This window comes from Pan paniscus, chromosome 2 (assembly GCF_029289425.2).
Source record: "Pan paniscus chromosome 2, NHGRI_mPanPan1-v2.0_pri, whole genome shotgun sequence".
In the NCBI taxonomy this organism is placed as follows: Eukaryota; Metazoa; Chordata; class Mammalia; order Primates; family Hominidae; genus Pan; species Pan paniscus.
Genome location: NC_085926.1, coordinates 13,687,331 through 13,759,419, shown reverse-complemented (window position 1 = coordinate 13,759,419; position 72,089 = coordinate 13,687,331).

The window sequence follows — 72,089 nt, the reverse complement described above, 5'->3', positions numbered from 1 at the left end:
CTCCTGGGTGCCAGGCACCGGCTCGGGGCTGAGGTTACAGCCGTGAGTATACCACGCAACAATCCCCTCCCAGTTGAGCTGACAGTCAAACAGCAACAACCACAACTGTGAGGAAGGTATCTGGTGTGGGGAAGCACAATAAAGACTAACAAGAAACCGTGACACTGGGAAGGGAGACGGGACGTGCTGCGTGGGCCAGGTGTGGAAATTTTAGACACAGTGATCACAGAAGATCTCCCTGAGAAATGAAAGGTCTCTGGAACCGAGGCAGTGAGCCAACCGGACATCTGGGGGAAGAGATTTCTGGGAGAGGAAACAGCCAGTGCAAATGCCTGGAGCGGGAGAGTGCCAGGCAAAGCTGAGAGCGTGTGGCCAGAGTGCAGTGACTGCAGGAGGGTGAAGGGGATGGAGTGAGAGAGGTTGCAGGACCCAGATCACAGGGGCCTTATAGGACACTAGGGACTCGGGCGGGTGCTTGAAAAATATTTGTCAAAGGAATGAACTGGGGGAGCTGAGGGAACCCGAGAGGCAGTCTAACTCCATTCAGGGATCAGAAAAGGCTTTCGAATACTCCTTCCTTTTCCTTTCATTATAAACGCTCATTCCCTGACCACTTGCTCTGTGTGGGGGGGGGAGGTCAGCTGATGCACATCAGCCCCCAAGCCCACGGGGAAGCCACCGCTCTCCCCAAATCACAGTGAGGAAAGAGCCTGAGAGGGGCCCGGCATGGTTGAGGAAGCCTCACAGCCTTGGGAGGCAGAACAGCTCAGGAATGAAGACTGTAGACCTAAACCTGCCCGTCAGGTTCAAATCTCACACTGGTTGTGCACCCGAAGCAGCAGATGGGTGATTACACCACACTGCACCTGTTTCCTCACCTATACAAAGCAGGTGGCACGGAGTCTACCTCAGTAGGTCGCTGTAAGAGAGACCCCGCCCAATATCTAGCACACAGCAAAGCTAAAAAGTGGTCATTAGCGCTGTCTTCAGCTCTGCTCCTCTCCACCGTGTGACCTTGAGCAAGTCCTTCCATGTTTCCAAGCCTCAGTTTCCTGATGCTTGCAAGGTGTTCGTGAGATACCAGTGGGGGAAAGCAGGTTTGTGTGAAGTGGTGAGTATGTGATGGGTGCTATTGGTGTTGGTTATTGCCGGGATGAGGGCACTAGAGTCAGGCCCTGCAAGAATGCCCCATGATTCCCTTGAGTATGATAGAGCTAAAAAGGGCAAAAGTAAAATGCACAGAATGCAGACGTCATAGTAAAGCCAAGTGAAAAGCGTTAACACTTTAAGGCCTACCTGAGAGAACTGATTGGCATCAACAGTGGGATAGCTTCTCTAAAGAAGTGAGTAGTTCAGATCGTATTAACCAAGACCTATACCCAGCATAAGGGAGGTGATTGTTCAGTTATATTCCGTACAAGGCAGAGTCCTCTGGAAAGAACTGGGTCCTACACTTGAGGAGAAGCAGGAATATTCTAGGTACATTTAGGAGAGAGGAGGAGATGGGCTGGAGACTGCAGCCTGGGAGGAGCCAGAACCAAAAGGAAACTCACAGGGAGGCAGACTCTAGCTCCCTGCAAGAAAGAGCATCTTCACTGCCAGAGCTGTGTGGGACTGAATGGGAAGCCATGGTATTAGGGGGTGGGGTGCAAGCAGGACAGCCTGCAGAGAGGTGCTGGGGAGCAGATTGCAGCCCAGGGTTGGGGTTTGAGCCCTTGATCCATGACGTCCTTACCCAATGATGTCCCTCTACTCACCTCCCCATGAGATCTCTGTTGTTGTGAGAATTCAGCAAGTAAAAGCAGCTAAGGTGTTGAGAATAGCGCCTGCCACCGTTATTTGGGATGGCGGGGTGGGGGGCCTAGGCTGCAGGCTCCTGTGTTCTAGAGCCTCGGGAGGAAGTAGAGATGTCACGCCACACAGGCATGAAGCTGTCTGCTGGGAACTGGCTTCTCTCCACCCCCAGCCACTGAGAGATTCCCCTGAGAGTCGCCACTGCCCTGGAGATGGTGAATGGGTCTTTGTGTCACCACCCTGCCTGTTGCTGCAGGCCCCCCTGCTCCCTCCCTGGCTCCTTCCCGACCCCGTGGCAGGAAGCATGCCTGCTTCATCCCCAAGATTCAGGGCACCTGTGGCAACTCAGTCAGGCTGTCTGCCCCACACATCCAGCCCCACAAGTGGCCTGGCTTCCCGGGCAGCAGATGGACAGAGATCAGGAGGGGGCAGGAACCCTGAGTCCCCAGAGACCCCACCCCATCTCCCCATCCCCCTGGCACAGCCAGGCTCAAGCCTGGGACAGGTGAGGTCTGCTGGGCTGCTGTCCAGCACCCACCAGAGAATGCTCCATCCTCTGCTCCACACAGACCCCTTCCCAGTCGGGCTGGTCCCCACTACTGGGCTGATCTGGAGGGCAGCTTGGGACCCCTAGAGCAGAGATTTCAGAGGGGCCTCTGGGGTGCTTACAACAAGCTCACAGATGGGGCATTCACAATGCAGATTCCCGGGCCCTATTCCAGACCTACCGATTCCAAATCTCTGGAGACAAAGTTCATGAATCTGTATTTTAAACAAGTGACCCCGTGCATCCTCCAGTTTGAAGAGCATTGCCTAAAATAAGGCAATGCTTCTAACACTGTAGAATATTTGGCAGTTTGAGAACTTTGCAATAATCTGATTCCCCAATCTTTAGAATTGGGGAATATTCGATTTGGGAGGGAAGGGAGAATGTTTGGAATCCTTAGAACTTCCAAGTGTTTTGATTTTTAAAGAATCATTCAAACTTTCAAATGAGCAGACACTTCTGAGTGAATTTCTCCTGAGTCAGACACCCTTACACATCCTGCAAAACTTCTGCCCACTCCACATAGACCCTACTCTTTTTCTTTCATTTTTCAATTCAATCAGATACCATTTATCTTCCTTTTTAATGTTTTGGAATAATTTTAGACTCACAAGGTTTTCCTGTATAGTCTTGACTCAGTTTCCCCCATGTTTGTATCTTGCACAATAAAGTACAATGATTGAAACCAGGAAATTGTCATGAATAAAATCCTGTTAACCAACATAAAAACCTTATTAGAATTTTGCCAATTTTCCCGAAATGTCCTTCTTCTGGTCCCAAATCAGATCCAGATCCCATATTGCCTTTAGTTGTCATGTCCCTGCCAACTTGGGACCGTTCCTCAGTCGTGATTGGTCACTTATGTTTTACTTTATGTTTTTAAAGAACACAGCTCAGTTATTTTGTAGAGTTTGGATTCGGTTTGGATCTGTCTGATGTTTACTCATGATCAGAACGAAGTTATATATTTTTGGCAAGAATGTCACAGAAGTGACATGGGGTGCTTCCCAAGGCCTTGCACGGGGTCTACACAATGGTGTGTCTTACTACTGCCCACCTCTCCTGTCACCTATGTCTTTGCCTAAACCAACCCTCTTCTTTTAAACTTGCTGCCTGATTTAATGTAACCATAAGCAAGTAACATGTTTGACACGCTACAGCTACTAAAATAGAAAATATTTTTTTCCCTGTGCCACCTAAAATCGTCTCGCTGAACTCCAAGGCTACAGATATCACTTTTGACAAACACTGCTTTATATTATTTAACAAGTTTGTCCAGCCCTCGGCCCATAGGCCACATGCAGCCCAGGACAACTTTGAATGTGGCCCAACACAAATTCGTAAACTTTCTTGAAACATTATGAGATTTTTTTGTCTGTGATTTTTTTAAAGTAAGTTAGCTACTATTAGTCTTAGTGTATTTTATATGTGGCCCAAGACAATTCTTTTTCCAATGTGGCCCAGTGAAGCCAAAAGATTGAACACCCCTGTTATTTAGGATTTTTTTGAGTGCAAAGCGCTGCTTTGGTTTATTGGTGATTATTACTGCTGTTGTTTTCAAAGAGTCATCAGAACCATCAGAACTCTTCACTGGATGGCTCGATCTTTCTTCAATGTGGTATGCTGACCACGATTAGGAGATAAGGTCTGAGTCTTCTATCTCAGTTTCCCAGCCTGTCTGCGCAGCCTCCACAATTGCCTGAAGGGAGGTAGCTTGCTAACAATGCAGATTTCTTGGCACCAAGAAATCCTGGCCTATTTAGTAGCTTTGGGGTGAGGACTTGGGCGCTACCATTTTAGCAATTCTGCAAGGTTGGGGTCCCCACCCATGTGGAGATACCTTTGTCCCTTCAGCAGCTTGTAGATGTGTCTTAGCCCACTCAGGCTGCTATAACAAAATACCATAAGACCAGGCATGGTGGCTGACGCCTGTAATCCCTGCATTTTGGGAGGCCAAGGCAGGTGGACCACTTGAGCTCAGGGGTTACAGATCAGTCTAGGCAACATGGAGAAACGCTGTCTCCACCAAAAAAATACAAAACTTAGCCGGACACAGTGGTGTGCGCCTATAGTCCCAGCTACTCAGGAGGCTGAGCTGGTAGGATCGCTTGTACTTGGGAGATCGAGGCTGCAGTGAGCCGAGAGTGCATAACTGCACTCCAGCCTGGGTGACACAGCAAGACCCTGTGGGAAAAAAAAAATACCATAGACCCAGTGGCTTATAAATAACAGAAATTTATTTCTCATAGTTCTAGAGGATGGAGGTCCAAGATGAAGGAGCCTGCAGATTGGGTGTCTGGTGAAGGCCCACTTTGTGGTTCACAGATGGCTTCCTTCACTGTGTCCTCACGTGGCATAAGGGGCCAGGGAGCTCTCTCAGTCCTCTTTCATAAGGCACTAATTCCATTCATAAGAACTCTGCCCCATAACCTAATCACCTCCCAAAGGCCCCACCTCCTAATGCCATCACCTTGTGGGGTGAGGATTTCAACATATGAATTTCGGCGGGGGGTCACAAATACTCAGGCCATAGCACTAGGCATTTATCACACGTCAGCCGATCAATACATTTCCATATAGGAAAAGTCAAGAAATCTGATAACCTGTGGGGTCTGCCTCCCAAGAGGGGGCCATGAAATGAGAGCTCATGTAGAGGTTCGTGGAACCCATCACGTCTGCCCAGGCCACAGCATCTGACCCTGCCACATCCAAGCCATGTCTGCTCTACCTCCCAACCTCACATGGATACCACTCATTGGAAAAACTCTTCCCTGGACCAAACAGGAAGGGATCCATGAAAATATTGCTCCCAGCCTTTGTTGTGTGCCAAGCTGAATGACAGGTGATCCAACACGACCACACTCTGTCCAGTCGGCATCCCACATACCTGTTTTAACTACATTTAACCTCTGAATGAAGACCATAACACTGCACTTGTGTCTAAGGCAATGCAACTACCCCTCAACCAACTGGAAGCAACTACCTTCTCCCCCAAGAGGAGACACATGTTACACATGTCACTTCCCCTCTGCTAGTGGAGGCACATGCCCCCTTTGATGTCTATAACTTTAATGCAAAGATACAGGTTCATTACTATTCATCTACTTTGTATTTCAACAGTATGGAAATAGGAGAGGAAGGAAAGAGAAAGATGGTGGATGAATCTATACTGGTATATGCATAGAAAAGCAAGAAACACACTACACACACAAATTCTGCAGTCTCTATTTCTGCAACTAGTCACGTGGCTGTATTTGTAACTTCCATCTTCCCTTCCCTATTCCATATCCCCTTTGCCCTCATCTCAGCTTAGTTCCTAGGCTGATGGCTGCATTCCTGGAAGGATGATGTTATTTATAGTTCTGCCTATACCACGATGCTATAGTTTTCTAGTAACAACAGGATTCAGGAGTATCAAGAGGTGCCCCAGAGAACACTTGTACCAGATATACTCCCCTCTGCCTGCCCTCTGTTTCTGATTATCCATATCAGTTGCCCCAGTCATTATAAAAACACCTTTCTAAGCCCATTGGTTCAGTGGTATGAAGGGCTAGGTGGCAGTTTTGACTTCCAATCAATGGACCGATTTTTTTATGTCTCCCAGTGGGAGCATTTGTTCCTTGAGAATCAAAATCTCTAAACCAGTATAGCATAAAGTCGTGGAGATAGGAAGCAAGCAATTGGTGAACGGGATGTTAGAGGTCATGGTAAGAAGATCCACTCCCAGTTCTAGCCCTTGATGTTCAGATCTGTGAATCCTGGTTGTGGGAGAAACCACACAGATATATTTGTCACTGTGTTAGAGCACATGCCACATCCTGTAGGACATTCCTCCAGCCCCACAAATTGTTGTCATGCAGTTGGGAGTCTTAAAGCAACCATTCCACAGTTCTATCAGGCCAGCTGCCTCAGGGAGATGGGGAGATGAAAAGACCAGTTAATTCCACAAGACAAGCCTGTTGTTGCACTTAATGCACTGTAAAATGAGTTCTCCTGGCCATATGCAGTGCTGTGTAGAATACTGTGGACAATTGGTTGAGCATTCTGTAGACCACAGATGATGGGTTTGGAAGAAGCAGTGCAGACGGAAGGCAAATACATATCCAGAAAAAGTGACAATTCCAGTGATGACAAATCATTGTCCTTCCATGATGGAAGTGGTCCAATGTCATCCACCTGCCACTAGGTGTCTGGCTGGTGTTATGCCAATAAGGGCATGGAGGAGCTCAGTGTTGGTGTCTGCTGCTGGCGGGATGGAATATCAGCAGTGCCTGCACATAGATCACCCTTAATGAGTGGAAATCCATGTTTTTCTGAGCTCAAGCAGAACCTCAATTTCTGCCACCATGGCCACTTTGTTCATAAAGCCATTAGTCAATGACAGATGTGACTGGGGAAAGAGGCTGACTGACATCCTCAAAACAGGTCATCTTGCCACCGGATTGCTGGGAGGTTCCTCTGCTGGGCTTGCCCTTTGGTGGGCACAATGATGAGACACCAGTGTCCTGAGAGTGTGTGCTCATTTGCAAAGGTCTAGCCACATACTTCATCCCAGGCTTCCTTGTCACTCATTTTCCAATAGTGTTCCTTCCGTCCTGCCATGTTCCTGATCATCCAGCCAAATAATTAGCCCGTTGCCCATGGACCTATGTAGATCCATACCCTTATCTCTCCCTGAAGGCAAAAAGACCATCCAGATACACTGTTCAAGTTCTTTCCACAAAGAGAATTTCTATTCACCGCTGTCCTCAGGGCCACCCTGAGTGGAGCTATAGTGCTGTCGCTGTCTATGGAGTGGTGTCAACACATGATGCAGAGTCATCTCTAAGCTGGGCTGAATGTTTTCTTCCGCCACCAAGTAGTCATAGCAATCTCCCCACAAAACACAGGTATGAGGAGAGGAGAAGCAGGTGACACAGGAGTCTGAGTTGCTTGTTTCTACGACTCACTTTTGTCTTCAGCACTTGTTCCAGCCCAGTGTTATATGTGCCATTTCCACCTGCAAATGGGATGCTTCTGAGTTCACCCAGCCCTATGCCTGGTGAGCCAGACAGCACTCAAGCCATGACAGGCATCTTGGCGGTATGGTAACTTTGTGGCCCATGATCAAGCATTCAGTCTCTCCCAGCTCTACCAGTAACAAACCAGAAACTCTTTCTCCAAAGGAAAATAATTCTCCGCAGACGATCATATGGCTCTGCTCCAATACCCCAAGGATCCTCCCTGCAATTCGCCTATAGAAGCTGCCAAAGGCTCCATGTAGCTTCACTATCTGCCGCTGCCACTCCAAACACCATTGGGTCTGCTGGGTGATATGGCCCAAGTGACAAGGCCTTTTGTACAGCAACCTGGACTTATTGCAGAGCCTTTTCTTGTTTGGGGTCACGTTCAAAACTGGCAGCAATCTGGGTGAGAGCCACACACTCAACATTGTCCTCAACAATCCAAAGCCCCAATAGGTATGGCTTCTTCCTTGGTGGCAAGAGGAGCAAGGTGCAGCCATCTAGCCATCTTCACCCAGGAAGGGATACCCTGACAGGCCCCAACTTACAGGACCCCTAGAAGTTTCGCCAAGGTAGCAGGTTCCTGAATTTTTCTGGGGCTTCTTTCCTATCTCCTCACAACATGGATCCGAGCAAGGTGTCTAAGATGTTCATGGTTCTCATTTCCCGGGACCAAATGGCATGTCATCAATGAAGCAGACCAGCGTGGTGGCCTGCAGGATGGCTGAGTGCTCTGGATTTCAAGGGAGGGCTGGTGAATTGTTAGAACACTGAGGGAAAGAAGGGCAGGAGTGCTGCTGCCCCTCCAGATGGCAGCCAGAGGCTTCCAGGGCCCCTTGAATGAGGAAATCAAAGAAAGCAGGTGCCACCAGCTGCAAGGGGCTATACCGATTTGCTCTAGGTTAAAAACAAGCAAAAAAGCATGGGGCAGCTGCCACGATTGAGCCACCATCTCATTAAGTTTATAACAATCCGGCCAAGCGCAGTGGCTCATGCCTGTAATCCCAACACTTTGGGAGGCCAAGACGGGTGGATCGCTTCAGTCTAGGAGTTCCAGACAGCCTGGGCAACATGGCAAAACTCCAACACTACAAAAATACAAAAATTAGCCAGTCATGGTGGTGCATGCCTGTGGTACCAGCTATTTGGGAGGCTGAGGTAGAAGGATCACTTGAGCCTAGGAGGTATAGGTCACCGTGAGCCCAGATCGCACCCTTGCTAAACACTTACAGGCACCTCACTGGTTGGGCCATCCCACACCCACTGGTGGTCAGCCCCAGCCAGGCAATAGGACAGGCACTCAGCCACGGGTCCCTCAACCCAAGTAGGAACCATAAAACTGCACAACTGCAAATACACCTACCCACTCATCCCACACACATGTTCATCTCTCTCTTTCTCTTTCTCTCTCTCTTTCTCTCTCTCTCTCTCTCACACACACACACATACACACACACACACCCTATCTGGGCTCAGACCAAATATAGATACTCATACCCACCCAGTCATACACAAATAGCCCTCACACCTTCACCCCTGCGCACTCACAGCTCTCTCCCTCACTGCCACTGACTCAGCACCTTCCTGTGGTGCTAAGCACCCAGCGTGCACACATCCCACCCCACACACAATCTCCCCACCTCTTCCAGTAGCTGCCCAGTTGAGCCACACACTCACAGTGCAGCACTGCCACACACTCACAGCCCAGCACTGCCACACACCCAAACCAAATGCACCGACAACCCCACAGCACAGACGCACACCATCACGCTGTGGTGCATGCGCACCCACAGTCGGCCCCCACTAAAGATCAACCCCAGCCCTCCTCCAAGACACACTCAGATGCGCAGGCACACACTGCCCTGACACACACACTGAGCACACTCAGACGCACACCCACCTGCTCAGATATGTCCCATCTAAATTCACTCACACATCCAGTTCCGCTCAGCCACTACACTGTGCAGCCACTACACTGCACACACACACGTGCACACACGTGTGCACACACACGCTCTCCCAGCCACAGCAGCACAGGGCCTCCATTGCCTCCAATGGACTCTCACCTTTCCCAGATGATCTGCAGGCCCCAGAGCAGCTGGACATCCTCTCCCGATGGCAGGCAAACTCCAGTGCCAGGTGCCTGGACAGGTGGCCATGAGGGGCAGTGACCTCCTAGTGCCCCCAGCAACCCCTGCTGCTTGTGTCCCAGGCCCTGCTCAACCCTCTCCCAATTTTTGGAACCACATAAAATATTAAGATAAAAATAATTCCCAGGAGGCAGATCCTTTGGTAATTATGTGCAGGTGTGAAATCACTCCTGGCTCCCTGGCTGCCCCCCACCCTACCTCCCATGTATGGGGGTGATCATTCCAAAGCCAGCCACCCATTAATCCCTGTAACGGGCCAGGCCTCCCCGCCTGCCCACCCGCCTGGCAGCCCACACTCAAAACCCAGCTCCCCAGGAAAACAGGGGAGCGCGCCCAGCAATCCCATGGGGCCAGGCCTGGCGCCATTTGCAAGGGTCTCATGCTCACCCTGCGAGGGAAGCTCTGTGATTCATACCCACCTCCCAGAGCAGAAAACTGAGGCTGTGAGCAGGGCTATGACATGCCCAAAGTCAAAGGTAATCTGGGGGCACCCCACCCCCTGGTCCTGCAGAATGCTGCTTCTTCCCCCTCTGCATCTCCCAGCAGAAAGAGCAGAGACAGGCAGGGAGTCACCGGAGGAGGAACCAGGCTGGAGATAGGCTTCAAGGAGCAGCTGGAGAATTCATCATGGTCCCCAGTCCCTGTAGGGCTGTTTTACATCTCTGTCTCCAAGGACAGAGCCCTGGCCTGGAAAGGGGCGGGGTCACAGGAAGACAAACTCAACTTGCCCTGTGGAGAGCAGCTATCCCCATCCTGAGCCGCTGTGAAGAAGCAACTGCCTCGTGCTGGGAGGTGTGCAAGCTGGGGCTGGCCAGCCATCCTCTAGGGGTCTATCTTAGCTGGATTGGTGGCTGGCTGACCTTCCAGCACCCCTGCAGCAGGGATACCCAGGGTCCCTTGTTCTCCTCATCACTCCAGGTGGCCCCATTCTGAGTACCCTGGGAGCAGCAGCCACCATGCCCGCCATGACCACAGAGTCTATGGAAGGCCACATCCACTCGGGAGCAGCCAGGCCCCTGACAAGCCCTCCTGCCAGCTTTCACCACTACCCAGGGCCCCCAGCTCCCAGCCTCATCGGCCTCCTTGCTGCCCCAAACACCCCTACACCTTTGCCTGGCTCTTCTCCCCCTGGGCTGCCCTGCCCTGCCCTGCAGACACCCATGCAGCCTTCTCACCAGTGGGAACGCCTCTGCCCCTGGGAATCAGTCCTTCTTCCATCAACCCCAGCAGTGGCCACCCCTGCCCTGGAAGCCAACAGTGCCCCTCTGACACCCTCCCATCATCCACCTCACTTCACTGGAGCTATCTGACATCCCTCTCAAGGACCCGGACCGTGCCACATCCACTTGTGTGTCCCCAAGCCCCTCTGGCCCCCGCCCCCACCCTGAGGCATGGAGACTTCCTGCCCAAGCCAGTCTCAGCTCCTGCATTCGCACCACCTCCATAGGAATGGTGAAGACAGTGGGCTCACTCTGGAGGCGATTCCTTTCATCCGCTGTCCAGCTCTGGTGCTGGTCAGGAAAGGGCTGTGCCCGGCTCCCCTGCCCGCCGGAGCTCCCAAGACAGCCTCATGGAGGACCCCCCCATTTGAACCTTTAGGCAGAAAACAAGACCCTCATAGGACAGACAGAGAAACTGAGGCTTCAGCCGCCCATAGGCAGAGGCAGTGTCTGGACCAGAGATCAGGTCTCATCTCCCTGTAGTACTCTGGCCACCCACCGTGGGCTCACCCCTCCCTTCCTCCCCGCCTTCCCTCAAGGTTAAGCACTTGAGCACAATGCGGGCACAGGGCACCCCTTCATTCATTCATAATCTCTACATGTGTGGGGTACAGCAGCCACAAAACGGGCACAAACCCCTGCCCTCACAGAGCTGGTGTTTTCCTGGGGAGGGTGGATAATAAACAGATGAACAAATAAACCCGCGATGTGGCAGACGGGTGAGGGCCAGGAAGAAAACCAGGTCAGGTGATGGTGCCCCAGTGTGCGAGGCACCTGTGTAATTCTACACTTTCTCATAGCTGCTTGGACAAAAGCAAGAAGAAACGGATGGAACTAATATTAACAATATAGGTGATTTAACCTACTAGGTCCAAATATTATCATGTCAACATGCCATCAATGCAAAAAATGATTAATAAGTTATTTTGTTGTTTTCATGCCATGTCTGTGAAATCAGTGCGTACTGGACATTATGCACACCTGGACTGTCACTGCGCACATTTCAAATACTCAAGACTACACATTGCTTGTGGCTCCTGTATTGGACAGTGCACGTCTAGGGGACTGGGGAGCAGCTAGGGGTGTTTCTCATACAAGGGTGGTCGGAGAAGGCCTCTCGGAGGAAGTGATTTCTGATCAGGGCCCTGGAAACAAAGGAATAAACCAAGCAGCTGAATGGGGAAGACTTACCCCAGGCAGAAGAAACAGCAGGGGCAAAGGCCCTGAGGCAGGCTCAGGGTAGCAGCTGGAGCAGAGTGAGCAGGAGGGAGACTGGAGGAGACCTGGCTCAGTCAGGGCTGTGGCCTCTGTGAGAATTCCACTTTTCCTCTCAGTAGGCAGGAGCTATGCAGGGTGTTAGGCAGACAGCTTGGCCCCAGCCTGGCTCAGGTTTGAAGAAAGCACAGGGCATCACTGCACAAGCTTTAGCCCCAGATGGCCAGGTGTGAAGTACACTGCACAGTGCCAGGCACGTGGTGAGCATCCTCTAAAAGCAAAAGTTAGCCCACGCTCCATGAGTCTGATTCTTCAGGTAACACACATCCCAGGTGCCAAGGCTCTGGGCTTCTCTACTTCTTGAAAAAAGGGGTTGGGGGGATCTCTTGGCCTCCCACCCTCCAAGCTTTTCTGACTTTGGCCTATTTCCACATTCCTGGAATTGCTGCAGGTGATAAATGGCTCTGCAGCCAGGCTGTCCTCAGGCATTCTGACATGCAGCCTCCACTTCCTCTGCCCTATGGTGGGAGGGGGCTGGGCAGGGCCTCTGACCCCACCAGGAAGCTGCAGCACCCTATCCTGGCCTCAGGGCTCCCCACCCCCACCCCATCGTGCAGGGACAACCCAGCCTCTGATTCCTGACTCCTGAGCATAGGGCCATGGGCAAGGCCTTCTCCCCTCTGGTCTGCATATTCTCTGCTCTGTACAGAACCCACGGCCTCATTCATCCAATAAACAGTGAGTGCCTCTTCCTAGCCCATACTGCTGTAGCTATGGGGATTAAAGAATGGACGAGACAGACAGAGGCACCTGCCCTGTGGAATGGGCCTTCCAGGTTGTAGAGGTCACTTAGTGACCCCCTAGTCCTCATTTCATGGGATACTCAGAACCCCTGGTCTCTCTGACCGCATGTCAGGGAAGACCCTCTTCTTGCCCACCCTGCAACCCAGAATGGCATCTTCTCAGGGCTTCCCCACTCTGGAGGGAAAACCCCATACGAGAGTTTTAGGCTAGAAGCAAGAAGGACTCACTGATCACCTGGGGAACAAACCCTGAAATAGGAAAGGAAAATGCATTTTAAAAATATGCATTACTAGAAAAAAAGAAAAGAAAAGGTGTACTGGCCAGATCCCATCTCTTAATAGCAGCTAACTCTTGGGGAAGGCTGCAGGATTCTGAGTCTTTGCTGGTCTTTTACTGTCCTATTTTCCAGGTTTTCTGCTATGCATATATATCTACTGTATACTCAAGGGTTTAACCAAGAAAGACAATAAAATGTGATAAAACAATCCCAGTTTTAAAAACTAGCACCCCTTGAACCTCCTGGCATAAGTGTGTCTGGCTGGCAGGACCAGAAACTCACGAGACGGTGCCACTGCTCAGACTGACCCTAACCCAGGGAGCTGGGAGATTGGGATTGGACGCCAGAGCAGGGCCTGTGGAAAGGGAGAAAAGGCAGGACAGCCCTGTGAGGGAGGCAAGGGCACAGCCAGCCGTGAAGGGTGAGGTCAGCGGAGGGCATGGGGGTCAGGAGCCCCAGGCCCTGCACTGGTCCTGTAGGCACTGGGAAGTCACTGAAGGCATGTGAGCAGGAGAGGGTGGTGGTCTAGAAGGAACAGCAAGGCCTCTCCCAAATTCCTGTTCCATTCTCCTTTATGGCATTGCAGCCACACTTCTACTTTAGAAGTCCTCAGCCTTCTCTGAAAGGGGCTCTCGGGCCCAACAGCCCAGGTTCAAATCCTAAGTTTACACTTCCTAGCTGCGTGTTGTGTCCTCAGCCTGTGAAAATACCAACCTTGTGGTTGGCTGAGAGCCTTAGGTGAGTTAAAACATGAAAAGCACTGGAAACAGGGCCTGGCATACAGTAAGTGCTTAATAAATGCTGGTCACTGTTATTCCCTCCCCATAGCATCAGCATGTTTTAATCTCTTGTATCACTTTGAAAGTTTCCCTAAGGCAAAGACCGGCTCAGACTGGGTCTGTCACCAGGTAGGTGCCGAGAATTATTTGTCAGACAAAGGAGTAAGCAGCCATCTTGCCTTCCCTCGAGAGACAGAGTCCAAGGCCCCCTCCTCTCTTTATCTGAGGTGCCTTGCACAGGCCAAGCCTATGGCTGCTGGGAACCAATACCTGGGGGTCCCGTGAAGATAGGGCCATGACTCCACTCAGCTCTTTCTCTATCTCTCGTCTCCTCCGGAACTCTGTGAGGGAGGCGACTCTTATCTCCACCTTACAGAAGAGGAAACTGAGGCTTGAAGGGGTGAAGGGCCTGCTCCAGACGAAGCCCACCAACCCAGTCCTTCTGTCAAGGGTCCCCTGCAGTGCCTTGTGCAGGCCTGGCACCTACTGGGCACTGTAATACATCTTCCCAGGCAAAGGAGACTCGGTTGGAGAGGGCGGAGCCCGGGTGGGGGTAGGGGTGGAGAAAAGAGAAGCCCTCTGGTTTTCCAGGTAATGAAGCCGGCCAGGAACACCAGGTGAGGAGCAGCGGAGATAGCAGGGGCGCCTCTGGCCTTTCATCTGGAGCCCACGGCCCGGCCTTCCTCCCCAACTCCTCAGTGGGGGGCCCCATGAGCACTCACCTGGAGCTATAAACGGGCTGGTTCTGAGGCCCACCTGTGCCTGGCAGGTTTGCCAAGACCAGAGAGCAGGAGGGTCCCAAGAAGGAAGCGTCGCTCACCTCCAGCTCCCCATGCCAAACTTCTGAAGCCCTAAAAAGCTCCCAGACCTTCCCTCTGCCAAACCTCACCTGCCTGCCTGTCAGCCACCCCCTCCCCCAGCCCAGCTGGGGTTGGAAGCCTGGAAGCCTGGCTGGGTATCTGTTAACCAGAGACCAGACCCCTCCAAGCCTCAGTTTCCACCTTGGGAAAGGGCAGGGAGAGCATTCCAGGGTATGTCAAGGAGACAACTCCAGTCTGGGGGTGTTAATGCCAAGGGTCCACCCTGAGGTCTGGCCAGGCCTTCCCAGCTGTGGAGAGGAAGCTGGCATCCTCACGCCCAGGGCTGTCAGCTGCTCTGCGGTTCTGAGCTGGAGTGGAGTGCAGCAGGCAGGCTGGCTGGGTGGTCCCTAGGGAGGCAGCCGGGAAACCAGGCCGTGACAGCAGGCTCAGCCTTGACCTGGGGCTGTGTGGATGCTGTCGGCTCCATCCCAAGACAATGACAGGAGGCTGGGAGCTCTGTTTATTGAGCACCTGTTGTATGCCAGAAGCATTGAGGTCGTCATTTTGCTGAGACACCGAGGCTTAGAGAGGCCAGGCCCCAGGCAGGGGTCAGGAAGCTGGGAATTCTAACCCAGATCTGAAGCTCTGGATCCCAGCAGCAACTGGGAATCAGTTTTCCGCAGGTGGGGCCCACCCAGAGAGGGCATCAATGCAGCTTTCCTTGTACCTTTTTTCACCGTGCACCAGAGAGCTGAGATTCAGAAGATGGATTTTCTAGAAAAACAGGTATGGAGTGGAATGATGGGTGCGTACCCTGCCCTAGCATAGGGGAGCGATGAGCCTCACCTCACGATAATAGTTGGCCCATGTGAGTATTTTCTTTCCTTTCCTTTCTTTTCTTTTCTTTTTTTCTTTTTCTTTTTCTTTTTTTTTTTTTTTTTTTTTTTGTCTTCAAAGTGACTTGCAGAACCCAGGCTAATTAATTTTCCCCAGAGCAGTGAGGGCCATCACCTGTCTCCTACCCCAGTGTCCCACCCCAGCCCCCAGGCACATCTGAGGGAAGGAGATGGCAGAGAGGATAATTCAGCTGGCAGAAGCCTGCGGGAGGAATGAGGGTGGGACTGGCCCCAGGAGGCAGCCCGAGGTGCAGGGGGAGAAGCGGGATTAGAGGAAGCAGGAGGGCTGGGCGCAGGCAGGCCTCCACCCGCCCATCGGCAGCAGGCACCTGGCCCACCTTTGCAGAGTCGCCTCCACCACTGGAACATCCATTGTGCCAGCACCACCTCTGGACTGTGCTCTGCTCAGGGGAGAGACCATCCTGGCCTCTGCCCTAGGTCTGGCAGCTGAAAACATTTGCTCATTCATTCACTCACTTACCTTGCTCATTTAGCTAACCAACAAAAATGGTTAGCCCCTGGTCTGAGCCCTCCAGGCCTTGCATTAGGAACAGGGGGTACAAACAACAATGAAACCCAGTCTCTAGCTCTGGGGAGGGCCCAGTCTATAGCAGGATAGACCATCAGTCAACGGGAATGAGCAGTGGGGCAGAAGGAAGCACAAATGAGAGATGGAGCAGAGGCCCGGAGGCTTGGAGCCTCAGAGGAGTTTCACAGAAGAGGCAACACCTGGGCTTTGAGGGGTAAGTAGGAGTTTGCCAGGAAGATATGAGCAGATAGGGAGGGCATTTAGGTAGAGAAGACAGCAAGTACAAAAACATGGAGTTAGATAGGGTCTGAGGTGTCTGGGAAGCAAGAGGAGTGGAGGGAGTGAAGATGGGGACGGGTTGTCCATGGTGGGGCATGCAACTCTTGGGGCCTCAAGCAGTGCTTCCCAGCTTTCACCCCATCCTACCATGGTGTGCAGAGAGATGGTGGCATGCATTGGCTCGTCTCATCATTGGTGGGAAATAGAAGGCACTGAGGCCACTCGGCCCCCTCCAGCTACCTGGAGTCAACTCAGTACAGATGCTCCATGGTTTACAATAAACCCAGCACAAATCAAAAATACACCTCACCTACCAAACATGGTAGCTTAGCGAGCCTCCCTTACACACATTCAGAACACTTACGTTAGCTACAGTTGGCACAAGTGTCTAATGCAAAGCATATTTCATCATAGGGTGTGGAATATCTCATGTGATGTACTGAATACCGTACTGAAAGTAAAAAGCAGAATGGTCATGTGGTTATTCAAAGTATGCTTTCTACTGAATGCATGTCCAGTAGCACCATTGGAAAGTTGAAAAGTCCTAAGTTCAACCATCATAAGTTGAGGACTGTCTGTACACTAAAAGCTGTTTGTCACTCACTAGTTAGGAAGTTTTGTCTAAAACATTAGTGTTGACTGAATAAGAAGTTCCAAGATAAGGCCCCTGGGCTTGTTCAGGGGTTCAGTATTGTCCCTGAGGACATAAGTCTTTCTAATTCCACACTCTGCTACTCTTTGCATGCCATGATATCACAAGACCTCATGGTCACAAGATAGCTGCTACAGCTCCAAACATCATTGCATGATAGCAGCTCAAAGCAAAAAGTGAGGAGAGAAAAAAGGGCTTTCTCCACACATGTCCCTTTCTAAGAAAATCATTCCCAGGAGCCCTTGGAGGTCTTTCCCTTAAGCCCTATTGGCCAAAGTGGAGTTTCGTGACCATCCCTGGACCCATCCCTGGCAAAGGAGAGTGGGCCTGCCAAAATCAGCCAAATCCAATGAGAATGTATTCTCAGAATTAGCCACCAAACAGTCACAGCAACAAAATCTGGATTCTTTTATTTAATTTATTTATTTATTTTATTTTATTTTATTTTTGAGATGGAGTTTCATTCTTGTTGCCCATGCTGGAGTGCAATGGCATGATCTTTGTTCACTTCAGCTTTCGACTTTCACCTCCCAGGTTCAAGAAATTCTCCTAACTCAGCCTCCCAAGTAGCTGGGATTACAGGTGCCTGCCACCACGCCCAGCTACTTTTGTATTTTTAGTAGAGATGGTGTTTCACCACCATGTTGGCCAGGCTGGTCTTGAACTCCTGACCTCAGGTGATCTGCCTGTCTCAGCCTCCCAAAGTGCTGGGATTACAGGCGTGAGCCACTGCACCTGGCCAATCTGTATTCTTTAAACCAGCAAAAACAAAATCGTTTCTGATAAACCCTTACATTTTAAAATACACATTTTTAAAACCTCTTTTCTCACATTCTGCTCCCTGATCCTGCTATATTTTTCTTATCTGCTCTTAACTCCACATAATCTTATTTTTTTTTTGTTTGCTTTATCTTCTATCTCCCAACTGGAGTATCAATTTCATGCGATGGGGAATCTGTCTGTTCAGATTCACTACTCTATACCTGGCCTCTAGAGCAGGGTCTGGCACACAGTAGGTGCTCAGTAAATATTTGTTGAATGAAGAAATGAATAAACTAGCAGGTGAGGGCAGGAAATAATGGGGTAGAATCTGGAACAATCAGTGGGTCCAAGGCACCAAGGACCTGAGTGTCCAACGAGAGATGGGAGCGACTTAGGGTTTGATTGAGCAGGGGCTAGACAAGCAAGGTTAACTGCGAATTTGGGGACTATTTCCTCTTGGCAGAAAGTGTCAGGGCTGGACTGGAGGGGCACAGCTGGGGCCAGGAGGAATTGTTGCAATAGTGCAGATCGGAGTGGTTATCACCTGAAACAGGCAGGTAGTAAGCAGAGTGATTTTCCATTCCCTTCCATGTTCCAGCCTCTCAGATGTTGGCTCCAACACTTCTACCCAGAATGTCCTTCTCAGACTCCACACCTAAGCCCTCTTCACCGTCAGGGCCCTGCTCAGTTCCTCATCCTCCAGGAAGCCCTCTATACTGCCTTGAAACAGCACAGGGCCTGTGTTGAGCCTTGCATCCGAGCCCTAGTCTATGACTTCTGTTATATATTCACTGGGCTTTTGGGACACACAGCAGGTGTCCGGGCAATGCTGGAGGGAGACAGCTAGAGACCGTTAGAGATCACTTCAGGCTTCTGGATGATGACACTGGCCTTTCGGGGGATGAGGGAGCTTAGAAGCAATGTGAGGCAACCCATGGAGGCTGCTAAAGCAGGCAGGGCTAGGAGGGCCTGATGCCCAGCATCCTGGAGTGCAAGGAAGGGCGGGGGATGGAGGGCCTGGCTGAGGACGGCAGAAGAGACAAGAGGAGAACTGTCTGCTGAGTGCCTGCCTGGTGTGAATGCACCATCTTACCTGACATTAAAAAGCCCCACTTTACAGAGCAGAAAACCGAGGCTCAGGGAGCAGTCTGACCATGGCTACGCAGAGTCCACCGTGGTTCCTGCCGCTGTCAGACTCTTTTCTAGACTAGAGCTTTTCAAAGGCAGTTGTATCACCCCAGGGGCATGTGGACATTTATGGGGTGTCTATGTCGACCAGTGGTTGGCAGGTGGAGCTACTCCCAGTTTGCAGAGAGCATCCTGGGATGCTGGACATTGGACCTATGATGACCAGTGTCCAGAGTTTCACTCAATTTTCCATTTAAACAGAGTAGCTTTATTATTTGCAAGGTTTTTTAACGCACATGAACTTACCAGGTATGATACCAGGTATCCAAGGATAGCTATGCTTTCTATTCCTAGGACTTTTCCAAGAATGCTTCACTCTTTCAGAAAATCACCTGCAGCCCCCAGTAACCTATGAACCACCCCTGTGTCTGTCTGTGTTTGCCGTTGTTGTATTGGTGGTGAACTCTATGCATATGTATAAATGTATATTTTTAGCCCTTTATTTCAAAGGGTCCCATTATTCAGTTAGAGTGTCTTATTTCTCTTAAATCTACGTGTATTCATTATTAAACAGGCGCAATCATTTGACAACGTTATCCTCCCTTTTGGAGTAGTCTTAATCAAGCATTTATGTAACGAAATACACGTTATTTTCTCACAGGTTATTTTTCTTATTATTTCACTTTAATACGACAACTGGGGAATTATGTTGCTTTGTTTAAATTATGGGTTGCAAGTAGATAATATTATGCATGAATTTGATTTCTGGAGAGAAAAGGAACCATTACAATATACTTGTTTGAAAGGGGAGACAGCAGTTTGAGCTCTAAGCCATGGGAGCCTAGCCCAGAAGGTAGCTCAAAATGACACTGTCTAGGGAACAGATGGGGCAGAGGTGAGGATAGGAGAAGATGAAGGGAGCTCCTAAAGCAAACCACAACTTACCAAATTGCCTGGATTGAGCTGAGATGACTATATATATAAAAAGATCTACAAGGTTACAGATGATGATAATTTCCTCCTGGGACACAGTGAAGAAAGGCGTGGGAAGGACATTGAGTCAGCCCTTGGCCACAGGGTAGCAGTGTTAGCACAAGACAGCTTGGTTGCAGCTCAGACCCTGTGGAGGATGTGGAGGGAAGCAAGCCACCGGGTTTCTAGGCAGGCACAGAGCCAGGCATTTGTATGTATAAGCCAGTCAAAGGCAAGTATCTTGTGATCTCCCCACTGACTGCACTGTGTTTTACATATGTGCATAAGTTCTTTTAAAAATTCAATTAGAAATATATGTAAATTTGTCTGTCATACAGACTTGGAATAACTATTGTGTAGGACCCTTTTAGTTGCATGTGACAGAAAACCTAACCTAACCTAGAAGGGATTTTTAACAATTTTTAATTATTTTATTTTGTTATTCTTTTGCTCACATAATTTAAAAGGTATAGATCTGCCTTCAGGGTCAAATGATGTCACTGGCACGGATGTCTCTTACTCCTTCTATGGGTTCTACACCTTCTGTACTGGCTTCATTCTCAGGCAGGCTCCTCTTTTGGGGCGAAGGGAGGACTATAGAGGTGTCAACACTATACCTTCCCAGCTCAAAGTCCCTGGGGGCAAAGACAGCACAAAGACCTGGAATTGTTGTAATTTCTGATTGGCTCGACCTCAGGTATGTGATAATCCTTGAACCAGTCACTGTGGCTGAGGAAGTGATGCACAGATTGTATGGGGCCAGAGCCACTGAGCCAGGGTGGAACCCACCCGGAGCCTGGGGACTAGCCATTGTATGTAGAGGAGTGAATTCACAAAAGAATATGGGGCATGTGCCAGAGACGGAGTAATGGGTGCTGCAGAGACAAACACTATGGAGAAAGCCTAGATGATGAGGGTGATGATGACTCAAACCTCACATTTACTGAGAACTCAGTTCATAACGCCTGCACTCTTTGGGGCATTTTCCCACTATTAATCTCATTTAGTCCACTCATTTAGTCCCCATTTTACAGATGGGAGAAACTGAGGCGTGGATACTATGGGTAACTTTCCCAATATTACACAGCTGTATAAGTGGTTCAAAGTCAACCCTCCCTCCACCAGATCATGTGGCCACTCTAAGGAGATGGGGTCTTTATTGAAGTTTATTATATAGTCAGGGAGAGAAATTCAGACATGAATGTCTGGTACACTATGGCAGAGGAACAGGCAAACCACCAACCGAGTGGCAAATGGCCTGGGGCACTGAAGGGTGTTTGGAAGAGGAAGGAGAGGCTTCCTAAAGGAGGTGATATTTGAGCCCATTTTCTCATCCATAAAACATTCAAGCTGGGCTAAACTTACTTATTTGGTAAGACTTCCAAATGCTGGACATCTCATAGTCTCCTTTGTCTACTGCCAAAGGTGGAACTGGGTCCAGTTTCCAAGTTTCCTGCCACTGCCTGTAAACCTCAAGTGTCAGGGAGCTGGGTGCTACCCAAGGCAGCCCTGCTTGGCCACAGGTGGCGAACAGTGGCACCATGGTTGGAGCCAGGCCCACTTACGTTTGAATCTTGGATCCTCCATAAATTATCCGGTGAGGGTTGGACAAGATCTCTTAGGAGCCTCTCAGGTCTGCCTTTATATCATTACCAACCGTTTTCTGTGCCGGAAAGCTGTGACACTTTCAGAGTCTATTTCAGGCAAAGTGGGCATGTTGACCCTACACAACCTGGCCCCAGACTTCTGTGATTTGAGTTCTCACATCTGCTTTATAGTGTTTTCTGGAATCTTTCTACACCATCTCTGCCCTCAGCTACTGTGTGTCTAACTCAATTCATCTATTTGCCCCAAAACATTTCCCTGGGCCAGGCCCTGGGGGTACCAGGAAAAATGGGCCACATCACCTGCCCACAGGAGCTCACCATCTTCAGAGGGCTCATCAGGTAAACACACAGCCACAAGACAACAGAATGCCAGCCAGCACAGGCACCTCCTGGCAGCAGGCAGCATCTGATAGTGTATTTTGTTAATTCTGCCATGCACCTGTTTTTCTCTAACATCTCTGAGAAGGAACCTCAGCAGCTCACCATCCTCATCACCAGGTATATGTGGAATGTGGCTGTCAACTGCCTCTGGAAATAGAGTATAAAGGCAACATTAGTGAAGCAAATGTTTACCATAGGAGGAATCATCATATTTTCTTGAAGAGTGACCACCAAGTACTTTACCAGGCCCCAGCGGGGAAGATCTCCAGAAATAGACAAAGCTCTGTCACCTTCTGTTACTGAACCATGTGAGTTGGTTGACCACCACACACCAAGCAAGAAAACACCAGCATAGGAACATGCAGAATGGGTGTCAGAAGTTTTTAGAAATGCTGCAGCATCAATGACCTTGATGACACAGACAATACTATATAGAAAACCAGACATCAACAACTGAGTCAAAAATTATTCAAAACACTCAGACTCTGAGTGTAAAAAAGCTTTAGGACTAACCTAACCAATGTATTACTCTCTTTCTTTTTATGCACCAGAGGGATGAATGAAAAAAACCTATGTCTAGAAGAGCTCTTAAATGAAATAAGAATTCCAAGTGAATTTTTAAGATAAGCATTACGCCAATGCTTTCAAAAGAAATCATTGCATCAAAGTTTAAGTGGCAGAATGTTTTTTCCTCAGATGTGTATATAATAAAGGTGCATCTTACAATCAGTGATGTTTTAGACTCAATGGAATACACCAGACTTTTTTTAACTTTTATTTTAGGTTAAGGGGTACATGTGCAGGTTTGTTACATAGGTGTTGTGTGTTGTGGGGGTTTTGGGTACAAATTATTTCATCACCCAGGTAATAAGCATAGTACTCCATAGATAGGTTTTTTTTTATCCTCTCCCTCCTCCCGCCTTCCACCTTCATATAGGCCCCAGTATCTATTGTTCCCTTCTTTTTGTCTATCTGTACTCAACGTTTAGCTCGCACTTATAAGTGAGAACAATTGGTATTTGGTTTTCTGTTTTGTGTTAGTTTGTTTAGGATGATGGCCTCCAGCTCCATCCATATTGCTGCAAAGGACATAATCTCATTCCTTTTTATGACTGTGCGCTATTCCATGGTGTATATGAACCACAATTTCTTTATCTGTTGATGGGCATTTAGGCTGATTCCATGTCTTTACTCTTGTGAATAGTGCTGCAATGAACACACAAGTACATGTGTCTTTATGGTAGAATGATTTCTATTCTTTTGGGCATATACCCAGTGAATGGTAATTCTGTTTTGAGTTCTTTAAGAAATCATCACACCACTTTCCACAACGGCTGAACTAATTTACATTTCCACCAGCAATATATAAACATTCTCTTTTCTCTGCAACCTCACCAGCATCTGTTATTTTTTTACTTTTTAGTGATAGTCATTCTGACTGGTATGAGATGGAATCTTATTGTGATTATGATTTGCATTTCTCTGATGATTAGTGATGTTTAGCATTTTTTTCATACGTTTGTTGGTCACGTGTATACCTTCTTTTGAAAAGTGTCTGTTCATGTCCTTTGCCCACTTTTTAATGGGGTTGTTCATTATTTTCTTGTTAATTTGTTTAAGTTTCTTATAGATTCTGGGTATTAGACCTTTGTTGGATACATAATTTGCAAATATTTCCTCCTATTCTGTAAGTTGTCTATTTACTCTGTTGATAATTACTTTTGCTGTGCAGAAGCTCTTTAGTTTAATTAGGTCCCAATTGTCCATTTTGGTTTTTGTCGCAAGTGCTTTTGGCATCTTTGTCATGAAATCTTTGCTACCGCCTATGTCTGGAGTAGTATTTCCTAGGTTATCTTCCAGGGTTTTTATGGTTTTCAGTTTTACGTTTAGTCTTTAATCCATCTGAGTTGATTTTTGTATATGGTATAACGAAGAGGTCCAGTTTCAATCTTCTGCATGTGGCTAACCAGTTCTCCCAGCACAATTTATTGAATAGGGAGTCCTTTCCCCCATTGTTTGGTTTTGTCACCTTTGTAGAAGATAAAGTGGTTGTAGGTGTGCAGCATTATTTCTGGGCTCTGTATTCTGTTCCATGGTACACCAGATTTTGAAGCAGGTTTTTCAGCAAGAGAAATGTGGCGAGACTTTTCAGATGGAGGAGACAGCATCATGAAGAGGGATGGACAAGAAAGGACTTGAGAGCAGCCTGGGCAACATAGCGAGATCCCCATTGCTACAAAAATAAACATTAAAAAATTAGCCAGGCATGGTGTTGCACACCTGTAGTCCTAGCTACTTGAGAGGCTAATGTGGGAGAATTGCTTGAGCAGCCCAGCAGTTCAAGAGTGCAGTGAGCTGTCATCACCTCACTGTACTCCAGCCTAGGTGACAGAGCAAGACCTTGTCTCAAAAAACAAAAAGTAATTTCAAGTGATTTATTAGAATGGTTGAGAAGTGAAAGGAGCTAAGACCTGGAAATTCAGGGGAAATCCGGACACAGCCCCTCTCTTTCTTTCTCCCTGGGGCTTTCTCTGTTTCATATTCTCTATTCCTGGCTGGGAAGTCATATAGTACAGCCATTGAGAGCCAGGGTTCTAGAATCTGCCCCTGCTCTGCTGCTTACTAGATGGTGACTTTAAACCTGCCCTTTTATTCCTCCAAGCTTCAGTTTCCTCATCACATAAACAGGGATAATATAATAGAATAGTAAGGATGTGGGCAGGATGAGATAAGCCCTTGGAGTAAAAGGCTTGGAACAGGACTGGGTCAGAGTAAGTGCCCATTAAATGGTAATTCTAGAATGCAATGTGGATTGTGTATCTGGATTGAGTTATGCAAGGCAATAGCCCTACCTACTTCCTCAATTCAGGCCTTAATTCCAAATTCAGGGTGCTCTAGGTCTTGGCTTGGTGAGTGGAGGATTATGTCTTCTGTCTTCTCACTCAGACTCACCCATGCCTGTGGACTGTGGCCCCCGAAATCTCTGTACCAGAAAATAGGTTTGTTCAGTGGCTTTGAGGAGTAGTCTCTTCCTGCTTGAGTGCAAACACAAAATGAATCCTCCATTGCATGGTGCCATGACAATTCCTGTCTAACTCCATTAACTGCCCCCGTCAACTTTTACTAGGAGAAATTCAGGGCCAATTCTGCTCTTCCTGTTCTGCCCTCTGTAGACTCTGCTTCCACCCATGATGAGGATAAGCTTCTGCACCTCTTGAATTACATCCAAGCCCATGATCAATAAAAGAACCAATAGAGATGAAGGTTTTAATAGCATAGACCATGCTATTGCATGGCTTACTGTGTTTAAGTTCAGTGTGATGCCATCAGGAAACAAATAATATTTTACTTAAATTGACATCAGTTTTGTTCTTTCCCTTTGTCCTATTCTCAAATACACAGAATCCGATTAATCTTAATCCTGGATTCTTCGGAACTCAAAGAGTCTATAGATAAATTACTAAACATAACGTAAAAGCTTAGCAAGGTTACTAACTATAAGAGCAATATGAAAAAGGCAATTGTATTTTATATACCAACAAAAAACATTTCAAAACATTACCTTTTTCAAAAAAATAACAGATACTGGCAAGGTTTCAGAGAAAAGGGAACACTGATACACTGCTGGTGGGAATATAAATTAGTTCAGCCATTGTAGAAAACAGTTGGTGATTTCTCAAAGAACTTAAAACAGAACTACCATTCAACCCAGCAATCCTGTTAATGGGTATATACCCAAAGGAATATAAATTATTCTACCATAAAGACACATACACGCATATGTTTATCGCAGCACTATTCACAATAGCAAAGATGTGGAATCAACCTAAATGCCCATCAATGGTAGACTGGATAAAGAAAATGTGTTATATATACACCATGGAATACTATGCAGCCATGACAAAGAATGAGATCATGTCCTTTGCAGGGACATGGATGGAGTTGGAGGCCATTACCACAATTGAACTAAGGTAAGAACAGAAAACCAAATACCAAATGTTCTTACTTATAAGTAGGAGCTAAACATTGAGTACACATGGACAGAAATAAGGGAGCAATAACAGTGGGGCTTACTTGAGGGTGGAAGGTGGGAGGAAGGAGAGAATTGAAAAACTACCTATGGGCTACTATGCCTATTACCTGGTGACGAAATAATATGTACACCAAAACCCTGTGACACGTAACTGTATGACACTATATGACAAACCTGCACATGCACCCCTGAAGCTAAATGGCTTTTTAAAAGTTGCCTTTTAAGACACATTTGTAAATGTGTAGAAAAAATACAAACTCCCGAGGAATAAATCTAAGAAAAAATTTCTATGTGCAACACTTGTATGCAGAAAATTAAAAGGTTGCTAAAAGATATTAAAGATGACCTAAATAAATGGAGAGATATTTCCCTATTTATGACCATAAATAGGGATATATAATATTGCAAAGATGTCAATTTAACCACAAACTGTCTATAGATCCAATACAATTCCAATTAAATCCCAACAGATTTATTTGGGGACCTTAGCAAGCTGATTCAAAATATTATTTGGCCCACAAAAAAACAGAGCTAATAAACAAGTTAAACAAAATTGTAAGAAACAAGATCAATATACTAAATGCTATATATTTTATATAGCATTTACATATATAAAAATACACATATATGTACACACATATACATATACATATGACAAGAAGAAACAGGACGGGACATACCTGAAGAAGATTAAAGGCTTGCCTTATCAGATATCAGAATGCGTTCTAAAACTCTTGTAATTAAAATAGCGATGCCTGAGTTTTTGTTAAAATCCGGCAATGGTATTATCACACTACTGCACATATTTTCATTTCTGATGGGCCTTCTTGAAAATACCATTGATGACATTCCACAAATGTTTGTGTGCATCTCTATTCCAGTGACCCACAGAGTAATCAATCATCCTGTCAGTGGTGCAGTATATTAAAGACCCCTCCCCCAGACCTTTAATGGGCTAAACGCACCCAGTACTGAAGGAAATACAGACAGGAGTTGGCAAATAGCTGTTTCCCAAAGTGTGGTTTGCGGGCCTCCTGCCTAAGAATCACTAGGAGACTTGGGATAAGCTGCAGATTTCAGGGCCCCACTCCAAACCTCCTGTATCTGAAATTCTGAAGGTGGAAATTACAAATCCCAACATAGTGGGCTCACTGTGTGATTCTTCTGAAAGGCACAAAGAACAACTGCTATGAAGGTTATACCCATGAGCCACTGGACAGCCAAGTTCACCCTGAATGTCCCAGAGCTAGAACTCCTCTTCAGATCATCCAGGAAGTATGTAGCTTGCCTTGATTTCTTTGAGGTGCAAAGAGGTTGCATGTATATTTCTCCAGCATGTTGAAGACCTAAAGCATTGAGTAGCCTTCGAAAATATTAGAAAAGACAAATTGCTTCAGATGTAACAGCTGTTGGACAAGACATTTGAATGAAAGGGTGGACAGGACTTTTTTGGAATCGTGGATCAACGCCTAAAGAATAATATTATTGTCTTCCTACGAGCTACATGAAAAGGATCTTTTAAACCTCGTGTTTCCCACATCCCAGATTCCCCGGGCCAAAATTTTGATGGGCTCTGATGATGTCACAGAAATTTTTTGCATCATCCAAGCCTGCCCACTACTCCAGAGAAAGCCAGGATGCCAAAGCCCTGATTTGGGGCTGATTTTTAAAGGTCCTTTTCACTGAGTGTTTCATATTGTAAGTACTCTAAGTGTAAATACACTTAGAACAAGATTTCAAGGGCAAAGTATTCTTTTACAATGTTGTTTCAATCATATTTGCTGTGAAAGCCTAAGAAATGTTTTCAGTCAAACTGTCAGGATCACCACAGATGTAATGAGTGCTTTGCATAAAGTCATTTTAAAAATCACTCGGAAGGTGGGGCATGGTGGCTGACGCCTGTAATCCCAGCACTTTGGGAGGCCAAGGCAGGCAGATCACCTGAGGTCAGGAATTCAAGACCAGCCTGACCAACATGGCAAAACCTCATCTCTACTAAAAATACAAAAATTAGCCGGGCATGGTAGTAGGTGCTTGTAATCCCAGCTACTTGGGAGGCTGAGGCAGGAGAATCGCTTGAACCCAGGAGGCAAATGTTGCAGTGAGCCAAGATCATGCCACTGTACTCCAGCCTGGGTGACAAGAGCAAAACTCTGTCTCAAAAAAAAAAAAAAATCACGTGGAAAAACTTCAAACCACTCTGGAGTATGCTTAGACTGTTCTCATGATACCAAGTGCCAGGCTCCCATTTTCTTCAGTGTGTTCCTATTTTATTATTGACAGCTCCCATCAAGGGACCTGCAGGATGCCCTTTCGCCCAATTAAAAATTATTTATAATGGACTAATGAGGGAGGAACAGGCTTACCAAGGCCAGGCTCCTTCACTGAGGGACTCTAGGCAGTTAAAGACCTAAATACTGGGGAGGGGGGAGGGATAGCATTAGGAGATATACCTAATGTAAATGATGAGTTAATGGGTGCAGCACACCAACATGGCACATGTATACATATGTAACAAACCTGCACATTGTGCACATGTACCCTAGAACTTAAAGTATAATAATAAAAAAACCTTCAAAAAAAGAGAAAGTAAACAAAGAGCATATTGTTTTATAATTTATCCACCTAAAATTTGAAGGAGCCATGTTATATTTCCTAATCAACAAAATAAAATTTCTGAAAAATAAAAATAATTTTAAAAACCCTAAATACTTTAGAGTTGCTATATCTATCCATGATTTTGCTAGTATCAAATTATGCTAAGGCCATTTTAAGTTTGCTGAAAAGTTAAAAATGTGTTTGCATTGAACAATAGTGTCTGTGTTTCAATATATGGCTGTCTTATTTTCAGCCTTTGATTCTGTGTATGTAGTCATTCTTTTATTGCAAACAAAGAGGAGGCAATTAATGGGTTTTGACACCTGCGCACAACACATGACACTGTTACAGTCATGCGAAGGTGGAGGAAGGATTCAATTTTGCTTTGAGGGTTCTCTACCTGTTTAGCAAATGGCTTACATGCTGTTTTGCTCTGAACTGGTGGCAAAGGGCTTTTTCTTCTGTGACATCTAAGCTCTTACCTTTTCTGAATTTAAATTCCTGGAAGAAATATTTTACATGTAATACAACAATAATAACTACTAACGATGATGATGATGATAGCAATAACCGTGCCTCCTTACATATCAAGCCCTTTCCGACACAGACCTCTGCCAGAAGAATCAGACCTCATTTTCTAGAAAAGTATGTGCTCTTACTATTCCCATCTTACAGGTGAAAAAACTGAAGCTGAGGCCAGGTGCAGCGGCTCATGCCTGTAATCCCAGTACTTTGGGAGGCCAAGGCAGGTGGAATGATTCAGCTAAGGAGTTCAAGACCAGCTGACCAACATGGTGAAACCTTGTCTCTACTAAAAATACAAAAATAAGACAGGCATGGTGTCTTGAGCCTGTACCCCCAGCTACTTAGGGGGCTGAGGCAGGAGGATTGCTTGAGCCCAGGAGGCGGAGGTTGCAGTGAGCCAAGATCTAGGCACTGTACTCCAGCCTGGGTGACAGAGTGAGACCCTGTTTCAAAAAAAAAAAAGAAAAGAAAAGAAGCTCAGAGCAAGAAATAAAATATCCAAGATCATACTGCTAATAAAATTTGAACTTTAGCCTTGTCCAACCCTGACCACTGGTCCATAACCCCTCATAGAGAGAGATTCCTAGTCTCTCAAAAATCATAAAGCAGGTAATATGAATTATGTAATACAACCATTTCCAAATCAGCCATGCTGTAGAGTTCCTGGGAGAACTTGTTATAAATAAAGATTTCTGAGCCCTAACTCCTGTGATTCCAATGGGCTGGGACAGGACCTGGGATTCGTTTTGTTTTTGTTTAACAGCCCTCTAGGTGATTCTCATGTAGCCTGCCCACAGATTAGTCAGGGGGAAAATGTTTTGAGACAGTCTCTCTATGTTGCCCAGGCTGGCCTCAAACTCCTAGCCTCAAGGGATCCTCCCGCCTCAGCCTCAGAGGCCTCCTCCTGGGACTACAGGTATGCACCACTGCACCCAGCTCCAGGGCCAGCAATTTGGACAAAGGGTAAATAACTTATGGCCCTCACAAGAAACATACTTGGCCAAAAGCCACTCAGGTTTGCAGCTCTGGCTTCCAGAGCCCCCACCTCCTCCTCAGACCAGCAAAGCCCTTTCACTCCCATTAGGTCATCCACATCTCCCAGCCCAGCCACTGTGCACTGCTCTCCCATTGTGCAGATGGGGAAGTTGGTCTGGTCACACACAACCTAGTCCACCCACTCTTGTCACATGCTGACTGAAAAGAGGGCTTTCACTCCAGGTGCACATCAGCATTAACAAGGAATTCAGGGGACTGTTGACAAGCTTTCTTTCCTGAATTCTCAGTCTTTCCCTTTCTGACTGCCGCTATTTTTTTCAGCCTTATTTCCAGGACGAAATATTTTCCCAATAGCAACACCTAACAAGATTCCAGGCCCTGTTTCAAGCACCTATATAAATGATCTCATTTAATCCTCACCACAGCCCTCTGAAGTTGAGGCTATTACCATGCCCACTGAGAAAGCCGTGGCTCAGAGAGGTTAAGCAACATGCCCAAAGACACACAGCTAATAAGTGAAGAAGGCAACAAAGCAATCTGTTTCCAAAGCCTCTGCTCCTAAACACCATGGTTCACGCGCATTCACTCCTGCCCTCACTCCTTGCTTCACCTTTCCACAGCATATTGAGCTCCAAAATGGGATATGCAGGCCCAGAGGCTGGGCATGATCCATGGTGGAAAGGAAGAATACATAAGGACATCTTTCTCTTTATCCATCTCTTTAATATTATGTTTTATGCAATTGTTTGTATAGCTATTAGCACCTATTTTTACAAATATAGATAAATGTTTATTCAGTGTTTTAATATACTATTTGATAAAATAAATATAAACTGTATACATATCAATAAAAACTAGCACATAATTTATAAATGAATAGATGGCAGAACATGGGGATCTATATCAAGTTGGATTTTTTTTTTTGCTGATAAGGGTGTGCTATCAAAATAGTCTGGACCCCACTGGCTAAAAGAGCCTCTGTTTTTGGCAAAATGGGGATGATGGTAATAATGCCTCTCTCATGGGGTTACTTTGAGATGAAGTGAGAGGATTCAGGTGGGCCCACAGCACAGTGCCTGGCCGTGGGACACTCTCCATTGAGAGTATGCTGGTTCCTAGAGATACAGAGGACACTCAGCCTTGGATCTGCCCCAGAGGAGGCCACAGCAACAGGCTCAGGAACAGATAATGGCTGAGGGGAGAGCAGGCAAGTGTTCCCCATGGGAGATTCCAGGGAGGCTTCCTGGAGGAGAGTGCCTCTGCATGGAGGCTCGGTGGTGACCAGAACTTTCGGTGAAGAAGGGGAGCACGTGCTGCGAGTGAAGTGAGTTGTGTCATTTATTAAGCACCTACTACGTGACAGGCACTGTTTTCACCACTGGGGGTACTGCAGTGAACCAGCCAGAGAAAAACCTCTGACCTCATGGAGCTGACAGCCTTGTGGGGAAGAAAGTTATGAGTAAAATATATGGTGAGTTAGGGGTGAGAACTACGAAGAAAAATGAAGTAGAACAGGGAAATAGGAAGTGCTGGAGGCCCGAGTGAATGCCCCTGAGAAAGGAGCATCGAACCAGGACCTGAAGGAGGTGAGGGAGCAAGCATCTGGAGGAGAGGCACCACCGGAGGAGGGAGCAGCCCGTGCAAAGGCCCTGAGGTGAGGATGAGAGGGCACGTGCTCAGGAAATAGTGAGGACGCCATGGGCCTGAGGCAGAGTGAGCCAGGGGAAGTAGATAGAGAGGGTCAGGCCAGATGATGTGGGCCTGCAGCCTGAGGGAGGGTTTTGTCTCTGCCTCCGAGGAAGGTGGGAGCCATGGAGGGTGTGGAGCAGAGGAGGAAGGTGCCGTGACTTCCAGTTTCGCTGCATGCATTCTGGCTGCATCAGGAAAAGGGATCATAGGAGGGTGGTGGGAGCACAGGAGGGTGAATTGAGAGGCTGTGGCAACGATCCAGGCAGGGGCTGGGGGCTTGGACCAGAAGATAACCAGGAGTGGGGCAGGGAAGTCCCTCATCCCACCTCTTAGGGAGGCTTCTCCAGACTTGTCCCCACCCCCACCCCTCCCTGCACCCCGGCCCAGGCAGTGTTCACTCAGAAAGCCCTGCCAGCCACCCCCAGGAAAGGCCCAGGCTAGCGGAAAGAGACGTTCAGAGACCGCCAACCCTACAATTACCCGTAAGATGGATTCTTCTCCCTGACAGGGCGCGGGAGCGACCGAGCCTGTTATTACAAAGCCTAATTACAGCGTCTCGGGCTGCAGTGCTCATTGCAAGAGAAATACCAGCGGCCTGCAAAGCGGGGCAAATTGTTCCCTCCTCCCTCTTTTTTTTTGTCAGAGTATTCACTCGGCAGAAATAATTACACATCTTCTCCCCCAAGGGGCTCGGAGACAGGCTTTGCTCTTCTCCCAGGGCTGGAAATTCAGCTCCCTGAATCTGGAATTACCAGCAGGCAGCTTGGATGCTCACATAGAGGGTGGGTGGCCCTAGGCGAGGCTGTTCTCTCTGGGCCTCTATTTCCTGGGTCCCAAGGTCTGGGTCTTAGTCTCAGAGCTACCTCTGCCTGCCAGGAGCCTCCAGCTTATTTACTGTCCAGAGCGCCTGTTCATGCCTGAGCACACGACTTCATGTCTGGGAGCCTCAGTTTCCTCATGGGTTAGATGGTTAGATGGCACCCAGCATAAGGAGTGGCAGACAAATGAGCACAGGCAGGTAAAGCCTTGGCCATGTGCTGCTGCAGAGTGGGCGCTGATACCTGGTGCTTCATAGGTCAGAGCCTCTTTTGAGAGGTGAAGGAGGTTCTGTGTGTTGAGCACCTACTACATGCCTCACACCCAATGTCCAGCAAGTATTTGTTGCATGACGCAATGACAGTTCACGACCAACCTAGAAAAGGGAGAGTTATTGTTCCTATTGTACTGATGAGAAAACTGAGTCCCAGAGAGGGCAGGCGCTTCCCCCAGGGTCACGCTCACGTGGTGTGTGTGTGTGTCTGTGTACCTGTGTGTCTGTGTCTGTATCTGTGTGCATCTGTGTGCATGTGTCTCTGTGTGTGTCTGTGTGTGTGTGTCCATGTGCATCTGTGTGTCTGCATCTGGTTGCACCTGTGCGTGTGTGTGTCTGTGTGCATGTGTGTGCATCTGTGTGCTTCCGTGGATGTGTCTCTGTGTGTGCGTGACTGTGTCTGTGTGTGTCGGTATCTGTGTGTCTGTCTGTGTGTCTCTCTGTGTGGTCACCAGCACCTGGTGGTCTCTGGAAAGCGGAGCCAGCCCCCTAGCCATGAGTCTTTCAGAACCAGCCTCCTGCTGTGGGTCTTTAAGCACTTGCCCCCTCTTCTTTGGGCCTGGGTTCCCCAAGTTTCCCAAAATATGCCATTAGATGGGACCAGAACACTAAGTAATGTGAGCCCACCTGACGAGAAGGTCCATGATCTCCTCCTCCCGCTGACTGCTGCATAGGGAAAGTCTCGGTTGCTGCCAGCCTGTCTCTAGTGCCCTCCAATGTCCGCCCACCACCTTTATTAGCCAAGGGAATGGACCTCAGGCTTGTCATCCTGAGACACATGCTCGCCAGCATTCGTCACCACTCCTTAGAAATCACTAGGTTCATTGTTCAGTGTGTTCATCACACACTGCCTTGCATGCATGGTGTGTGATGCTGGGTTTGGGGTTGTTGTTGTTGAAGGCAGTTTATCAAGTTTCCATTTGCTTAAGTGGAAAAACGTGAGTGTGCTTGAAGTAAGATGAGCCCAAAGACAAGTCTCCCAAGGATATGGCAAAAATAGGAAGGGGCAGGGCAGCTCCAGAACAACTCAGGAGCATCTGAACCAACCAGAAGCCCTCTCGTGTGGGTTCCCAAAGACTCTGAGCACTGAAATTCTATGAACCCCTGAGCTGAAACCTGGTCCATTCCATCTCTGCCATTGAATCGCTGCCACCCTTTGAAGCACCGTCCCCTCTCTTGGCCTCAGTTTCCTCATCTGTAGAGGGGAAAGGACTGTCCACTGTAGCTGCCCCTTCCCGGCCTTTTCAGACCCCAGGCCAGGGTCCCAGGCTGGACAGCTCTGGGCCTGGGTCCTCTGCCAGGTGCCACAGCTGAGTGAGATGTCAGTGCTCAATGGCTCCATTTAGGCTGATGGGCTAATGATGGGGCATCTGACAGCCCCGAAGACCTGACATGTCTATTTTCAGGAAATGAAACATCTGGTTCCCAGCCCTGTTCTTCTCCTCTGCACCATCTGCCCAGCTTCAGCAAGGCCCAGTAGTGTCTGTGCCTGACAGATTGCCCTTCTGATATCTTTATTATTGCTTTGAAAAGACACCATGCGGGCTCCTGACCCACCATCCTTTCCTGGAGAAATGCTCCCCCCAGGGTGTTCCGATGTCAGCCAGGTTAAGGATGTGACACCACCGGCAGTTCCTGGCCAGAAGTTCCCCTTGTCACTCCGACATCTCCATAAATAATGCCCAGCCTCTCTGAGAAGTCCAGCTCAGGACTGGGATTGCAGATGCTTGCACGACACGCTGCCAGTTCCACATTTCCTGCCAGAAGTCAGCTCCTTCCACGAGTTTTGGGAAATAAGGATTTCCAAAAAAACAGTCAATAAGTAAATTCAAGTACCATGGGTTGCACACATCCTTGAGGCCTCAGGTTGAACTCAAAACTTGCCCACTTTTCCTGCAAAGAGAAATGAGTGTGAGCCGTCATGCATTCACTCACTCCTCCATTCATTCATTTCCAAAGCATGTCCATAGGACACACTTTGACCCTGCTTGTTTAAGAAATAAAAGGCATGGAAATGAAAAGCAGGAGGAGCACATGTTATAAGGGACACTTAAGAGACTTATCAACCAAAAGCACTATGTGGATCTTACGGGGATCCTGATTTGAATAAATTGGGTGTGAAAAAACACCCTTGAGAGGACCATGGGTGGCTGAACATGGACTAAGCTAGAAGATAGCAAGGAATTATTGTCAAGTTTTTTGGATGCCATGAGAGTTTTGTGGTTACTTTTTTTTTTTAAATCCTTATCTGTAAAGTCCAGGATTTCCTTAAAAACATTCCAGCCCCTCCCCCTAGGTGCACGCATGCATGCGCGCACACACACACACACACACACACACACACACACACAACTAAGGACTTTGGGATGAAATGAGAGCAGCAGAATGGGACAACAACGGCTGCTGCTGGGGCAGAGGTGCGGGAGAGTTCGAGTCTGTATAATGATTATGCTGGGCCCTCCAATTCTCAGCTGTTTCTTAATGTCAATAATAATCATAATAAGTTAAAAGGAATGTCAGCCTGCAATGTTGGAAGACTCATTCTGCTGGGTGTGAAAATTAACTGGCACCCAGTAGGTGCTTATTAAGGATAATTCCCTCATCCCTTTTCATGTAATCATCCCCACAACCTTTGTGGTGAGCAGCTGAGTCTCGGAGACATGCAGTGATGGTCACGGGACCAGAACTGAGGCTACCTGGTATCTTAATCTTAGGGGGCCCAAGGCACTCCCCATGTTCCCATGGAAGTCAGCCTTGAGCCTGCCTGCAGGAGGTCAGAATTCCATATGAATATAAGTAATAGAGCACATAATACAATATATCATTATATATCATCATCACATATAATTTATTATATCATATAATTATGTTATAATTACCTACATGTTATATAACATATTGTATTATATGTCATATTACTGTATTACACTATATTACAGTGTTATAACATATAAATATAACAAGGGATGTATTGTCTGTAATATTAGAATGAATATGACATGCAATGTGTTATATTTTATTTTTCTGTAATAACCCTGGGGAGATATGTACATGATTTTAAATTGCAGCTGGTCCTCCCAGCACTTTCTCCCTCTCTCTGTTTTATTTCTAACATAGAGGAGCTGTTTTATCATACAGGATATTAAATGACAGTATATAATGCAGTTATTTATTGTGTTTGCCAAAGCATCAGGAAATTCAGTCAGTTTTGATTCACTTCCAGCACATCATAGACCCCCAATAAAGCTTTCTGGGCAATTAGACACAGCCTGGGTTTACACACATGTAAATCCCTGGTTCTCAGCAGGGGGCAGGCCCAAATGCCCCCTCCTCTTGCCCCCACCCAGGAGCTTTACATCAAGGTGCTCTGAGATCACAGGCACTACTCACTGACTCATTTATTCATTCCCTCTCTACCTCCCTTATTCACTTACCCATTCCCTCTGCATTTGTTAGCATGGGTATTAGCTCTGCACCAGTCCCAGTGCAATGTGAAGGATAGACAGGTCCCCAAGGGATATGGTTTGGCTGTGTCCCCACCCAAATCTCATCTCGAATTGTAGCTCCCACAATTCCCAGGTGTTGTAGGAGGGACCCAGTGGGAGGTAATTGAATCATGGGAGTGGGTCATTCCCATGCTGGTCTCGTGATAGTGAATAAGTCTCACGAGATCTGATGGTTCTATAAGGGGGAGTTTCCCTCACAAGCTCTCTCTTTTCCTGCTGCCATCCATGTAAGACATGACTTGCTCCTCCTTGCCTTCTGCCATGATTGTAAGGCCTCCCCAGCCATGCAGAACTGTAAGTCCATTAAACCTCTTTCCTGTATAAATGACCCAGTCTCAGGTATGTTTTTATTAGCAGCATGAAAACAGACTAATACACTGAGCCTGTGGGGTTTCCTTTTATAAAGGAAGAGGCAAACCAGAAACAAATACTTATGTAATTTAAATAATTGCAGATGGGGATTTGAGAAATAAAAAAGAGGAAGTAGCAGACATTGCTGTGATGGAGAATGAAGGAGATCCACCTTAGACTGGGTCGTCAGGAGAAGATGACATTCGAGGCGAGAGCTGTGAGGAACTGGGGAAAGAGCACCCCAGGCAAGAGAAGAGGGGGTGCAACGGCCCTGAGGCTGGACCAAGCCCAGCTGTGCAAGGATCAAAGACAGGCTAGAGCCAAGCTCAGGGAGGTGGAGGGGCTGGCAAGATGGGCAATGGGGTAGCTGGCCTTGAGGGAAACAACAAGGATCCTTGTCCTGCGCCTCATTTAAAAAAAAATTACCTTCCTGAATGCTTATGCACTGTTAGTGGGAATGTAAATTAGTTCAGCCCCTATGGAAAGCAGTTTGGAAGTTTCTCAAAGAACTGAAAATAGAACTACCATTAGAACCAGCAATCCCATGACTAGGCATATACACAAAGGAAAATAACTTGTTCTACCAAAATGACACTTACACTGTTATGTTTATCATAGCACTATTCACAATAGTAAAGGCATGGAATCAACCCAGGTGCCCATCAACGGTGGAATGAATAAAGAAATGTGGTACATATACACCATGAAATACAACACAGCCATAAAAAGGAATAAAATCCTGGCCTTTGCAACAACATGGATGCAGCTGGAGGCCATTATCCTAAGTGAATTAACACAGAAATAGAAAACCAAATATAATACATTCTCACTCATAAGTGGGAGCTAAACACTGGGTACACATGGGCAAAAAGATGACAATAGTAGACAGCAGGGACTCCAAAAGGAGGAGGGAGAGGGCAAGGGCTGAAAAACTTCCTATTGGGTACAGTGTTCACTATCTGAGTGAAGGGATCAATAGAAGCCCAAACCTCAGCATCATGTAATATATAACAAACCTGCACATGTACCCCCTAAATCTAAAATTAAAATTAAAAAGAATTCCTTTCCCTTTGATGGGAAATGAGTTTCACACAGCAATGTGTTGAGTGCTAAGGCGACACGAATGGCATTTGTGCTCTCAAGAGGCAGCCTGGGGGAGCTTCTCACCAATCAGATGGAATTGTTTCTGCCAGGAAGACATAGAACCTCATAGGCCTTCAAAGGAATCCAGTTCCCTGTCTCTCATACCCCATTAAATGCCCAAATTCCCCTCTGCACTTCCTGCAGCACCCAAACCCTGCTCCCCACCTGCCATGGTAAAGTGCTTCCTCCCACCTGGGAAACCCTCCCTGGACAGCTCCAGGGGAAGGAATCTTTCTCACACTAAATTGGAAGCTGCTCCTTGTGGTTCCCTCCCTGCCAAGTCTGCTGGTGTTGGCTCTGTCCTATGGTCTCCCACCCCTGGTGCTGGCCCTGCCTCACCTTGACTCATACTAACTGGCCCATGGGAGGTACCAGTTCAAAAAGCAAACTGTATATGTGGATTGCATTAACAAAGATCTGATGCCCAGAAGTGAACAGGAAGTTGGCGAGTCCAGCTTCCAGTCATCTGGACACCCAGAAGATCTCAATCTGTGAAACTGCATTGAGGTGATGCCAAATTCTAGTGTCCACTAGGATACCGGTAGAAGCAAACAAAAATATTCTCTGAAAGAGAATACCTACAATCCTAGGCCTCGAGTTATTTTGGCAAACAATTTAGCATATAAAATATCTACCACATAGCTAAACATATCTAAGCAAATGAAGAGACAAGACAACATGAATGAAACCAGCAGTCAACAAACGATAGAAATAGACACACAGAGGTTCTGGATATTGGGATGATCAGGAAAAGTCTTTAAAATTACTATGTTTATAAGTCCCAGGAGACAACAGAAAAGATTGATAATTTCAGCAGAGAATTGAAAACTATATTTTTAAAAATGAATGGCAGATTTGAGCTAAATAGAAATAAATTCCCCAATTTCAAAATATAAACACTGAAATTAAAAACACAATGGATGGGTTAACAGTGGATTAGACACAGCTAAAGAGAGAATTAAGTTAGATGATAGATTAAAAAGAAAATGTCTTAAATGAAGCACAATGAGATAAAACTATGAGAGGAAAACAAATGAGGGAATAAAAGACAGAGAGAACACAGTAAAAGGTCTAAATACATTTCACTGGAATCCAGTAGAAGCTATGAGATAGAGGGGCAATAAATGATGATAAAATGGCTGAGAATTGTCCAAAGGTGATGAAAAAAATCCATCTATAGATTCAAAAATTCCAACAAATCCCAAGCACAATTTTTCAAAGCCTACACAAATATTTCAAAATAAAACTGCTGAAAACCAAAGACTAAGAGAAAGTCTTAAAAGCAGGCAGAAGTACCCAAAAATTACCTTTAAAAAGTAACAATTAGAATGAGTGCTAGCTTTTCCACAAGAAATACAAAAGACAGAGGACAATAGAATGATAATACCAATGTGCCAAAGAAAATAACTACCAACCCAACAACTTTATAACCAGAGAAAATATCTTTCAAGAACAAAGATGAATAAAGGCAAGTTCAGATACATTTTAAATTACAGAATTGTCACTAGCAGACATGAACTAAAGGAAACACTAATAGGTTTTCTTCAAGCAAAAAGGAAATAATTTCAGATGTAATTTCATCAGTTCAATTTTTTAAATGAAGGGTAGTAATAAAAATAATATGCTGTGGTGGGAATGTATAAGACTTCCAGCTATGGTTGTGTGAGGATGTGAGCAAACACTCTGCTCGAAGAGCTGGATAAAACCGACAGACCAACCATTTAGGCATGCTGAACACGGGCCATATACATACAGCCATTTGAGAGCTGTCATGCTTGAAAACTTACTGATATTCAAATAGTAACAGGGTAAGACTGTGACTATAGTGCCTAGGGCTGTTCCCAATCTCCCCATCCAGTTGACACAGAGGGTTCTCTAGGGTATGAGAACCAGAAATGAGGCTGCCATGGTTAAAGGTGGCTTATTCAATGTGGAGCAGTGTGTGATGGCTACTTGGTGAAAGTGATAATCTCAGAATGGGGAAACAGGTGGGCCAATACCTCTACTATTCTGAGTTGTCATTGTGACTGGGGCAAAGAGAGTCCCAGCAGCATGTGTGAAATAAAGAATGGAGAAGGCTATGCACACATGTTGGCCAACCCTGAGTCTATGCACAGTTGTCTAAGAGACATGACAGTGCCCAGAAGAAAGTGAAAACCACAACAGACTTGAAAACATCCTGAACTTTGAATGCACTCTTTCCCCCACACACGTACATCAGCAGAAGACAAAAGCCATACTGGCTCAAAGTGTTTGAGCGCAACCTCTGCACAATCATTTTAAGCTACCCAGACACAGGGATGACCCCTAGGAAATCAGGCTTAAGAGTAAAAACAAGAATAAAAAACTGGACAGAGACATCAGTGGCCACACTGTGTAAGGGAGACAGATTTCACACTTTTAACTAGGCAATTTACTAAATAAACAAGCAGACAAACAGAGTGTCAACAATGGTCAGAGTGAACAAATCAGAATCCAGAGTTACTACAATATTTTATCTAAAATGTCTAATTTTCAACAAAACTATGAGACATGAAAAGAAACAGTAAAATGTGACCCATACTCAGGAAAAAGACTCTTACTAGAAACTATTGCTGATGGTTTCTGGATGTTTGACTTAGCAGAAAAATACTTCAAATACACTATATGTTCAAATAACTAAAGAAACCATATTTAAAGAACTAAAGGAAAGTATAACCACAACAAATCAACAAAAAGAGATCACTGATTAGGAGATATGAGTTATAAAAAAATAACCAAAATGAAATTCTGGAGCTGTTTATTTAGTAACTTGCCTGGTTAAAAGTGTGATATCTGTCTCCCTTACACAGTGTGCCTTCTGATGTCTCTGTCCAGTTTTTTATTCTCTTTTTTACTCTTAAGCCTGATTTCCTATGTCTGGGTAGCTTATTGCACTCTTGTGAGATAACTGAAATGAAAAAACATCATTAGAAGGGTTCAACAGCATATTTGAGATAGAAGAAATAATTCTTAAACTTGAAGAAAGATCAGTAGAAATTATTCAATCTGAAAAACTAAGAGTTAAAGAGACTGAAAATCATAAAGAGAGCCCCAGAGACCTGTCAGACAATATGAAGCACACAAATATATGCGTAAAGGGAGTCCCAAAAATACACGGAGAGAGAGAAAGAGGCAGAAAGAATTTTTTAATATATTAATATATTGGCCAAAACTTCCTAAATTTAATTTAAACATTTTTAATTACACATCCAAGAAGCTCAACAAACCCCAAGCTGAAAATATACAAAGACATATGCACATAGGTACGCCACAGTAAAACTGTTGAAAGCTAAGGAGAAAGTGAAAATCTTAATAGCAGCAAGAGAAAATAGACTCATGTATAGGGGAGCAAGAGTAAAATTAATTTTCCTGACTTCTCACTGGGAACAACAGACACCATAAGGCAGTGCGATACCATATTCCAAGTGATGACAGGAAAAGACCATCAACCAAAATTACTGTACCCAAAAAAACTATTCCTCCAAACATTAATGCAAAATAAAAACATTCCCAGAAAAACAAAAACTGACAGAATCTATTGCTGACTGGCTTACCTTAGAAGAAGTTCTCTAAGAAGTCTACCAAACTAAAAAGAAATGACTTCAGAGAGTTACTAAAATCTACAGAAAGAAATGAAAAACACCAGAAATGGTAAATAAAGGCATACATAAAAGATATTGCAGGTTTAATTCCAGACCACTGCAAGAAAGCAAATATCACAATAAAGCAAATCACACAAACTTTTTGGTTTTCCAGTGCATATAAAAGTTATGTTTACATTATACCTTTATACCGTAGTCTATTAAGTATGCAATAGCATTATGTCTACAAATGTACATACCTTAATTTTAAAATACTTTTATTGATAAAAGATCCTTTAAAAAAAACCATCTGAGTTTTCAGCAAGTCATAATCTTTTTGCTGGTGGAGGATCTTACCTCAATATGATCGCTATTGACTGATCAGGGTGTTGGTTGCTAAAGGAAGGGTGGTTGTGACAATTTCTGAAAATAAGACAACAGTGAAGCTTGCTGCATTGATTGACTCTTTCACTAAAGATTTCTCTGTACCACGTGGTGCTGTTTGATAGCATTTTACCCACAGTAGAAATTCTTTCAAAATTGGAGTTAATCCTTTTAAGCCCCGCTGCTGCCTTAATCAACCAAGTTTATGTATTAGTCTAAATCCTTTGTTGCCATTTCAAGAATGTTCACAGCATCTTCAAATGGAGTAGATTCCATTTTAAGAAACCACTTTATTTTACCATCATAAGAAGCAACTTCTCATCAGTTAAAATTGTATTATGGGATTGTGGCAGTTCAGTCACATCCTCAGGCTCCACTTCTCATTCTAGTTCTCTTGCTGTTTCCACCACAACTGAAGTGACTTCCTCTACTGAAGTCTTGAACCGCTCAAAGCTATCCATCAAGATTGGAATCAGCTTCTTCCAAACTTCTGTTAATGTTGACATTTTGACCTCCTCCCATGAATCATGAATGTTCTTAATGGCATCTAGAATGGTGAATTCTTTCCAGAAAGTTTTCAACTTACTTTGCCCAGATCCATCAGAGGAATCACTATCTATATCAGCTATAGCTTTATGAAATGTATTTCTTAATTAAGAAGACTTGAAAATCAAAATTACTTCTTGATCCATGGGCTGCAAAATGGATGTATTAGCAGGCATAAAAACAATATTAATCTACTTATACAACTGTATCAGAGCTCTTGGACGACCAAGTGCATTGTCAATAAACAGTAATATTTTGAAAGGAATATTTTTTGCTGAGCAGTAGGTCTCAACAGTGGGCTTAAAATATTCAGTAAGCCATGCTGTAACAAATGTGCTGTCATCCAGGCTTTGTGGTTCCATTTCTAGAGCACAGGCAGAGTAGATTTAGCCTAATTAATAACATAATTAGTAAGAGCCCTAGGATTTTTGGAATGGTAAGTGAACACTGGCTTCAACTTAAAATCACCAACTTCATTAGTGCCTCACAAGAGAGTCAGCCTGTGCTTTGATGCTTTGAAGCCAGGCATTGACTTCTCTCTAGCTGTGAAAGTCCCAGATGGCATTTTCTACCAGTAGAAGTATGTTTTATCTCCATTGAAAATCTGTTGTTTAGGGTAGCTACCTCTATCAATTACCATAGCTGGATCTTCTCAATAACTTGCTGCAGCTTCTACATCAGCACTTGCTGCTTCACCTTGCACTTCTGCTATGAAGATGGTTTCTTTCCTCAAACCTTGTGAGCCAATCCCTGCTAGATTCAAACTTTCCTTCTTCAGCTTCCTTACCTCTCTCAGCCTTCATAGAATTGAAGAGCGTTAGGGCCTTTCTCTGGATTAAGCTTTGGCTTAAGGAAGTGTTGTGGCTGGTTTGATCTTCTATCCAGACCACTCAAGCCTTCTCCATATCAGCAGTAAGGCTGCTTCACTTTTTTGTCATGTATGTTTGCTGGAGCAGCACTTCTACTTTCCTTCGAGAAGTTTTCCTTTGCATTCACAACTTGCCTAACTGGTGTAAGAGACCTTGCTTTTGGCTTATCTTGGCTTTCAACATACTTTCCTCACTAAGCTTAATCATTTCTAGTTTTTGATTTAAAGGGAAAGATGTACAACTCTTCCTTTCACTTGAACATTCTCAGGCCATTGTAGGGTTATTAATTAGTGTAACTTTAATATTGTTGTGTCTCAGGGAATAGGGAAGCCAGAAGAGAGAGAGAAACACAGAATGGGTGGTTGAGGGAGCAGTCAGAACACACATATTTATCGATTAAATTCACTGTATTATATAAGCACAGTTTGTGGCACTCCAAAACAATTACAATAGTAACATCAAAGATCACTGATTGCAGTCACCATAACAGATAAAATAATGAAAAACTTTGAAATATTGTGAGAATTACCAAAATTTGACACAGAGACATGAAGTAAACACATGCTGCTGGAAAAATCGTGCCAATAGACTTGCTCAACACAGGGTTGCCACTAACCTCCAATTTGTCAAAAAACACAGTATCTCCAAAGTGCAATAAAACAAGGTATACCTGCACATTAATTAATATAAAAAACTATAAATATATATTTCTCTTTTCTTTCTTTAACATCTTTAAAATACATAGTATTGCATAAAGCAATAATTGCAACACTGTATTGTTTGCTTTATAACATATATGAATATAATAGGTTTTGAAATATTAGCACAAAGAGATATGAAAATAGAGCTATGCTGGAACAAAGAGTTTATATTTTACCAGTATTAATAATTTGAAGTAGACAGGAGATTGCTGCTGGCAAGACAGCTGAATAGGACCAGCTCCAGTCTGCATCTCCCAGTGAGATCAACGCAGAAGGTGGGTGATTTCTCCATTTCCAACTGAGGTACGTGGTTCATCTCATTGGAACTGGTTAGACAGTGGGTACAGCCCATGGAGGGCAAGCCGAAGCAGGGTGGGGCATCACCTCACCAGGGAAGCACAAGGGTTCAGGGAACTTCCTCCTCTAGCCAAGTGAAGTGGTAAAGGACTGTACCATGAGGAACAGGGCACTCTGGCCCAGATACTATGCTTTTCCCACGGTCTTCGTAACCCTCAGACCAGGAGATTCGCTCCGGTGCCTACACCACCAGGGCCCTGGGTTTCAAGCACAAAACTGGGCAGCCATTTGGGCAGACATCAAGCTAGCTGCAAGAGTTTTGTTTTTTTTTTTTCATACCCCAGTGGTGCCTGGAACACCAGTGAGACAGAACCGTTCACTACCCTGGAAAGGGGGCTGAAGCCAGGGAGCCAAGTGGTCTAGCTCAGCAGATCCCACCCCCACAGAGCACAGCAAGCTAAGATCCACTAGCTTGAAATTCTCGCTGCCAGCACAGCAGTCTGAGGTTGACCTGGGATGCTTGAGCTTGGTGTGAGGAGGGGCGTCCACCATTACTGAGGCTTGAGTAGGCGGTTTTACCCTCACAGTGTAAACAAAGCCGCTGGGAGGTTCCAAATGGGCAGAGCCCTCCACAGCTCAGCAAAGCTGCTGTAGCCAGACTGCCTCTCTGGATTCCTCCTCTCTGTGCAGGGCATCTCTGAAAAAAAGTCAGCAGCCCCAGTCAGATAAAACCCCCATGTCCCTGGGACAGAGCACCTGGGGGAAAGGACACCTGTGGGTGCAGCTTCAGCAGACTTAAACATCCCTGCTGGACAGCTCTGAAGAGAGCAGCAGATCTCCCAGCACAGCATTCAAGCTCTGCTAAGGGTCAGACTGCCTCCTCAAGTGCATCCCTGACCCCCATGTCTCCCAGCAGGGACCAACAGACACCTCATACAGAAGAGCTCCAGCTGGCATCTGGTGGATGCCTCCCTGGGACAAAGCTTCCAGAGGAAGGAACAGGCAGCAATCTTTGCTGTTCTGCAGCCTCGGCTGGTGATACCCAGGCAAACAGGGTCTGGAGTGGACCTCCAGAAAACTCCAGCAGACTTGCAGCAGAGGGGCCTGACTGTTAGAAGGAAAACTAACAAACAGAAAGGAACAGCATCAATATCAACAAAAAGGATGTCCACTCACAGACCCCACCCAAAGGTCACCAACATCAAAGACCAAAGGTAGATAAATCCACAAAGATGAGGAGAAACCAGCGTGTAAAGGCTGAAAATTCCAAAGACCAGAATGCCTCTTCTCCTCCAAAGGATCACAACTCCTTGCCAGCAATGGAACAAAACTGGATGGAAAATGAGTTTGACGAATTGACAGAAGTAGGCTTCAGAAGGTGGGTAATAACAAACTCCTCCAAACTAAAGGAGCATGTTCTACCCAATGCAAGGAAGCTAAGAACCTTGAAAAAATATTAGAGGAATTGCTAACCAGAATAACCACTTTAGAGAAGAACATAAATGACCTGATGAAGCTGAAAAACACAGCATGAGAACTTCGGGAAACATACACAAGTATCAATAGCTGAATCAATCAAGCTGAAGAAAGGATATCAGAGACTGAAGATCAACTTAATGAAATAAAGTGAGAAGACAAGATTAGAGAAAAAAGAATGAAAAGGAAGAAACAAAGCCTCCAAGAAATATGGGACTATGTGAAAAGACCAAATCTACGTCTGATTGGTGTACCTGAAAGTGACAGGGAGAATGGAACCAAGTTGGAAAACACTCTTCAGGATATTATCCAGAAGAACTTGCCCAACCCAGCAAGACAGCCCAACATTCAAATTCAGTAAATACAGAGACCACCACAAAGATACTCCTTGAGAAGAGCAACCCCAAGACACACAATCATCAGATTCACCAAGGTTGAAATGAAGGAAAAAATGTTAAGGGCAGCCAGAGAGAAAGGTCGGCTTACCCACAAAGGGAAGCCCATCAGACTAACAGTGGATCTCTCATAAGAAACCCTGCAAGCCAGAAGAGAGTGGGGGCCACTATTCAACATTCTTAAAGAAAAGAATTTTCAATCCAGAATTTTATATCCAGCCAAACTAAGCTTCATAAGTGAAGGAGAAATAAAATCCTTTACAGAGAAGCAAATGCTGAGAAATTCTGTCACCACCAGGCCTGCCTTACAAGAGCTCCTAAAGGAAGCACCAAACATGGAAAGGAACAACTGGGACCAGCCACTGCAAAAACATACCAAATTGTAAAGACCATTTGGTCTTTACCAAATGGTAAATGAAGAAACCGCATCAACTAAAAGGCAAAATAACCAGCTAGCATCATAATGACAAAATCAAATTCACACAAAACAATATTAACCTTAAATGTAAACGGGCTAAGTGCCCCAATTGAAAGACACAGACTGGCAAATTGGATAGAGTCAAGACCCATCAGTGTGCTGTATTCAGGAGACCCATCTCACTTGCAAAGACACACAAAGGCTCAAAATAAAGGGATGGAGGAAGATGTACCAAGCAAATTGAAAAGCAAAGGTTGCAATCCTAGCTCTCTGATAAAACAGACTTTAAACCAACAAAGATCAAAAGAGACAAAGAAGGGCATTACATAATGGTAAAGGGATCAATGCAACAAGAAGAGCTAACTATCCTAAATATAGATGCATCCAATACAGGAACACCCAGATTCAAAAAGCAAGTTTGTAGAGACCTACAAAGAGACTTAGACTCCCACACAACAATAATTGGAGATTTTAACACCCCACTGTCAATATTAGACAGATCAACAAGACAGAAAATTAACAAGGATATTCAGAACTTGTACTTGGCTCTGGGCCAAGCAGATCTAATAGACATCTAGAGAACTCTCCACCCCAAATCAACAGAATATACATTCTTCTCAGGACCATATCACACTTATTCTAAACTTGACCACATAATTGGAAGTATAACACTCCTCAGCAAATGCAAAAGAATGGAAATCATAACAAACAGTCTCTCAGACCACAGTGCAATTAAATTGGAACTCAGGATTAAGAAACTCACTCGAAACCGCACAACTACATGGAAACGGAACAGCCTGCTACTGAATGACTACTGGGTAAATAACAAAATTAAGGCAGTAATAAATAAGTTCTTTGAAACCAATGAGAAAAAAGACACAATGTCCCAGAATCTCTGGGACACATTTAAAGCAGTGTTTGGGGAAATTTATAGCACTAAATGCCCACGAGAAAAAGCAGGAAAGATCGTATATCAACACCCTAACATCACAATGAAAAGAACTAGAGAAGCAAGACCAAACAAATTCAAAAACTAGCAGAAGACAAGAAATAACTAAGATCAGAACAGAACTGAAGGAGATAGATACACAAAAAAATCCCTTCAAAAAAATCAATGAATCCATGAGCTGGTTTTTTGAAATGATCAACAAACTAGATAGACTGCTAGCAAGATTAATAAAGAAGGTAAGAGAGAAGAATCAAATGGATGCAACAAAAAATGATAAAGGGAATATCACCACTGATCCCACAGAAATACAAACTACCATCAGAGAATACTATAAACACCTCTATGCAAATGAATTAGAAAATCTTGAAGAAATGGATAAATTCCTGGACTCACACACCCTCCCAAGTCTAAACCAGGAAGAAGTCGAATCCCTGAATAGACCAGTAACAAGTTCTGAAATTTAGGCAGTAATTAATAGCCTACCAACCAAAAAAAGTCCAGGACCAGACAGATTCACAGCTGAATTTTACGAGAGGTATAAAAAGGAGCTGGTACCATTCTTTCTGAAACTATTTCAAACAACAGAAAAAGAGGGAATCCTCCCTAACTCATTTTATGAGGCTAGCATCATCCTGATACCCAAACCCAGCAGAGACACAACAAAAAAAAAGAAAATTTCAGGCCAGTATCCCTGATGAACATTGATGCAAAAATCCTCAATAAAATACTGGCAAACCAAATCCAGCAGCACATCAAAAAGCTTATCCACCACAATCAAGTCAGCTTCATCCCTGGATGCAAGACTGGTTCCACATATGCAAATCAACAAATGTAATCCATCACATGAACAGAACCAATGACAAAAACCACATGATTATCTCAATAGATGCAGAAAAGGCATTTGACAAAATTTAACACCCCTTCATGCTAAAAATTCTCAATAAACTAGGTATTGATGGAACGTATCTCAAAATAATAAGAGCTACTTATAGAAACTCACAGCCAATATCATACTGAATGGGCAAAAACTGGAAGCATTCCCTCTGAAAACCAGCACAAGACAAGGATGCCCTCTCTCACCACGTCTATTCAACCTAGTATTGCAAGTTCCGGCCGGGGCAATCAGGCAAAAGAAAGAAATAAAGGTATTCAAATAGGAAGAGAGGAAATCAAACTGTCTCTGTTTGCAGATGACATGATTGTATATTTAGAAAACCCCATCGTCTCAAGCCCAAAATCTCCTTATGCTGATAAGCAACTTCAGCAAAGTCTCAGGATACAAAATTAATGTGCAAAAATCATAAGCATTCCTATAAATGAATAATAGACAAACAGAGAGCCAAATCATGAGTGAACTCCCATTCAAAATTTCTACAAAAACAATAAAATACCTAGGAATACAACTTACAAGGGATATGAAGGACCTCTTCAAGGAGAACTACAAACCACTGCTCAAGGAAATAAGAGGGGACACAAACAAAGGGAAAAACATTCCATGCTCATGGATAGGAAGAATCAGTATCATGAAAATAGCCACAGTGCCCAAAGTAATTTATAGATTCAATGCTAACCCCATCAAGCTACTGTCAACTTTCTTCACAGAATTAGAAAAAACTACTTTAAATTTCACATAGAACCAAAAAAGAGCCTGTAAGCTGAGACAATCCTAGGCAAAAAGAACAAAGCTGGAAGCATCACCCTACCTGACTTCAAACTATACTACAAGGCTTCAGGAACAAAAACAGCATGGTACTGGTACCAAAACAGATATATAGACCAATGGGACAGAACAGAGGCCTCAGAAATAACACCACACATCTACAACCAGCTGATCTTTGACAAACCTGACAAAAACAAGCAATGGGGAAAGGATTCCCTATTTAATAAATGGCACTGGGAAAACTGGCTAGCCATATGCAAAAAAACTGAAACTGGACCATTTTCTTACACCTTATACAAAAATTAACTCAAGATGGATTAAAGACTTAAACATAAGACCTAAAACCATAAAAACCCTAGAAGAAAACCTAGGCAATACCACTCAGGACATAGGCATGGGCAAAAACTTCATGACTAAAACACCAAAAGCAATGGCAACAGGAGCCAAAATTGACAAATGGGATCTAATTAAACTAAAGAGCTTCTGCACAGCAAAAGAAACTGTCATCAGAATGATCAGGCAACCTACAGAATGGGAGAAAATTTTTGCAATCTATCCATCTGACAAAGGACTAATATCCAGAATCTACAAAGAACTTAAACAAATTTACAAGAAAAAAACAAAGAACCCCATAAAAAAGTGGGCAAAGGATATGAACAGACACTTCTCAAAAGAAGATATTTATGCAACCAACAAACATATGAAAAAAAGCTCATCAACACTTGTCATTAGAGAAACGGAAATCAAAACCATAATGAGATACCATCTCATGCCAGTTAGAATGGTGATCTTAAAAAGTCAGGGAACAACAGATGCTGGAGAGGATGTGAAGAAATAGGAATGCTTTTACACTGTTGGTGGGAGTGTAAATTAGTTCAACAATTGTGGAAGACAATGTGGTGATTCCTCAAGGATCTAGAACCAGAAATACCATTTGACTCAGCAATCCCATTACTGGGTATATGCCCAAAGGATTATAAATCCTTCTACTATAAAGACACATGCACATGTATGTTTACTGCGGCACTGTTGACAATAGCAAAGACTTTGAACCAACCCAAATGCCCATCAGTGATAGACTGGATAAAGAAAATGTATCACATATATACCATGGAATACTATGCAGCCATAAAAAGGATGAGTTCGTGTCCTTTGCAGGGACATAGATGAAGCTGGAAACCCTCTTCTCAGCAAACTAACACAAGAACAGAAAACCAAACACCACACATTCTCACTCATAAGTGGGAGTTGAACAATGAGAACACATGGACATAGGGAGGGGAACATCACACACTGGGGCCTGTCAGGGGATGGGGGGCTAGGGGAAGGATAGCATTAGGAGAAATATCTAATGTAGATGACAGGTTGATGGGTACAGCAAACCACCATGGCATGTGTATACCTATGTAACAAACCTGCACGTTCTACACATGTACCCCAGAACTTAAAGCATAATTTAAAAAAAATTTTGAAGTAGACTGTGATGTTAAGATGCATATTGAAATCTCTATAACAATCATTAAGAAAATAACCAAAAATATAGAAAAAAATCAATGGTGAAATTAAAATGGTACACTAAATAATATTCACTTAACACGAAGGAAAGCAGTCAAGGAAAAACAGAGAAATAAAAAAGACAGGAGACAGAAAACAATAGTGAAATGGCCAATCTAAGTCTAACCATATTAATAGTTACATTAAGCAAATGATTTAACTACCCAAATATAAAGGCACAGATGGTTAGACTGCATTAAAAAAGTGAGATCTAACTATAAACTGTTAAGAGACAAACTTTAGAGTTAAAGACACAAATTAGTTGAAAGCAAAGGGATGGAAAAAGATCCATACTGTAAAATATTAACCATACAAAGCCACAGTGGCTACATTAATATCAGACAAAATAGACTTCAGGCTAAAAAAATATTGCTAGAGACAAAAAGGACATGTTAGAATGAAAAAATTAAGTACATCAGAAAGATATAACTGCCTCACTTTTAAAATTATAAACATATAGACATCTAATAAGAGCCTCAAAATGAAGGAAAAACTAATAAAATTGAAAGAAAAAATAGACAATTCAACAATAATAATTGGAGACAAAGAAGGACATTTTTATGATAATAGATGGGTCATTCTATCAGAAACATGTGACTGTAAACATATTTTTTCCAACAACAGAGCCCTAAAATACACAAACCTTAACTGACGGAAATGAAGAGAGAAATGGGCAATTCAACAATAGTTGGACTTAAAACTCCACTTTTAATCATGGATAGAACACTCAGCAAGGAGATTAACAAGGAAATAGCAGACATGAACAACCAACTAGATCTAATAGACATCTCTAGAACACTCCACCCAACAATAGCAGACTATACATTCCTCTCAAGTGCACATGGGACATTTTTCAGGATAAACTATATGTTAGGCCACAAGCAAGTCCCAATACATTTTTAAAATTGAAGCCATACAAAATATGTTCCCTAACCACAAAGAAATTAAATTAGAAATCAACAACAGAAAGAAACCTGGGAAATCCTCAACTATTTGGAAATTAACACACTTCCAAATAACCCATGAGTGCAAAATAAATAATGAAGAAAGTTAGAAAATATTTTGACCTAATTTTTTTAATATCAGAATTTACGGGATGCACTAAACTAGTGTTTAGCAGGACATTTAAAGTTTCCATCTTAAGAAACTAGAAAATGAAGAGTATGCTAAACGCAAAGAAAACAGAAGAAAGCAAATAACAAAGGTTAGAACAGAAATCAATAAGAAATAAACGGTAGAGTAAATCAATAAAACCAAAATTTGGTTCTTTGAAAAGATTAATTAAATTGATGAAGCTTCAGCTAGACTGACCCGGAAAAAAAGACAGAAGGCACAAATCACCAAAATCAGGAATTAAAGAGGAGACATCCCTACTTACCCTGAAATGGATTATAAGAAAATGTTATAAGCAACTTTATACCAACAAATTAGACAACTTAGAGGAAATAGGCAAATTTCCAACAGACACAAATAAACAAAATTGATTAAAGAAAAAATAGAAAATCTGAATACAACTATAATAAAGAAATTGAATTAAGAATGAAAATCTTCACACAGGACAAGATGGAGTAGTTGCAATTTGGCCTATTCTTCTCTTAACTACAACTTAAAAACCTCATTTCATATGTAAAACAATGGTAAGACACCAGAAAGTGGAGAGAAGAGAGCAGACAGCTAAAGACCTTGAGACCCAAGAAGCAACATTAACAGTGTGCTCCCTGAAGTGTCCTTTTGCCTCCTAGATCTCGGACTGTGTGCTAGAAAAACCAGAAACACCAATGGTTATAGAAATTTTAAAGTCCTACTTAAAGCCTGATTTCTGTAGCCAAAGGACCAGGAAAGAAGCGACCTAGCCAGACAGAAAACTTTAAGAAAATAACTGCCCTCCAAACAGCCCTATTCCTACATGGCAAAACAAAAAACAAAAAACAAAAAACCTGTGTACTCAGCACCACTCTTATCAGCAAAAGTTGAGTAGGGAGCCAGGACATTTGTCCCCACCCAGTAATAATAAGTTGTCCCTCCTTCTCCCCTCTGGGTGTTGTCAGAGAAGGCCAAGTGGAAAACAAGATTTTCACCATTGCCTAGTGGTAATGAGAAACCTGCCCCATTATGTCAGTGGAAGCCACATGAGAGGTAACAAAGTGTCCCTCTCCCTCAAAGCCATATTGTGTTGGCAGAGGCCTACTGAGGACTTTCCACGCCCAGCAGTAACAAACTGTCAGCTCTGGGGGATGTCAATGGAGGCCTATTAAAAAACCTGGACCGGCCGGGCACAGTGGCTTATGCCTGTAACCCCAGCACTTTGGGAGGCCGAGGTGGGCGGATCACAAAGTCAGGAGATGGAGACCTTCTTGGCCAACGTGGTGAAACCACATCTCTTCTAAAATACAAAAAATTAGCCAGACATGGTGGCGCATGCCTGTAACCCCAGCTACTTGGGAGGCTGGGGCAGGGGAATCGCTTGAATCCGGGAGGCGGAAGTTGCAGTGAGCTGAGATTGCACCACTGCACTCCAGCCTGGCAACAGAGCAAGACTCTGTCTCAAAAAAAAAAAAAAAAAAAAAGCAACAACAACAAAAAAACCTGGACCTCCACTCCTAATTGAAGATTCAGAGCTTCTTAATGTATCACACAAAATGTTCAGGATACAATCACACCAAGAATCAAGAAAAACTCAACTAGAATGAAAAAAGACATTAACAAATGCCAACACTAAGATGACACAGAAATTAGAATGATCTGACAAGGATTTTAAAGCAGCCATCATAAAAATTCTTCCACTAGCAATTATAAGCATACTTGAAACAAGTGAAAAAATAGAAAATTTCAACAAATGAATAGAAGACATATAGAAGGACGAAATGGAAATCTTATAACTGGAAAATACATAACTGAATTAAAAACTCAATGGATAGGTTCAACAGCAGAATGGAGGGAGTAAAGGAAAGAATCCATGAACTTGAAGATAGAGCAACAGACATTGCCTTATCTGCATAAAGAAAGAAAATAAACAGGAAAAAAAAAAACAGCAGAGCCTCTGCAACCTATGGGACTATCAAAAAAAAAAAAAAAAAAAAAAAAAAAAAAAAAAAAAAACTAACATGTCATCAAAGTCCCCAGAGGAGAGGAAAAAGTGTGAGGATGAAAAAGTATCCAAAGAAATAATGACTGAAAATACTCAAGAGCTGAGCCAATGTCAGATAAGATACACTCAAAGATATCCACACCAAGACATACCACAATTAAACTCCTGAAAACAAAAGACAAAGAAAAAATCTTGAAAGCTGTGAGAGAAATATGACACTTTCCTATGTGAGAAAACCATTCAGATGACAGTATATTTCTCATCAGAAACCATAGAGACCAGAAGAAATTGGCATGACATTTTTCAAAGTGCTGAAAGAACAGAGCGCTTAACTCAGAATCCTATACCAAACAAAATTATTCTTCAGAAACGAAGAGAAAATCAAGATATTCTTAGATGAAGTAAAACTAAGAGATTGTCACCAGCAGACCTAACCTAAAATAATGGCTAAAGGAAGTTCTTGAAAGAGAAAAAAAGTAATTTTAAAAAAAGGAATTTTGGAACATCAAGAAGGAAAAGAAAGAATGAAAGTATGGGTAAATACAGTAGATGTTCTTTCTCCTCTTGAGTTTTCAAAATTTTGTTGGAGTCACAAAACTTTTAAAATTATCTGATGTAGTTCTCAATGTATGCAGAGCAAATATTTAAGACAAATTATAAATGAGAGAGGGCAAAGGAATGTGAAGAGAGATAGGTTTCTGAACTTTACTCAAGTTGGTAAAATGTCAATACTTAGTAGGCTCTGATAAGTTATGTATGTACCATATAATATCTATAGTAACCACAAAAAATCTATACAAAGAGATACACACAAATACACTGTAGACAAATCAAAATGTGATTCTAATAATTGTTTAAGTAACCACAGGAAATGAGGGAAAAAATGGAGAAATAGAAACAGAGGGAAAAAATGAAAAGAAAATGGCAGACATAGCCCTTACCAGGCAAAAATTAATTACATTAAATTTAGATGGCATTATATTAAATGTAAATTAAGACAGATTGGCAGGGTAGATACAAATATAATCCTATATGCATACAACTATATGCTTTCTACAAGAAACAGATTTGCCTAACACATACAACATTGCATCTACAAGTACAAAATGTTTGTTTTTTTCAAACACAGATGGAGCATTGATAAAAAAAATTGATCATATCTTAAGCTGCAGAGCAACTTTTAACACAGGTCAAAGATTTGAAATCACCTAGAATACATTCTGTCACCAAAGTACAATTAAGGTAGAAATCAGTAATTTGGGAGAGAGGCAGGGGGTAATATATTTCTACCTTAATTGTATTGTAAATTATCACTTTTTTTGAAATTAAAAAATACACTTGAAAATAACCAATAGATCAAAGAAGGAATCACAATAAAATTGGAAAATATATTTAAGTGAAAGGTAATGAAAACGCTACATATCAAAACTTTTGGCTAAAGCTAATGCAATGATTAATGGCTAATTTAATACTTCTAGTATTCAAAAAGAAGAAAGGCTGAGAAATCAGTGACCCATCACAAGAAGTTAGAAAAGGATAACAAAATAAACCCAGAGAAAGTAAGAGAAGGAAAATAATAAATACCAGAAATTAATAAAACAGAAAACATAGCAAAGATGATCAATAATGCCAAAAGTTTATCTTTTTGAAAAAAGCAATAAGGTCAATAAACTCCTTACAAAACTGATCAAGAAAATGAGAGAGTAAATACACAAATTATTAATAATAGGAATTAAAAAGGGGATATTTCTATAGATCCTATAGACACTTAAAAAATGATGTTACAAACAATTTTATACCTGTAAATTTGAAAATTAGGCAAAATGGACAAATTTTTCTTTAAAATGCAATGTATCAAATGGCGACAAGAAGAAATGTCGTTTAACCATTTTCAAATTTTCATCTGTATTTAAATATTTTTCATGCAGAAAATAAATATACTGGCAAATTCTACAAAAACCATGAAGAAACAAAGTAATTTTCTGCAAATTTTCCAGAAAATAGAAAAAGAGATAAACTCCCCCATTAGTTTTATGAGAGCAGTATAATGTTGATGTCCAAACCCTAGAGTCAACAAGGGAATCATAAGAAAGAAAACTACAGCCCAATCTTATTTATGAACAAATAAGCAAAAATCTTAAAATAATAGTAATTAAAATTCAGTGATATGGTCTCTTTCACATGTTATTCTTTTCATATAAAAAAGTCTCTTTAAAAATGAAAATGATGCTTAGCTCCAGGGTCATACAAAAACAGGCTATCAGCAAGATTTGACCCACTAGTCATGGTTTGCCAACTCTTGACCTAAATAAAAGGAGAGAAAAGCATGTTCAAGAGTTTACACCTAAGTAATCTAAAGAATCAATCAATGCAATTCCAACAAAAAATACAACAGGTTATTTTGTGAAAATTGATAAAATAATTCTAAATTTTGTACGAATATATAAGAGGCTAAGAATAGCCAAGTTCAATATAAAAATTGATCACAAAGTTTTTATAATTAACACAATGTGCTCTTGGCACAAGAATAGATAAATAGATCAGTACAGCAGCATAGAAAGTTTAGAAACAGTCCCAGCCATATTTGAACATTTGAGTTATGACAAAGGAGACTCTTCTGGGCAATGGGGAAGGGACAGTCTCTTCACTACAGGAGAAAAAGGAAACCTGACCCCTATCTCACACCATATACAAAAATATAAATTCAGGAGAATCGTAGACCTAAATATGAAAGGTGACGTAATGTAGCTTCTAAACCTATTATGAGGCAATATCTTTGTGAGTTCTACTTCCTGCATGATAGTGTGAGATGTCCTATGGACCACTCCCAGAGTAACTGATGAAAAAAAAATTCTTAACAATCATTTAATGTATCTGGAAGTAATTCTAAGGGTGTACAGCTAATTAATAAACATTTATTTTTTCAAATATACTAAAACTCAGGAAGAACAGCAAGAGTCTGTTGTGTTTAAACCCACAGTAACTGATACAACAAAGAGACAAAAAATCACTTTATTCCTCCTCTCATCCAGCTCAGTGAGACAGAAACTTTACTCCATATGGGTACAGCCAAGAACACAGGGTTTCCTCTCCTTCCAGCTCCTAGTCAGGAGCTAGCTTCCCAAGAGGCGCACAATGTCAGCATTTCTCATCCTGTTCGCAGCTGCCTGTTGCTGATTCTATGTTCCAGGCAAGTTCAGCCAGGCAGTGAGGACTCCCTTCTTCTACCCGGCCCAACTCATGGCATGGAGGCTCTACCTTGGGCACAGATCCACAGAGACTACTGGAGACCCAATCACTCTTGCCCCACTGATGGAGCAAGGATTCCACACAGAGAGGCAAGCTGAGGAGACCTGAGGCTGTTTCCCCTATACACTGAGCACTCAATTCCTAAATCTGGTGTGTCATTCAGAGAAAAGTTTACCATTGCCACACTTCCAGCACTAGAGCTTTGCTTCAGAGATTTTTGCCTGGAGGAAGAAGCAGACCATAGAACAGAGAGCTCTAAATTTCTCCCCAAAGGAACTGACTTCATTTGCAACCAAATGTGGACAAGTTTAAGCCTAAGACCCCTCTCAAAAACATTGCAGGTTGTGGTGAAAGGCAATTGGGAGGAAATTGATGGGTTCATTGGAGATATAGGCTAAACCATAAACAGCTATTTTACTGGAGAGAATCAAGGAAAGAGACAGCTGGAAAGAGTCCTCCTGGGGGTCACAACAGATCTCAAACACTGACCTCAGGAGCTATCTGCTCAAAGGAGTCTGGCTTTGATGGGATCAGTCTTTAAAGAAATATATGTAGTGTTGAAAACAATAGCGCAATCAGCCACCAATTAGTGGAACTTAACAGATGAGTGTGGTCAGAGAAAGATAAAATTAAAGACAGCCCTGCAAAAACCACTGTCATCTCAGGGTGACTGTGGGCATACCCAAGGATGTACCCCCTAAGAGCAATACCAGAGTCTTCATGCAGGAAAATCAACTTAACTAAAATAATCCAGCAAGTCACAAAAAAGTAAACAAGTAAATAAGTTCCAAAAGGAAGGACTAATTTATCCAGAGTTGCTACATTATTTACAATGTCTACTTTTCAACAACAAAAAACTTAAGAGACATACAAAGAAACAAGAAAGTATGACTCATACACCAGGAGGTAAAAAAGCAAGCAAAAGAAACTGCCTGTGAGAGAAATCATATGCTGGATTTAACACACAAAGACTTAAAAGTGGTAATTGTAAATATGTTCAAATAACTTTAAGGAAATCATGATTAAAGGAGTAAAGGAACGTATGATGACAAAGCCACATTAAGTGGAGATATTAATAAACCGATAGAAATTATTTTTAAAAATAATCGAATGGAAATCGAGAGTTAAAAGTACAATAACTGAGATTTTCAAAAAATTAACTAGAGGAGCTCAACAGTGTATTTGACCTGGCAGAAGAATTAGTGAAATTGAAGAAAAGTTGATAGAGCTTCTGAAATCTAAGAGCAGAGAGAAAAAAATGATGAAAAATGAACAGAGCCTGAGAGAAATGTGGCACATCATTAAGCATAACAAATACATGTAGTGGGAGTATTAGAAGGAAAGAAGAAGGAGAAAGAATCAGAAAAGATATTAAAAGAATTAATGGCTGAAAGCAACCCAAATTTACTGAAAAACATTAATCTACACATCTAGGAATCTCAATGAACTCTGAGTAGAATAAACACAAAGAGATCCACAAACAGACAAATCAGAGTAAAAATGTTGAAACCCAAAGACAAGAAGAAAACCTCAAAAGCAATGAAAGAAAAATGACTCAGTTTACAAGAGAATCCTGATAAGATTAACAATGAACTTCTCATCAGGAATAATGGAGGTCAGGAGGCAATGGGATAACATATTCAGAGTGCTCAAAGAAAAAAACTGTCAGCTAAACATCCTAGATCCAGCATAGCTGTCTTTTGAAAATGATGGTTAATTCAAGACATTACAAGATAAACAAAACTAGGATCATTTATTTACTAGCAGATCAGCCTTAACAACAGATACTAAAGGAAGTTCTTCAGACTGAAAACAAATGACCCCTGATGATTATTTGATTCCATATGAAAAAAAGCAATTATGCAAGTATAAAAGGCACTACAAATGCATACTTTTTCCTTCCATTAATTGGTTTAAAAAGTAATTATATGAAGCAATTTGCATATAATGTATTGTTGGCCCTATCATACAGACATATAATATATTTACCAATTACAGCACAAGGAGATGTGTGAGAGAAAAGCTGTACTGGGATAAGAAAATGACTCCAGATGGTAACCCAAATCCACAAGAACAAATGAAGAAAACAAGAAATGACCAACAAGAAGGGTAACATAACAAAAGCTATAAACATATACTTGTTCTTCTTTCTACTCTTAGCTTCTTCAAAAATATAAAATTATATAGAATAATAATTTTATAATAATGAGCTATTGTTTGTACTATTTATAGATGTAATATGTGTAACAACAATATCACTAAAATAAAGGGAGAAATAGAGCTGCAATGAAGTAATATTTCAATTTCTAACTGAATTTAAGTTAATATAAACCTAAAACTGATTCTGAAAATTTAAGACGATATATTGTCTTCAAAAATATAAAATTATATAAAATAATAATTCTATAATAATGTATTATTTTGTTTGTAATATTTATAGATATAATATGTATAACAATATCACTAAAAGAAAGGGAGGAATAGAGCTGCGTTGAAGTAATATTTCAATTTCTAGCTGAATTTAAATTAATATAAATCTAAAGCTGATTCTGAAAATGTAAGACGTATATGGAAAGCCCTAGAGCAATCATTAAGAAAATAACTCAAAAATATGTAGTAAAAATAATTAAAGAGGTATACATGCTACATTTTAAAAATCACTTAATAGGAAATAAAGTAATAATGACAGAGGAACAGGAAAGACATGAGAAAACAAAAAGTAAAATGGTGGAATGGTGGATGTTAATTCAATGACATCAATAATACCATTAATGTGACTGGATTAAACAATCCAATCAAAAGGCAGAGATTTCCAGACTGGATTTAAAAAAAAAAAAACAAAAAACACCAAGATCCAACTATATGCTGTCTATAAGAAATACTCTTTAGATCAGGAAGATATAACAATTATAAACATATGTGCAGCCAACACCAGAGCCCCAGTGTACGTGAAGGAAAAACTGACAGAATTGAAGGGAAAAATAATTCAACAATAGAATTAGATATTCTAATTCTAGAATATCTAATCTAGAAAGATAATTCAACAATAATAATTATAAATTACAATATCTTATTTTTAATAATGTACACAAAAAATTGGCAAAAGATCAAAAAGGAAACAAATGACTTTAACAATACTATAAACCAACTAGCCCTAACAGGCTTCTATCAAACACTCTACCCGGCCAGGTGCAGTGGCTCACACCTGTCACACTAGCACTTTGAGAGGCTGAGGCGGGCAGATCACAAGGTCAAGATATGGAGACCATCCTGGTCAACATGGTGAAACCCCGTCTCTACTAAAAATACAAAAATTAGCTGGGCATGGTGGTGCACGACTGTAGTCCCGCCTGTAGTCCCAGCTACCCGGGAGGCTGAGGCAGGAGAATCGCTTGAACCCAGGAGGTGGAGGCTGCAGTGAGCCAAGATCGCACCACTGCACTCCAGCTTGGCAACAGAGTGAGACTCTGTCTCAAAAAGCAAAACAAAACAATACACTCTACCCAACAACAGCAGAATATGCGTTCAAGGGTACATGGAACATTCTCCAGGATAGACTGTATCTTAGGCCACAAAATAAACACCAATACGTTTAAAAGGACAGAAATCATAGAACGTATGTTCTCCAACCATAAAAGAATAAAATTGGTTAACATTAACAGAAAGAAATTTTGGAAACTCACAAATATGTGGCTATTAAACAACACACTTCTTAACTAATGAATCAAAAGAGAAATCACAGGGGAAATTAGAAAATACTTTTAATGAAATGAAAATATTTAAAATGAATGAAAATTAAGACACAGCATCACAAAATTTATGAGATACAGCTAAATCAGTGGTTAGAAGGAAATTTATAGTTGTAAGTTCCTAGGTTCAAAAATGAGAAAGATCTCAAATTAATTATCTAAGTTTCCACCTTCAAGACAGTGAAAAATGAAAAGCAAACTAAATTTAAAGCAAGCTGAAGGAAGGACATCATAAAGATTAATTAAAGGAAATTAATGAAATAGAAAATAGAAAAACAAAAGAGAAAATCAATGAAACCAAAGCTGAAAAAAAGATTAACAGAATGTATAAGATTGACCAAGAAAAAGTATATAAGACTCAAATTATTAAAATCAGAAATTAAAGAGGGGACATTACTACCAACCTTAAAGAAATAAAATGGAATATTAAAGAAATAAAATGGAATACTGTGAACAATTGTATGCCAACAAATTAGATAATCTAGATGAAATTGTAGAGGTTCGCTAAATGAAAATTTGGGGTTGGGGAGGGGGCTGAGGAGGAGCAGGGATTGGGCACATTTGTTTCCAAACAAAGCCCATTTGCCTAGTCCAGGGGCTGTAGGTAGGGTCCTGGGAACCTGAGGTGTTGCCCAGGCTCTGCACCAACTAGCTGCATCATTTTAAGTCCTCCACCCTTTCTGAGCCTCAGTTTACCCGTCTTTAAAGTGCCAGGGTTGTTGGACTGGATGAGGGTTTCCCAAAGTGTGGACTTACACCACTGTTGGAATGGCAATGCTGCTATACACCAGGACCAGGATGAGGAGAGGCATTTCCTGTCCAAATCTTTTTAGTCCTTTTGATTACTTCCCGGCCAAAGTGTCAGCTTGGTGTTGGGTGTCCTCAGTTTGCCATCAACAGTTGCTAGTCCCTCTGGAACTAGGGAGTAGAGGTCAGACCTTGAGCTCAGGGGCTCCCCAGACAACAGGACCCCACTGGAATGTAGTGGTCTTGCTCCATCACCATGTGCTATTGTCATAGCTACCTTCTGTTTACAGAAGGTGGTGGTGTATTTTTTCATTTACACTCACTTAAGTAGAGAAGTTAAAAATACTAAGTGAGAAAAGCGTGTTGTAGGGCAGTGTGCATTGCATACTAAAAATTGTCTTTGAATTGGAAAAATATATCAAATACATATAGTTCATATTCATTGATGTAAAATAATAATCATGGCTTTGGGGGAGGGGCCAGGGGTGGGAGACAGGATGGGAGGCAGACTCCCCTGAAAGCACTTACTAAACTTTTGATTTTTGAACCATGTGAGCACAGCTCAGATCCAAACAAAAATTAAATGTAAAAATAAATTAAAAATTAAGACAACCATGAAATAAATTATAGTAATGCTCACTCATAAGGCAAAAATCTCAAAGGTGGCGCCCAACTGACTGAGACTGGGGAGACGCCGGGCTGGCTGGGGGCTGTAGTCCCCTCCATCTCTGGCTGTGGTGGTGGGGCCGCATTCCCGGGCACACGGCCCACTCCCCACCCTCCACTGCCGCCTGGTTCCCAGCGGGTGCCCGGGCACAGCTCCCTCAGCCTGTAGGACTCCTATCAGTGCACAATGTCCTGTCTGTTTCTGGTGCCTGGTCAGGTCGGGCCTGCCCACACCAGACATGCCCTTCAGACTCTAGAGGCCCCCACCTCACAGCAAACCCTGGGCTGGGACTTTGGCCTGAAGATAGGAGCTGGCTGGAGTCAGTGTTCTTTGTGAGGACCTCCCCTTCCAGGACAGGCTGCCTCCTCCCTAAGTTGGTTTTCTTGTGTTTCCCCTAGAAGATAATAACAAACAGCACAGCTCTTCCGTGCACTGCTGTAAGCATCCATCTTATATTCACTCACTTCATCTGCACAGCAGCTCCAAGAGGGAGTTCCCATTATCATCATCATCTTCTTCATCACCCCATTTTCCAGGTGAGCACATACAGGCAGGCTAAATACCTTGCTCCGAGGCCACACATCTGAAAAGGCAGGGTCTGGATTTGAACCCAGGCCCCCTAACCCTGAATCCACCACAGAGCTGGGTACAGAGCCAAGGCTCTACAAGGCCCTTGAGTCTCAGCCCTTGGAGTTCCAGCTGGGGCACCACAGCCCAGAGAGGGAAGGACAATGCACAAAGTCACACAGCCAGGAGGCCAGATCCAGCCCTACTTGGTGGAATCCCTTGGAGAAGGCTGCCCCATCCACATGGATGTATTTGGTTGGTGTAAAAATAATTGCAGTTTTTGCCATTACTTTAATAGCAAAAACCACAATTACTTTGTACCAACCTAATAATTTGTGCACCTGTTTTCTTGAGAGAGAGAGAGAGTGCGTGTCTGAGTCTAGTGAGCCTACCTAGCAGGTTCTGCTGCCAACAGTCCACTCCCCCACCCCACCCACAGCCCCTGCCCTCATAGCCAGGCCCCCTCCCCGCATTGTTCCCATCTCACCTAAAAGAACATGCACATTTTTCTGCGGAAGACACACCTCTTTCCTTGCTGCAATCCAAGGAGGGCGAGGGGACTGAAAATAAATTAAAAAAAAAAAACCACACACAGGCAGGCCAGAGATTCAGATTGGAACAGATGTTCTTAAGAGACCCAGTTAGGCAGTGGAAGAGGCTAAGGTTGAGGATCAGTTGGACAGATTGGGTCTCAGAGCCTGTTTTGTCATCAGTAAACAGGGTTCCCAGCATGTCTTTTGCATATCTATTGTCAGGGTTAAACAAGATTTATGTAAAATGGCCTAGCTCAGTGCCCAATCCAGAGTAGGTGCTAATATGCATGCATTTCTTTTCTCTGTGCCTCAGTTTCATCATCTGCAAAGTGGGGATAATAACAACCTTCTTTTTGAGGTTTTCAGGAGGATTAAATGGATTAATAATTGTCAAGCTCATGAGAGGTGCCACGTAATCTGTGTGACCAAATGTCTGGATTTGCACCTGTCATCCTGGGGTAGCTGTTAATCATGCCCCTGTTCATTCCCAAAATGCCCTAGCTTGGAGCAAAAACTATTTATGCCCTGCGTCAAACCATTGGCCAAACGAAGAGTGAATACAGAAAAGAACGTGGTCGCCAAAGCCACATCCCCCCATGCTGCTCATCTGCACAGGCCCTTGTCACCCCAGCCTATCCCTGTGTCTCTCCCAGGGCAGGGCTGCCCCTCACAGAGGATCAGGATCCTGAGAGGGTCGGGGGAGGACTCTGGGGCTGAGCAGCCTCACTGTCACTTCCCATTTCGACCAGGGTTACATTGCAGAGATGGTTTCTCAGGCCACTCACTGCCCTCCCAAGTCCTGCAGTTCCCCGCTTCTGTCTCTTAGGCTGTCATTCCATCTTTTGCCTGGCTCCCATACCCAAGGATAAGGCAGACCCAGTGTTATGTCTCTGGCTGGGCTCACTCTGGTTTCTTCTTGCCTCAGGCCTGCACATATTTCCATTGCCTCTCTGGTTGGTGGACTCCTAAGCATCCTTCAAAGGCCAGATCAAATGACCCCTCCCAAAAAAAGCCTTCCTCTTTCCCCCTGGCAGATCGCTCTCTTCTCTGGGCCTTTCTCTGGGCTGGGCTCCCTCGCTGCTCTGAGATCCACCACTTACCAGCCGCCTAACCTACGGAGAGTGTCCTAACCTCTCTATGCCTCCGTTTCCTCATCTGTGAAATGGAAATGAACATAACAAGATCTTCTTCCTAGGGCTGCTGTGAGAATTATATAGGCTGGTACATGTGAAGTGCTTAGAAGCGTGCCTGGGGCATGGTGAGCACATAACTTGTTATTATTACACTCTATTAACTATCGTGATAGTAATCATCCTCACTATCACCCTCACAGCCCACCTCACACTGTCATTGGTGGTTTTCCTGTCTGTCTCGCTTGTGAATTGGGGAGTACATACAAGGATAGAGGCTGTGACCATCTCTGGATTCTCAGCCTGCAGCCCTGAGTTGGGCAGAAAATAGATCCAAATGAATGAGTTCATGAATAATCAGATCCCAGTCACCGGATCCCTGGTCCTCCCTTTGAAAGGAATGTCACTGATAGGCCAGCCTGCTGTGGGAACCTGGGTTCTCTTGCAAAGCCAGGCCTGCCTCAGGAGCTATTAGTTTTCCAACTAGGAACATGGGCCATGAGCAGTGACCTACTGAGCAACAAACCGCCCCCAAATGGGGCAACCTAAAACACTGATTTACCATTACTTTCTATTCTGTTAGTCAGCAAATACAGGTAGGTTTCTGGCTGGTCTTGCCTGGACTCACCCATGAAGCTCCACTCAGCTGGGCTGAAAATTTCAAGACACAATGGGTGTTAGCTGTCTTCTGGAGTGACAGTTCCTCTCCCATGGCCCCCACCCCAAAGGCCAACCAGGATCCTCACACAGGGGCCCCCTCAGTTCCCTCCACGTGACCCCCACAATGGGAAACCAACCTCCTCACATGGTCCCCAAACCCAATAGTAGACCAGCCCCCTCACATGGGAGTCCCCACAGTTCCCTCCAAGTGTCCCCCCAATTGTAGACCAGCCCCCTCACATGGTGGCCCCCTCAGTTCCCACCACATGGCTCCCCAACGTAGAGGTCTCCTCAGTTCCCTCCACGTGGCCTCCCAGTGGCAGATGAGCCTCCTCACAAGGCAGGGGTCCCCTCAGTCCCCTCCATGTAACCCTGTCAATGGTAGACCAGCCTCTTCACACAGGACTACCCTCAGTTCCCTTTGTGTGTCCCAACCCCAGTGGTAGACTAGCCTCCTCACATTAGGGTCCCCACAGATTCCTACACGTGCCCCTCCACCTCCAGTGGTGACCAGCCTTCTCACATAGGGACCCACTCAGTTCCCTCCGCGTGGTCCCATCAGTGGTAGACCAGCCTCCTCACACAAGAATCCCTTCAGTTTCCTTCCCAAGCCTCCACCCCAAAGGTAGACCAGATGACTCACTGGCCCCCACCACCTCAGTTCTCTCCATGTGCCCACCCCAGTGGAAAAATAGCCTCCACACACAAGGGTCACCTCAGTTGCCTCCACATGACCACTCAATGGTAAACCAGCCTCCTCACACAAGGGTCCCCTCACTTTCTTCCATGTGCCCCCACCAGTAGACAAGCGTTCTCACACAGAGGTCCCTTCAGTTCCCTCCACCTTGGGCCCCTCAATAGTAGACCAGTCTCCTCAGATTGGGACCCCCTCAGTTCCCTAAATGTTTCCCCACCCAAATGATAGACCAGCCCCCTCAAACAGGGTGCCCATCAGTTCCCTCCACATAGTCCCATCAATGGCAGACCAGCCTCCTCACACAGTGGTACACTCAGTTCCCTTTTTGTCCCTCAACCCCAATGGTAGACTAGCCTCTTCACATTGGGGTCTCCACAGATTCCTACACATGGCCTGCTCAAAGGTGGACCAGCCTCCACACAGTTCCCTCCGCAGCCCCCCATGAATGGTAGACCAGCTGCCTCACATGGGGGTCCAAGTTCCCTTTACATGCCACCACTAATGGTAGACTAGCCTCCTCACACAAGGGTCCCATTAGTTCCCGTCCATGTGGACACTTAATGGTAGACCAGACTCCTCATATAGGGGTCCCCTCGGTTTTCTCCATGTGCCCCCCCCAGTGACAGACCAGTCTCCTCACACATGGGTCCCCTCTCTTCCCCTCCATGTGGCCCCCTCAATAAAAGATGGGTCTCTTCAAATGGGGGTCCCCTGACTTCCCGCCATGTGGCCCCTGCAACAGTAGACCAGCCTCCTCACATGGGTTTCCCCTCAGTTCTCCTCCATGTGGCCCTCTCAATGGTAGACCAGCTTCCCCATATGGTGGTCCCTAACTTCCCTACACATGCCCCACACCCCAGTGGTAAACCAACCTCATCACACAGGAGTCCCCTCGGTTACCTCCCAACCAAACAGTAGACAAGCCCCCTCAAATCAGGTACCCTCAGTTTTCTTAATGTGGCCCCCTCAATGGTAGACGAGCCTCCTCATACGGGGGTTCCCTCGGTTTCCCTCCATGTGACCCCCTCAACAAAAGACCACTCTCCTCACAGAAGCATCCCCTCAGTTCCCTTCATGTGCTCCCACCCCAATAATAGACAAGTGTCCTTACATGGGTGTCCCCTCCAGTTCCTCCAAAAGCCCCCACCACAAAGGTAGACCAGCCTTCTCACATAAGGGTCCACTCAGTTCCTTCCATGTGCCCCCACCCCAGTGTTAGATGAGCCTCCCCAGATGGAGGTCCTATCAATACAGCCTTCCCAATGGTAAACCACCCTCCTCACATGAGGAGCTTCCCTCAGTTCCCTCCATATGCCCCCACACCAATGGTATACTAGCCTCCTCACACGAGGGTTTCCTCACTTCTTTCTACTCGGCCACCTCAAGGGCAGACCAGCCTCCTCACACAGACTACCCTCCACAGGTCCCCCTCAATTGTAGACCAGCCTCCTCAGATGAATGTCTTCTCAGTTTCTGTCATGTGCCCCACCATGGGAGACCAGTTGCCTCACATGGGGGTCCTCTCAGTTTCCTCCAGGTGGTCCCACAATGGTAGATCAGCCTCCTCACACAGGGGTTTCCTCAGTTTCCTCCACGTGTCCCCACCACTATGGTACACCAGCCTTCTCACATGGGTGTCTCCCCAGTTCCCTCCAAGTGCCCCCACCCCAATGGTAGACAAGCACCTCCACAAAGGGGTGCCCTCAATTTCCTCCAAGGACTCCCATTCCACTGGTATACTAGGCTCCTCACACAAGGATTTCCTCAGTGCCCTAGACATGATTCCCCCATTGGTAGACCAGCCACCTCATATGGGGATCCCCTCAGTTCTCCCTAGGTGGCCTCCCAATGGTAGACCAGCCTCCTCACATGGGTGTCCCCTCAGTTTCCTCCACTTAGCCCCCCCAATGGTAGACAGCCTTCTCAGATGGGGTCCCCTCAGTTTCCACCACGTGCCCCCACCACAATGGTAGACCAGACACCTCAAAGGGGGTGTCCCTTCAATTTCCTCCACGTGGCCCCCCAAAGGTATACCAGCCTCCTCACAACAAAGTCACCTCAGTTTTCTCCATGTGGTACCACCAGCCTGCTTATATGGCAACCCTCTCAGTTTTCTCCATGTGCCCCCTCAATGTTAGACCAGCCTCCTCACATTGGGGTCCCCTCAGTTTCCTCCACATGACCCCACCATAATGGTAGGCCAAACACTTCACATGAGAGCCTGTTCAGTTTTCTCCACTTGCCCCCACTCCCATGGAAGACCAGTCTCCTCACATGGTGATCTTCTCAGTTTCCTCCACGTGCCCCCTCAATGAAAGACCAGCCTCCTCACACAGAGATTCCCTCAGTTTTTCTTCTTATATCCCCACCCCAGTGGTAGACCAGGCTCCTCACACAAAGATCCACCCATTACCTCTCCAGGTGCCCCCACCTCAGTGGTAGAACAGCCTCCTCAAACGGGGGTTCCCTCAAATGTTAGATCAGCCTTCTCACTTGAAGTTTCCTGCAGTTTTCTCCACATGCCTCCACCCTAGTGGAGGCTCCACCCCAATGGTTAATCAGCCTCTTCACATGGGGGTCCCATCAGTTTTCTTCACGTGGCTCACTGAATAATAGATCAGCCTCCTCAAATGGGGGTCTTCTCAGTCCCCCCACCTCAATGGTAGACAAGCCTCCTCACATGGGATTTTCCTCATTTCCCTCCATGTGACCCAACCCCAATGGTACACCGGCCTCCTTTCACGGGCTTCTCCTTAGTTCCCTCAACATGCTTCCCCCAATGGTAGACCAGACACTTAACATGTGGGTGCACTCAATTCCCTCCATGTGGCCTGTTCAAAGGTATATGAACTACCTCACACAGGAGTTCCTTCAGTTTTCTTCTCAAGCCCCCGCAATGGTAGACCAGCCTGCTCGCAAGGGGTGGGGGGAGGGGTCGTTTCCCTTCACAAGCCCCTACCACAATGATAGACAAGCCTCCCCACATAAAGGTCCCCTTAGTTCCCTCCACATGCTCCCATCACAGTGGTAGGTCAGACTCTTCACATGGGGGTCCCCTCAGTTCCCTCCATGTGCTCACCTAATGGTAGACAAGCAGCTTCACACCGAGTTTCCTCAGTTCTCTCCACATACCCCCCAACCGCAGTAGTAGACCAGCCTTCTTTCATGGGGTCCCCTCAGTTCCCTCCACGTGCTCCCAAGAATAATAGACCAGCCACCTCTCAAGTGGTTCCCCTCAGTTCACTTCATGTGGTTCACTCAAAGGTAGACCAGCCTTCTAAGACAAGGGTCCCCTCACTTTCCTCCATGTGGCCCTTTTAATGGTAGACAAGCCTCCTCACATGGGGATCCCCTCAGTTTCTCTTCACATGCCCCCAGCCCAATGGTAGACCAGCATCCTCACACAGGAGTCCCTCAGTTTCCTCCATGTGCCTCCACCACAATGGTGGACCAGATATCTCACAAGGGGGAAGTCCACTCCATTTCTTCCACATGCCCCCAACAATAGTAGACCAGCCACCTCACACAGATGTCTTAGTTCCTGTTCATGTGGACCCTTAATGGTAGACCAACCTCCTCAAATGCAGGTCCCCTCAGTTCCCTCCACATCCTCTTCCATGGTAGACCAGCCTCCTCACATGCTGATCCCCTCTATTCCCCTCCATTTGGCCCCCTCAATAATAGACCAGTCTCCTTACATAGTGGTCCCCTCACTTCCCTCCTTGTGGCCGCTGCAAAGGTAGACCACTTTCCTCACACGGGTTTCCTCTGTTTCCTTTCAAGTAGCCCCCCTCAAAGGTAGACCAGCCTCCCCACACAAAGGTTCCCTTACTTCCTTTGAGGTGCCCCCAATCCCGTGGTAGACCACTCTTTTCAGTTCCCCTCAGTCGCTTCACACGCAGGTCTTCTCACTTATCTCTACAAGGCCCCAACCCAAATGGTAGACCAGACACCTCACACCGGGAATACCCCGTTTCCTCCATGTGCCCCCGCCACAATGGTAGACTGGCCACCTCACATAGGGGTCCTCTCAGTTTCCTCTACATAGCCCACTGAGTGGTAGACAAGCCTCCTCACACAGGAATTTCTTCAGTTCCCTCAACGTGCCACGCTCAGTGAAAAAGCAGCCCCCTTATATGGGGGTTCTCTGTTTTCTCCACATGCCCCCACCCCTATGCTAAACCAGTCTCTTCAGTTGGGTGTCCACTCAGTTCCCTCCACATCACCTCCATCCGCAATAATAGAACAGCCTCCTAGCACGAGGGTCCTCTCAGTTCCCTTCACTCACTCTCAACCCAATGGTAGACCAGCCACCTCACAAGAGGGACCCCTCAGTTCCCTCCACGTGGCCCCATCAGTGGTGGACCAGCCTCATCACACAAGCATTCTCTCAGTTTCCTTCACATGGCCTTTTCAATGGTAGACCAGCCTCCTCACACAGGGGTCCCCTTAGTATCCTTGTGGCCCCCTCAATGGTAGACCAGCTTCCTCACCCAGGGTTTCCTCAGTTCCCTCCACGTGGTCCCCTCAATGATAGACCAGGCTCCTCACTCAGGGATCCTCTCAGTTTCCTACACATGACCCCCAGTGGTAGACCCACCTCCTCACACAGGGGTCTTTTTAGTTCCACTCCAAGTCCCCCCACCCCAATGGTAAATCAGTCTCCTCACACAAGGGTTTCCTCACTTCTATCCACATTCCCCATTCCCAATGGTAGGCCAGACTTCTTTCATTGGCATCCCCTCAGTTCCCTCCACATGCCCCCCACCCCATGGTAAACCAGCCCTCTCACATGTAGGTCCCCTCAGTTCCATCCATGTGGCCCACTCAAAGGTATACAAGCCTCCTCACATGGGGGTCCCCTCAGTTATCACCACATGCCCCCATCCCAGTGGTAGACCAGCCTCCCCACACAGGGGTCCCCTTAGTTCCCTCCACATATCCCCCTCAATGGTAGACCAGCCTCCTCACTTGGGCATCTTCTCAGTTCCCCTCACATGCACCCTCAATGGTAGATCAGCCGCTTTACACAGGGGGGTCCCCTCAGTTCCCTCCACATTCTCTCACCCCAATTGTATACTAGCCACCTCACATGGGGATTTTCTCAGTGCCCTAAGCATGATTACCTCAAAGGTAGACTAGACTCCTCACATGGGGGTTCTCTGAGTTTCCTCCATGTGATCTCCAATGATAAACAGTCCTCCTCACAAGAAGGTTTCCTCCATTCCCTCCACATAACCACCCTCCAATGATAGACCAGCCTCCTCACAGGGGGGTTCCCTCGGTTACCTCCACGTGCCCCCACCACAAAGGTAAACCAGGCTCCTTACATAGGGATCCTCTCAGTTTTCCCCATGTGCCCCCACCACAGTGGTAGACCAGATGCCTCAAAAGGGGGTGCACTTACTTCCCTCCACATGGCTCCCCAAAGGTAGACCAGCCTCCTTACATGGGGATTTCCTCAGTTATGTCCACGTGGCCCCCTCCAATGGTAGACCAGCCTCTTCACACGAAGATCCACTCAGTTCCTCTCCACGTGTCCCCATCACAATGATAGAAAAGCCCCCTCACATGGGGCTCCCCTCAATTTCCTCCAGGTGCCCCCAACCCCAATAATAGACTGGCCTTACATGGGGGTCTTCTCAGTTTCCTCCTCATCCCCCTCCTCAGTGGTAGACCATCTGCCTCACATGAGGGGTTCCCTCAGTTCCCTTCATGTGCTCCCACTTCAGTTGTAGACAAGCCTCCTCACAAAGGAATCCTCTCAGTTCCCTCCACATCTCCCCACACCAGTGGTAGACCCACCTCCTCAGATAGGGATCCCCTCAGTTCCCTCAATGTGCCCCCATCAATGGTAGACTAGCCTCCTCACACAGAGGCTCTCTTTCCTTTTTATGCTTTAACCTCTATGGTAGACCACTCTCCTCACTTTGGTGTCCAGTCAGTTTGTTCCATATGACCCCCCTAATGATAGATCAGCCTCCTAGCACAAGGGCCCCCTCAGTTCCCTTCAAGTGCCCCCAACCCAATGGTAGACCAGCTACCTCACAGGAGGGTCTCCTCACTTCCCTCCACATGATTCCCTCAATGGTAGACCAGTCTCCTCACACAGGTGCGCCTTCAGTTCCCTCCATGTAGCCTTTTCAATGGTAGACCAGCCTTCTCACACAGGGACCCCCTCAGTTCCCTCCATGGGCTACCCCTGCCAGTGGTAGACCAGCCGCCTCACATGTAGGCCCCCTCAGTTCCCTCCACGTAACCTCCTCAGTGGTAGACCAGCCTTCTCACAGGGGGGTTCCCCCAGTTCCCCCCACGTGCCTCCATCCCAATGGTAAATCAGTTTCCTCCCATGTGGGTTCCCTCAGTTTTCTCCACGTGGTTCTCTTAATGCCAGACAAGCCTCCTAACAAGGGGGTCCCCTCAGT